This window comes from Zea mays, chromosome 8, assembly GCF_902167145.1.
Source record: "Zea mays cultivar B73 chromosome 8, Zm-B73-REFERENCE-NAM-5.0, whole genome shotgun sequence".
In the NCBI taxonomy this organism is placed as follows: Eukaryota; Viridiplantae; Streptophyta; class Magnoliopsida; order Poales; family Poaceae; genus Zea; species Zea mays.
Genome location: NC_050103.1, coordinates 165,856,353 through 165,924,140, shown reverse-complemented (window position 1 = coordinate 165,924,140; position 67,788 = coordinate 165,856,353). Strand labels below are relative to the sequence as shown.

The 67,788-nt window shown below is 43.1% G+C and overlaps 3 protein-coding genes, 4 non-coding genes and 1 pseudogene across 9 annotated transcripts; 2 read left to right on the top strand and 6 right to left on the bottom strand.

Annotated features, from left to right (window-relative positions):
* Positions 1–19,054: 19,054 nt before the first annotated feature.
* LOC100194395 (mitochondrial thiamine diphosphate carrier 1) lies at positions 19,055–26,589 on the top strand. 3 transcript variants are annotated; one of them, XR_004851741.1, is made up of 8 exons: positions 19,055–19,529; positions 20,019–20,135; positions 21,561–21,672; positions 22,543–22,670; positions 23,339–23,491; positions 23,640–23,789; positions 25,573–25,931; positions 26,129–26,588. XR_004851741.1 is itself a non-coding variant. In XM_008656228.3 (8 exons), exons 1-8 carry the CDS (start codon positions 19,404–19,406, stop codon positions 26,150–26,152), a joined length of 1,002 nt encoding a protein of 333 aa, XP_008654450.1. In that variant the 5' UTR covers positions 19,055–19,403; the 3' UTR covers positions 26,153–26,588. The 3 variants fall into 3 exon arrangements, 2 of the variants coding, with proteins under 2 accessions (XP_008654450.1, NP_001132898.1); XM_008656228.3 differs by having other exon boundaries at positions 25,573–25,769; positions 26,134–26,588; NM_001139426.1 differs by having other exon boundaries at positions 19,319–19,529; positions 25,573–25,769; positions 26,129–26,589.
* Positions 20,984–21,208, top strand: LOC111590078 (uncharacterized; annotated as a pseudogene).
* Positions 26,590–27,118: 529 nt separating the features above from the next.
* On the bottom strand, positions 27,119–28,589 carry LOC100382663 (methyl esterase 10). The gene is made up of 3 exons (NM_001175387.1): positions 28,160–28,589; positions 27,716–27,853; positions 27,119–27,613 (listed from the first exon to the last, which is right to left on the bottom strand). The coding sequence occupies exons 1-3, from the start codon at positions 28,571–28,573 to the stop codon at positions 27,305–27,307; spliced, it is 861 nt and encodes a 286-aa protein (NP_001168858.1). The 5' UTR covers positions 28,574–28,589; the 3' UTR covers positions 27,119–27,304.
* An 11,298-nt stretch (positions 28,590–39,887) lies between these two features.
* LOC103636316 (uncharacterized) lies at positions 39,888–41,787 on the bottom strand. Its single transcript, NM_001326434.1, has 2 exons — positions 41,691–41,787; positions 39,888–40,411 (listed from the first exon to the last, which is right to left on the bottom strand). Exon 2 carries the CDS (start codon positions 40,297–40,299, stop codon positions 40,045–40,047), a length of 255 nt encoding a protein of 84 aa, NP_001313363.1. The 5' UTR covers positions 40,300–40,411; positions 41,691–41,787; the 3' UTR covers positions 39,888–40,044.
* LOC111590051 (small nucleolar RNA snoR77) lies at positions 40,829–40,968 on the bottom strand. Its single transcript, XR_004852341.1, has one exon. It is a non-coding gene; the product is annotated as a small nucleolar RNA snoR77 (small nucleolar RNA).
* Positions 41,035–41,142, bottom strand: LOC111590048 (small nucleolar RNA snoR100). Its single transcript, XR_004852338.1, has one exon. It is a non-coding gene; the product is annotated as a small nucleolar RNA snoR100 (small nucleolar RNA).
* LOC111590027 (small nucleolar RNA Z155) lies at positions 41,282–41,356 on the bottom strand. Its single transcript, XR_004852320.1, has one exon. It is a non-coding gene; the product is annotated as a small nucleolar RNA Z155 (small nucleolar RNA).
* On the bottom strand, positions 41,464–41,544 carry LOC111589997 (small nucleolar RNA R41). The gene has a single exon (XR_004852294.1). It is a non-coding gene; the product is annotated as a small nucleolar RNA R41 (small nucleolar RNA).
* Positions 41,788–67,788: the final 26,001 nt, after the last annotated feature.

Here is a 67,788-nt window from a genome sequence, read left to right as displayed (position 1 = left end):
AGTCGAAGGTTTGGATTTCGGTGAAACCTATGCACCCGTAGCTAGGCTTGAGTCAATTCGTATATTATTGGCCTATGCTACTTACCATGGCTTTAAGCTTTATCAAATGGACGTGAAAAGTGCCTTCCTCAATGGACCAATCAAGGAAGAGGTCTATGTTGAGCAACCTCCCGGCTTTGAAGACAGTGAGTACCCTAACCATGTCTATAAGCTCTCGAAGGCGCTTTATGGGCTCAAGCAAGCCCCAAGAGCATGGTATGAATGCCTTAGAGATTTCCTTATTGCTAATGGCTTCAAAGTCGGTAAAGCCGATCCTACACTCTTTACTAAAACTCTTGAAAATGACTTGTTTGTATGCCAAATTTATGTTGATGATATTATATTTGGGTCTACTAACGAGTCTACATGTGAAGAGTTTAGTAGGATCATGACACAAAAGTTCGAGATGTCTATGATGGGGGAGTTGAAGTATTTTCTAGGATTTCAAGTCAAACAACTCCAAGAGGGCACCTTCATCAGCCAAACGAAGTACACTCAAGACATTCTAACCAAGTTTGGGATGAAGGATGCCAAGCCCATCAAGACACCCATGGGAACTAATGGGCATCTCGACCTCGACACGGGAGGTAAGTCTGTGGATCAAAAGGTATACCGGTCGATGATAGGTTCTTTACTATATTTATGTGCATCTCGACCGGATATTATGCTTTCCGTATGCATGTGTGCAAGATTCCAAGCCGACCCTAAGGAAGCTCACCTTACGGCCGTAAAACGAATCTTGAGATATTTGGCTTATACTCCTAAGTTTGGGCTTTGGTATCCTAGGGGATCCACATTTGATTTGATTGGTTATTCCGATGCCGACTGGGCGGGGTGTAAAATCAATAGAAAGAGCACATCGGGGACTTGCTAGTTCTTGGGAAGATCCTTGGTGTCTTGGGCTTCAAAAAAGCAAAATTCGGTCGCTCTTTCCACCGCCGAAGCCGAGTATATTGCCGCAGGCCACTGTTGCGCGCAATTGCTTTGGATGAGGCAAACCCTGCGGGACTATGGTTACAAATTAACCAAAGTCCCCTTGCTATGTGATAATGAGAGTGCAATCAAAATGGCCGACAATCCCGTCGAGCATAGCCGCACTAAGCACATAGCCATTCGGTATCATTTTCTTAGGGATCACCAACAAAAGGGAGATATCGAGATTTCTTACATTAACACTAAAGATCAATTAGCCGATATCTTTACCAAGCCTCTTGATGAACAATCTTTTAACAAACTTAGGCATGAGCTCAATATTCTTGATTCTAGGAACTTCTTTTGCTAGATTGCACACATTGCTCTTCTATACCTTTGATCATACCTTTTTTATATATGCTATGACTAATGTGATTTCAAGTCTATTTCAAACCAAGTTATAGGTATATTGAAAGGGAATTGGAGTCTTCGGCGAAGACAAAGGCTTCCACTCCGTAACTCATACTTCGCCAATACTCCAAGCATGAGCATCAAGCAAAAGGACCGGACTTCGTCTTTGGGGGAGAAATGAGCCCAAGGCAAAAAGACCGGACTTCGTCTTTGGTATAATCTTAACTCATTTATTTATGACCAAAGGGGAAGTTAGCACTTCAAGGGCTCTAATGACTCCGTTCTTGGCGATTCATGCCAAAAAGGGGGAGAAGTAAGAGCCCAAAGCAAAAGGACCGCACCACCACCAATTTCAAAAACTTAAGTGTTGAATATTTTTCAATAAGTATCCAATTGTGTTCAAAAGGGGGAGAAAATAGTATTTCAAAATGATATTTCAAAACCCTCTTGAACACTAAGAGGAGGATCCCATTTAGGGGGAGTTTTGTTTAGTCAAAGGAAAAGCATTTGAAACAGGGGGGGGGGGAAATTTCAAATCTTGAAAATGCTTTGCAAAATTCTTATTCATTTACCTTTGACTATTTGCAAAAGAACTTTGAAATAGATTTACAAAAGAATTTGCAAAAACAAAACATGTGGTGCAAAAGTGGTCCAAAATGTTAAATAAGAAAGAAACAATCCATGCATATCTTGTAAGTATTTATATTGGCTCAATTCCAAGCAACCTTTACACTTACATTATGCAAACTAGTTCAATTATGGACTTCTATATTTGCTTTGGTTTGTGTTGGCATCAATCACCAAAAAGGGGGAGATTGAAAGGGAATTAGGCTTACACCTAGTCCCTAATTAATTTTGGTGGTTGAAGTGTCCAACACAAACAATTGGACTAACTAGTTTGCCCAAGTGTATAGATTATACAGGTGTAAAAGGTTCACACTCAGCCAATAAAAAGACCAAGTTTTGGATTCAACTAAGGAGCTATGTGGCATCCGAAGGCCCTCTGGTCTGGGAGCACCGGACTGTCCGGTGTACACCGGACAGTGTCCGGTGCACCACCGGACAGTGTCCGGTGCACCAGAGGACTCCAACTCGAACTCGCCACCTTCGGGAATTTCTAGAGGCGACTCCGCTATAATTCACCGGACTGTCCGGTGTACACCAGACAGTGTCCGGTGCGCCAAAGGTGGTCGGCCTCAGGAACTCGCCAGCTTCGGGAAAAGCCAACGGCTCGTCCGCTATAATTCACCGGACTGTCCGGTGTGCACCGGACTGTCCGGTGCGACCCCGGAGCAACGGTCTTCTCCGCGCCAACGGCTCTCTGCCGCGCATTTAATGCGCGCTCTGCGCGCGCAGATGGCAGGCGCGCCCACTCCGGCACACCGGACAAGGAACAGTAGATGTCCGGTGTGCACCGGACACCCAGGCGGGCCCACAAGTCAGAAGCTTCAACGGTCGAATCCAACGGCAATGATGACGTGGCAGGGGGCACCGGACTGTCCGGTGTGCACCGGACTGTCCGGTGCGCCATCGAACAGACAGCCCAGCCAACGGTCAAGTTTGGTGGTTGGGGCTATAAATACCCCAACCACCCCAGCATTCATTGCATCCAAGTTTTCCACTTCTCAACCACTTACAAGAGCTAGGCATTCAATTCTAGACACACCAAAAGAGATCAAATCCTCTCCCAACTCCACAAAAGCATTAGTGACTAGTGAGAGTGATTTGCCGTGTTCTTTTGAGCTCTTGCGCTTGGATTGCTTCTTTTCTTTCTCACTTGTTCTTGAGATCATAACTCCATTGTAATCAAGGCAAGAGGCACCAATTGTGTGGTGGCCCTTGCGGGGAAGTTTTGTTCCCGGCTTTGATTTGAGAAGAGAAGCTCACTCGATCCGAGGGATCGTTTGAGAGAGGGAAGGGTTGAAAGAGACCCGGCCTTTGTGGCCTCCTCAACGGGGAGTAGGTTTGCAAGAACCGAACCTCGGTAAAACAAATCTCCGTGTCTCACTTGCTTATTCGCTTGGGATTTGTTTTGTGCCCTCTCTCGCGGACTCATTTCTTTATTACTAACGCTAACCCCGGCTTGTAGTTGTGTTTATATTTGTAAATTTCAGTTTCGCCCTATTCACCCCCCCCCTCTAGGCGACTTTCACTAAGTATTTTGGTGATTGAGTGCCAACACAAGTGCTTAAATGTGAATCTATGCCCATGGATGAACAAAGTGCAAATCACAAGTAAAGGTATGTTTCTAAGCCTTAGTACATTGGTTTTGTGTACTAATATACTTGTCCAAGTGTTAGAAACAGAGAGAAGAAGAAAAGGAGAACGTTGGCTGTTTCGGTCTGGGGCACCGGACTGTCCGGTGGTGCACCGGACAGTGTCCGGTGCGCCATGCTGCCTTGACCTGAAGACGACACTCTCGGGAATTCGCCGACGGCGTACGGCTAAAATTCACCGGACTGTCCGGTGTGCACCGGACTGTCCGGTGAGCCAACGGTCGGCCGAGCCAACGGTCGGCCGCGCGATCTGCGCGAGACACGTGGCCGAGCCAACGGTCGGAAGGGGGCACCGGACTGTCCGGTGTGCACCGGACTGTCCGGTGCGCCAACGGCTCCCAGATCTGCAACGGTCGGCAGCGCTGTTTATGGAAAGAAATCGGGCACCGGACAGTGTCCGGTGTGCACCGGACTGTCCGGTGCGCCCGACGACAGAAGGCAAGGATGGCCTTCCAGATTTGTTCTCAACGGCTCCTAGCTACCTTGGGGCTATAAAAGGGACCCCTAGGCGCATGGAGGAGGACACCAAGTATTCCTACAACATTCCTGAGCACCAAGACATCGATTCCACGCATTTGGTTCATAGTGATAGCATCTAGAGCTCTTGTTGAGTTGTGAACTTATTGAGTTGTGTTGCGAGCTCTTGTTGCGACTTGTGTGCGTGTTGTTGCTCTGATTTTGAGTCTTGTGTGCGTTGCTAGTTCCCTCCTTACTCCGTATTTCTTTGTAAATCTCAAGTGTAAGGGCGAGAGGCTCCAAAGTTGTGGAGATTCCTCGCAAACGGGATATTGAGAAGAAAAGCATAACACTGTGGTATTCAAGTTGATCATTGGATCACTTGAGAGGAGTTGAGTGCAACTCTCGTCCGTTGGGACGCCACAACGTGGAGTAGGCAAGTTTTTGTACTTGGCTGAACCACGGGATAAATCACTGTGTCTTCTCTGTGCTGAACTTCTTGTGATTATCGTTGTGTGCAAGATCTTCACTCTAGCCACTTGGCATTAACTGTGCTAACAATTAACCAAGTTTTTGTGGCTATAAGTTTAAGTTTTACAGGATCACCTATTCACCCCCCTCTAGGTGCTCTCAATTGGTATCAGAGCCGTTCTCTTCAAGAAAGGGACTAACCGCCCGAAGAGATGGATCCTAAGGGGAAGGGAATCGTGATCAACGACAAGGAGAAGGAATCCTTCGTCAACGAGCCCAAAGATGACAAGCCTACCGACTTCGGCTCGGGCCATAGACGGAAGGAAGGGAAGAAGAAGAAGACAAGGCGCATCAAGGAGATCGTCTACTACGACGACAGCGACGAATCTTCCTCTTCCCAAAAGGACAACGACGACAACGACTATGACAAACAAAAGACGGTTAACTCAAACTTTTCTTTTGATTATTCGCGCATTCCGCATAGCTCAAATGCTCATTTGCTCCCCATTCCACTTGGCAAGCCTCCTCACTTTGATGGAGAAGATTACGGATTTTGGAGTCACAAAATGCGTACTCACCTATTTTCTCTCCATCCAAGCATTTGGGAGATTGTGGAAAGTGGAATGAAATTTGATAGCTCGGATAGCCCTTCGTTTATTAATGAACAGATCCATAAAAATGCACAAGCTACTACTGTGTTGCTAGCCTCTTTGTGCAGGGACGAGTATCACAAGGTGAGCGGCTTGGACAATGCCAAGCAGATTTGGGACACCCTCAAGATCTCTCATGAGGGGAATGATGTCACCTTACTCACCAAGATGGAGTTGGTGGAGGGCGAGCTCGGACGATTCGCGATGATAAGGGGCGAGGAGCCAACACAAACATACAACCGGCTCAAGATCCTTATCAACAAAATAAGGAGCTACGGAAGCACGCGATGGACGGATCACGACGTCGTCCGCCTAATGCTAAGGTCATTTACCGTTCTTGATCCTCACTTGGTGAACAATATTCGTGAAAATCCTAGGTACACCAAGATGTCGCCCGAAGAAATTCTTGGAAAATTTGTAAGTGGGCGAATGATGATCAAGGAGGCGAGGTACGTGGACGACACGTTGAATGGCCCAATCTATGAGCCTCAACCCATTGCTCTCAAGGCAACAAGGAGCAAGGAGGCGCTACCCAGCAAAGTGGCGCAAATAGAGGCGGTCGGTCTTAATGATGAAGAGATGGCCCTCATCATCAAAAGATTCAAGACGGCACTAAAGGGTCGCAAGGGACAGCCAAGCAAGACTAAGACCAAGGGAAAGCGATCATGCTTCAAATGCGGTAAGCTTGGTCATTTTATTGCTAACTGTCCCGACAATGATAGTGACCAGGAACACGGGAGCAAGAGGGAAAAGAAGAAGCATTACAAGAAGGCCAAGGGCGAGGCACATATCGGAAAGGAATGGGATTCGGATTGCTCCTCCTCCGACTCCGACAATGAAGGACTCGCCGCCACTGCCTTCAACAAGTCATTCCTCTTCCCCAACGAACGTCACACATGCCTTATGGCAAGGGAGAAGAAGGTATGTAATCAAAACAATGTCACTTATGATTCCTCCAGTGATGATGAGTCTAGTAATGATGAAATAGATTACTCTAGTTTGTTCAAGGGATTGGATAGAACTAAAGTAGATAAAATTAATGAATTGATTGATGCCTTGAATGAAAAAGATAGACTCTTAGAAAAACAAGAAGACATTTTGTATGAAGAGCATGACAAATTTGTAGAGGCACAAAAATCTTATGCTCTAGAAGTTAAAAGAAACGAAATACTTTCTTGTGAATTATCTTCTAGCCATGATACAATTTCTAAATTAAGGAGCATTAATGATGATTTGAATGCTAAGTTAGAGATTGCTAGTAAGTCCACCTCTTGTGTAGAAAATGTTGAAGCGTGCACTAGGTGTAAAGATATTAACATTGATGCTTATAGTGAACACCTAGCTTGCATTTCTAAATTAAATGAAGAGGTAGCTAGTCTTAATGCCCAACTTAAGACTAGCAAAAGTGATTTTGAGAAACTAAAATTTGCTAGGGATGCCTACACGGTGGGTAGACACCCCTCAATTAAGGATGGGCTTGGCTTCAAAAGGGAAGCCAAGAACTTAACAAGCCATAAGGCTTCCATCTCCGCCAAGGAGAAAGGGAAGGCCCCTATGGCAAGTAGCACTAAAAGGAATCATGCTTTTATATATCATGATAGGAGACAAACTAGAAATGCTTATAGGAGTTATAATGCATATGATGATTTTAACTCTCATGCCATGTTTGCTTCTAGTTCTTCCTTTATGCATGGTAGAAATATGTCTAGGAAAAATGCTATGCCTAGAAAGAATATTACTCATGCTCCTAGGAAAGTAGTGAATGAACCTTCTACAATTTATTGTGCTTTAAATGCTTCCTTTGCTATTTGTAGAAAGGATAAGAAAATTGTTGCTAGGAAATTAGAGGCAAAATGCAAGGGAGACAAAACTTGCATTTGGGTCCCTAAGGATATTTGCACTAACCTTGTAGGACCCAACATGAGTTGGGTACCTAAGTCCCAAGCCTAAATTTGCCTTGCAGGTTTATGCATCCGGGGGTTCAAGCTGGATTATCGACAGTGGATGCACAAACCATATGACTGGGGAGGAGAAGATGTTCACCTCCTACGTCAAGAATAAGGATTCCCAAGATTCAATTGTATTCGGTGATGGGAATCAAGGCAAGGTAAAAGGGTTAGGTAAAATTGCAATTTCTAATGAGCACTCTATCTCTAATGTGTTTTTAGTAGAGTCTCTTGGTTATAATTTGCTATCTGTTAGTCAATTATGCAAAATGGGGTATAACTGTCTATTTACAAATGTAGATGTGTCTGTCTTTAGAAGAAGTGATGGTTCACTAGCTTTTAAGGGTGTATTAGATGGCAAACTTTATTTAGTTGATTTTGCAAAAGAAGAGGCCGGTCTAGATGCATGCTTAATAGCTAAGACTAGCATGGGCTGGCTGTGGCATCGCCGCTTAGCACATGTGGGGATGAAGAACCTTCACAAACTTCTAAAGGGAGAACACGTGATAGGTTTGACTAACGTGCAATTCGAAAAGGATAGACCTTGTGCAGCTTGTCAAGCAGGTAAACAAGTGGGAGGAGCGCATCACAGCAAGAATGTGATGACCACTTCAAGACCCCTAGAGCTGCTGCATATGGACCTCTTCGGACCCGTCGCCTATCTGAGCATAGGAGGGAGTAAGTATGGTCTGGTTATTGTAGATGATTTTTCCCGCTTCACTTGGGTGTTCTTTTTGCAGGATAAGTCTGAAACCCAAGGGACCCTCAAGCGCTTCCTCAGGAGGGCTCAAAATGAGTTTGAGCTCAAGGTGAAAAAGATAAGGAGCGACAACGGGTCCGAGTTCAAGAACCTTCAAGTGGAGGAATTCCTTGAGGAGGAAGGGATCAAGCACGAGTTCTCCACTCCCTACACACCACAACAAAATGGTGTGGTAGAGAGGAAGAACAGGACGCTCATCGATATGGCGAGGACGATGCTAGGAGAGTTCAAGACCCCTGAGTGCTTTTGGACGGAAGCCGTGAACACGGTCTGCCATGCCATCAACCGGGTCTACCTTCACCGCCTCCTCAAGAAGACTTCATATGAGCTGCTAACCGGTAACAAACCCAATGTATCTTACTTTCGTGTATTTGGGAGCAAGTGCTACATTCTAGTGAAGAAAGGTAGGAATTCTAAGTTTGCTCCCAAAGTTGTAGAAGGGTTTTTATTAGGTTATGACTCAAATACAAAGGCGTATAGAGTCTTCAACAAATTATCGGGTTTGGTTGAAGTCTCTAGCGACGTTGTATTTGATGAGACTAACGGCTCTCCAAGAGAGCAAGTTGTTGATCTTGATGATGTAGATGAAGAAGATGTTCCAACGGCCGCTATGCGCACAATGGCGATTGGTGATGTGCGACCACAGGAACACTTGGAGCAAGATCAACCTTCTTCCTCAACCATGGTGCATTCCCCAACCCAAGATGACGAACAGGTACCTCAAGTGGAGGCGTGTGATCAAGGGGGAGCACAAGTTGATCATGTGATGGAGGAAGAAGCGCAACCGGCACCTCCAACCCAAGTTCGAGCGATGATTCAAAGGGATCATCCCGTCGACCAAATTCTGGGTGACATTAGCAAGGGAGTAACTACTCGATCTAGATTAGTTAATTTTTGTGAGCATTACTCCTTTGTCTCTTCTATTGAGCCTTTCAGGGTAGAGGAGGCCTTGCTAGATCCGGACTGGGTGTTGGCCATGCAGGAGGAGCTCAACAACTTCAAAAGGAATGAAGTTTGGACGCTGGTGCCTCGTCCGAAGCAAAATGTTGTAGGAACCAAGTGGGTGTTCCGCAACAAACAAGACGAGCACGGAGTGGTGACGAGAAACAAGGCTCGACTTGTGGCAAAAGGTTATGCCCAAGTCGCAGGTTTGGATTTCGAGGAGACTTTTGCTCCTGTGGCTAGGCTAGAATCGATTCGTATCTTGCTAGCATATGCCGCTCATCATTCTTTCAGGCTGTACCAAATGGATGTGAAGAGCGCCTTCCTCAACGGGCCAATCAAGGAGGAGGTGTACGTGGAGCAACCCCCTGGCTTCGAGGATGAACGGTACCCCGACCATGTGTGTAAGCTCTCTAAGGCGCTCTATGGACTTAAGCAAGCCCCAAGAGCATGGTATGAATGCCTTAGAGACTTTCTAATTGTTAATGCTTTCAAGGTTGGGAAAGCCGATCCAACTCTTTTTACAAAGACATGTGATGGTGATTTGTTTGTGTGCCAAATTTATGTCGATGACATAATATTTGGTTCTACCAACCAAAAGTCTTGTGAAGAGTTTAGCAGGGTGATGACGCAGAAATTCGAGATGTCGATGATGGGCGAGTTGAACTACTTCCTTGGGTTCCAAGTGAAGCAACTCAAGGACGGCACCTTCATCTCCCAAACGAAGTACACGCAAGATCTGCTAAAGCGGTTCGGGATGAAGGACGCCAAGCCCGCAAAGACTCCGATGGGAACCGACGGACACACCGACCTCAACAAAGGAGGTAAGCCCGTTGATCAAAAAGCATACCGGTCCATGATAGGTTCTTTGCTTTATTTATGTGCTAGTAGACCGGATATTATGCTTAGCGTATGCATGTGTGCTAGATTTCAATCCGATCCTAAGGAATGTCACTTAGTGGCGGTGAAGCGAATCCTTAGATATTTAGTTGCTACGCCTTGCTTCGGGCTCTGGTATCCAAATGGGTCTACCTTTGACTTGGTTGGATACTCAGATTCCGACTATGCTGGATGTAAGGTTGATAGGAAGAGTACATCGGGGACGTGCCAATTCTTAGGAAGGTCCCTGGTGTCTTGGAACTCTAAGAAACAAACCTCCGTTGCCCTATCCACCGCTGAGGCCGAGTACGTTGCCGCAGGACAGTGTTGCGCGCAACTACTTTAGATGAGGCAAACCCTCCGGGACTTTGGCTACAATCTGAGCAAAGTCCCACTCCTATGTGACAATGAGAGTGCTATCCGCATGGCGGAAAATCCTGTTGAGCACAGCCGCACAAAGCACATAGACATCCGGCATCACTTTTTGAGAGACCACCAGCAAAAGGGGGATATCGAAGTGTTTCATGTTAGCACCGAGAACCAGCTAGCCGATATCTTTACCAAGCCTCTAGATGAGAAGACCTTTTGCAGGCTGCGTAGTGAGCTAAATGTCTTAGATTCGCGGAACTTGGATTGAATTGTAGCATACATGTGTTTAGGCTTTTGATCATGTTCATTCTGCATTTTGTTGCTTATTGTGGTGCTCAAGTTGTACAAACACTCCCTGGACCTCACAAGTCCGTTGCAAAGTGATGCACATGTTTAGGGGGAGATGTGTTACAACTTGACCCTTTGAGACTAACCATATGTTTGAATTTTCTTGATTTAGTCTCGAATAAGAATTGAAAGGGAAAGGTGGACTTGGACCATGAAAGACTTCCACTGCACTCCGATGAGAGGGTAACTTATTCCAAGTCCATCTAATGAACTCTTATTGCCATTTGCTCTTAATTGGAGATTTTGGTGAGGCAATGGGGTTAGAGGGCCAAAGTTGATCCCGTTTTGGTGCTTGATGCCAAAGGGGGAGAAAATAAAGGCCAAAGCAATAAATGGATCAGCTACCACTTGAGAGATTTTGAAAATAGTAGAATAGAGCTTTTGGTTTTGGTTTGTTCAAAACTCTTGCATTGTCTCCTTCGTCAAAAGTTGGCTTCTTGTGGGGAGAAGTATTGATTATGGGAAATAGGGGGAGTTTTTGAAATCTTTGATCAATCTCTTTTGGAATGACTCTCTTTATGCTTCAACATGTGTGTTTGACTTAGAGATAGAGATTTGAGTTTGATTTACAAAAACAAACCAAGTGGTGGCAAAGGATGATCCATATATGCCAAAAATGAATCAAAATAGATTTGAGTTCTATTTGAAGTGATTTTGCACTTCTTCTAGTTGCTTTATGCTGTGTTGGCATAAATCACCAAAAAGGGGGAGATTGAAAGGGAAATGTGCCTTTGGGCCATTTCTAAGTATTTTGGTGATTGAGTGCCAACACAAGTGCTTAAATGTGAATCTATGCCCATGGATGAACAAAGTGCAAATCACAAGTAAAGGTATGTTTCTAAGCCTTAGTACATTGGTTTTGTGTACTAATATACTTGTCTAAGTGTTAGAAACAGAGAGAAGAAGAAAAGGAGAACGTTGGCTGTTTCGGTCTGGGGCACCGGACTGTCCGGTGGTGCACCGGACAGTGTCCGGTGCGCCAGGCTGCCTTGACCTGAAGACGACACTCTCGGGAATTCGCCGACGACGTACGACTAAAATTCACCGGACTGTCCGGTGTGCACCGGACTGTCCGGTGTGCACCGGACTGTCCGGTGTGCACCGGACTGTCCGGTGAGCCAACGGTCGGCCGCGCGATCTGCGCGAGACACGTGGCCGAGCCAACGGTCGGAAGGGGGCACCGGACTGTCCGGTGCGCCAACGGCTCCCAGATCTGCAACGGTCGGCAGCGCTGTTTATGGAAAGAAATCGGGCACCGGACAGTGTCCGGTGTGCACCGGACTGTCCGGTGCGCCCGACGACAGAAGGCAAGGATGGCCTTCCAGATTTGTTCTCAACGGCTCCTAGCTACCTTGGGGCTATAAAAGGGACCCCTAGGCGCATGGAGGAGGACACCAAGTATTCCTACAACATTCCTGAGCACCAAGACATCAATTCCACACATTTGGTTCATAGTGATAGCATCTAGAGCTCTTGTTGAGTTGTGAACTTATTGAGTTGTGTTGCGAGCTCTTGTTGCGACTTGTGTGCGTGTTGTTGCTCTGATTTTGAGTCTTGTGTGCGTTGCTAGTTCCCTCCTTACTCCGTATTTCTTTGTAAATCTCAAGTGTAAGGGCGAGAGGCTCCAAAGTTGTGGAGATTCCTCGCAAACGGGATATTGAGAAGAAAAGCATAACACTGTGGTATTCAAGTTGATCATTGGATCACTTGAGAGGAGTTGAGTGCAACTCTCGTCCGTTGGGACGCCACAACGTGGAGTAGGCAAGTTTTTGTACTTGGCCGAACCACGGGATAAATCACTGTGTCTTCTCTGTGCTGAACTTCTTGTGATTATCGTTGTGTGCAAGATCTTCACTCTAGCCACTTGGCATTAACTGTGCTAACAATTAACCAAGTTTTTGTGGCTATAAGTTTAAGTTTTACAGGATCACCTATTCACCCCCCCTCTAGGTGCTCTCAATGCTAGCAAGATACGAATGGACTCTAGCCTAGCCACAGGAGCAAAAGTCTCCTCAAAGTCCAAACCTGCGACTTGGGCATAACCTTTTGCCACAAGTCGAGCCTTGTTCCGTGTCACCACCCCGTGCTCGTCCCGTTTGTTGCGGAACACCCACTTGGTTCCCACAATATTTTGCTTGGGACGAGGCACCAGTGTCCAAACTTCATTGCGCTTGAAGTTGTTGAGTTCCTCCTGCATGGCCAACACCCAGTCCGGATCTAGCAAGGCCTCTTCTACCCTGAAAGGCTCAATAGAAGAGACAAAGGAGTAATGTTCACAAAAATTAACTAATCGAGACCGAGTAGTTACTCCCTTGCTAATGTCACCCAGAATTTGGTCGACGGGATGATCTCTTTGAATCATCGCTCGAACTTGGATTGGAGGTGCCGGTTTCGCTTCTTCCTCCATCACATGATCATCTTGTGCTCCCCCTTGATCACACGCCTCCTGTTGATGAACCTGTTCATCGCCTTGAGTTGGGGGATGCACCATAGTTGAGGAAGAAGATTGATCTTGTTCATCTTGTTCCTGTGGCCGAACTTCTCCAATCGCCATGGTTCGTATAGCGGCCGTCGGAACATCTTCTTCATCTACATCATCACAATCAACAACTTGCTCTCTTGGAGAGCCATTAGTCTCATCAAATACAACGTCGCTAGAGACTTCAACCAAACCCGATGATTTGTTGAAGACTCTATACGCCTTTGTATTTGAGTCATAACCTAACAAAAACCCTTCTACAGCTTTGGGAGCAAATTTAGAATTTCTACCTTTCTTCACTAGAATGTAGCACTTGCTCCCAAATACACGAAAGTAAGATACATTGGGTTTGTTACCGGTTAGTATCTCATATGACGTCTTCTTGAGGAGGCGATGAAGGTAGACCCTGTTGATGGCGTGGCAAGCCGTGTTCACGGCTTCCGTCCAAAAGCACTCGGGGGTCTTGAACTCTCCTAGCATCGTCCTAGCCATATCGATGAGCGTCCTGTTCTTCCTCTCTACCACACCATTTTGCTGTGGTGTGTAGGGAGCGGAGAACTCGTGCTTGATCCCTTCCTCTTCAAGGAACTCCTCTACTTGAAGGTTCTTGAATTCGGTCCCGTTGTCGCTCCTTATCTTCTTCACTTTGAGCTCAAACTCATTTTGAGCTCTCCTGAGGAAGCGCTTGAGGGTCCCTTGGGTTTCAGACTTATCCTGCAAAAAGAATACCCAAGTGAAGCGGGAAAAGTCATCAACAATAACTAGACCATACTTACTTCCTCCTATGCTCAGATAGGCGACGGGTCCGAAGAGGTCCATATGCAGCAGCTCCAGAGGTCTTGAAGTGGTCATCACATTCTTGCTGTGATGTGCTCCTCCCACTTGTTTACCTGCTTGACAAGCTGCACAAGGTCTATCTTTTTCGAATTGAACGTTAGTCAAACCTATCACGTGTTCTCCCTTTAGAAGCTTGTGAAGGTTCTTCATCCCCACATGTGCTAAGCGGCGATGCCACAGCCAGCCCATGCTAGTCTTAGCTATTAAGCATGCATCTAGACCGGCCTCTTCTTTTGCAAAATCAACTAAATAAAGTTTGCCGTCTAATATGCCCTTAAAAGCTAGTGAACCATCACTTCTTCTGAAGACAGACACATCTACATTTGTAAATAGACAGTTATATCCTATATTGCATAATTGACTTACAGATAGTAAATTATATCCGAGAGACTTAACTAAAAACACATTAGAAATTGAGTGCTCATTTGAGATTGCGATTTTACCTAACCCTTTTACCTTGCCTTGATTCCCATCACCGAATATAATTGAATCTTGGGAATCCTTATTCTTGACGTAGGAGGTGAACATCTTCTTCTCCCCCGTCATATGGTTTGTGCATCCGCTGTCGATAATCCAGCTTGAACCCCCGGATGCATAAACCTGCAAGGCAAATTTAGGCTTGGGTTTTAGGTACCCAACTCATGTTGGGTCCTACAAGGTTAGTGCAAATATCCTTAGGGACCCAAATGCAAGTTTTGTCTCCCTTGCATTTTGCCCCTAACTTCCTAGCAACTATTTTCTTATCCTTTCTACAAATAGCAAAGGAAGCATTTAAAGCACAATAAATTGTAGAAGGTTCATTCACTACTTTCCTAGGAGCATGAATAACATTCTTTCTAGGCATATGATGAATAGCATTTTTCCTAGACATATTTCTACCATGCATATAGGAAGAACTAGAAGCAAACATGTGATGAGAATCAAAATCATCATAAGCATTGTAACTCCTATAAGCATTTCTAGTTTGTCTCTTATCATGGTACATAAACGCATGGTTCTTTTGCACACTACTAGCCATAGGGGCCTTCCCTTTCTCCTTGGCGGGAATGAGAGCCTTATGGCTTGTTAAGTTCTTGGCTTCTTTCTTGAAGCCAAGTCCATCCTTAATTGAGGGGTGTCTACCAACCGTGTAGGCATCCCTTGCAAATTTTAGCTTATCAAAATCACTTTTGCTAGTCTTAAGTTGGGCATTAAGAATAGCCAATTCATCTTTTAATTTGGAAATTGAAACTAGATGTTCACTACAAGCATCAATATCAAAATCTTTACACCTAGTGCAAATCATAACATGTTCTACACAAGAATTAGATTTATTTGCTATTTCTAACTTAGCATTCATATCATCATTAATGCTCCTTAATTTAGAAATTATCTCATGGCAAGAAGATAATTCACAAGAAAGCATTTCATTTCTTTTAACTTCTAGAGCATGAGATCTTTGAGCTTCTACGAATTTATCATGCTCTTCATACAATAAATCCTCTTGTTTCTCTAAGAGTTTATCCTTCTCATTCAATGCATCAATGAGTTCATTTATCTTATCTATCTTAGATCTATCTAAGCCCTTGAATAAGCATGAATAGTCTATGTCATCATCATCACTAGACTCATTATCACTAGAGGAAGCATAAATGGAGTCTCGAGTACTCACCTTCTTCTCCCTTGCCATAAGGCATGTGTGACGCTCGTTGGGGAAGAGGGTAGATTTGTTGAAGGCGGTGGCGGCAAGTCCTTCATTGTCGGAGTCGGAGGAGGAGCAATCCGAATCCCACTCCTTTCCGATATGTGCCTCGCCCTTGGCCTTCTTGTAATGCTTCTTCTTCTCCCTTTTGTTCCCTTGGTCCTGATCACTATCATTGTCGGGACAGTTAGCAATAAAATGACCAAGCTTACCGCATTTGAAGCATGATCGCTTTCCCTTGGTCTTAGTCTTGCTTGGCTGTCCCTTGCGACCCTTTAGTGCCGTCTTGAATCTTTTGATGATGAGGGCCATCTCTTCATTATTAAGACCGGCCGCCTCAATTTGCACCACCTTGCTGGGTAGCGCCTCCTTGCTCCTTGTTGCCTCGAGAGCAATGGGTTGAGGCTCATGGATTGGGCCATTCAACACGTCGTCCACGTACCTCGCCTCCTTGATCATCATTCGCCCGCTTACAAATTTTCCAAGAATTTCTTCGTGCGACATCTTGATGTACCTAGGATTTTCACGAATATTGTTCACCAAGTGAGGATCAAGAACGGTAAATGACCTTAGCATTAGGCGGACGACGTCGTGATCCGTCCATCGCGTGCTTCCGTAGCTCCTTATTTTGTTGATAAGGATCTTGAGCCGGTTGTATGTTTGTGTCGGCTCCTCGCCCCTTATCATCGCGAATCGTCCGAGCTCGCCCTCCACCAACTCCATCTTGGTGAGTAAGGTGACATCATTCCCCTCATGAGAGATCTTGAGGGTGTCCCAAATCTGCTTGGCATTGTCCAAGCCGCTCACCTTGTGATACTCGTCCCTGCACAAAGAGGCTAGCAACACAGTAGTAGCTTGTGCATTTTTATGGATCTGTTCATTAATAAACGAAGGGCTATCCGAGCTATCAAATTTCATTCCACTTTCCACAATCTCCCAAATGCTTGGATGGAGAGAAAATAGGTGAGTACGCATTTTGTGACTCCAAAATCCGTAGTCCTCTCCATCAAAGTGAGGAGGCTTGCCAAGTGGAATGGGGAGCAAATGAGCATTTGAGCTATGCGGAATGCGCGAATAATCAAAAGAAAAGTTTGAGTTAACCGTCTTTTGTTTGTCATAGTCGTTGTCATCGTTGTCCTTTTGGGAAGAGGAAGATTCGTCGCTGTCGTCGTAGTAGACGATCTCCTTGATGCGCCTTGTCTTCTTCTTCTTCCCTTCCTTCCGTCTATGGCCCGAGCCGGAGTCGGTAGGCTTGTCATCTTTGGGCTCATTGACGAAGGACTCCTTCTCCTTATCGTTGATCACGATTCCCTTCCCCTTAGGATCCATCTCTTCGGGCGGTTAGTCCCTTTTTTGAAGAGAACGGCTCCGATACCAATTGAGAGCACCTAGAGGGGGGGTGAATAGGTGATCCTGTAAAACTTAAAAACTTAGGCCACAAAAACTTGTTAAGTGTTAGCACAATAATTGCCAAGTGGCTAGAGAGGAGTCTCAACAAAACACAATGCCACAAGAGATCAAACACAGAGATGACACGGTGGTTTATCCCGTGGTTCGGCCAAGACCAACGCTTGCCCACTCCACGTTGTGGCGTCCCAACGGACGAGGGTTGCAATCAACCCCTCTCAAGCGGTCCAAAGACCCACTTGAATACCACGGTGTTTTGCTTGTTTTTTCTCAATCCCGTTTGCGAGGAATCTCCACAACTTGGAGCCTCTCGCCCTTACAATTGAAGTTCACAAAGAAACACAGAGCAAAAGGAGGAATGAGCAACGCACACAAGACTTCAAAAGATCAGAGCAACAACACGCACACAAGTAGCAACAAGAGCTCGCAACACAACTCAAAGAGTTCACAACTCCACAAGAGCTCTATATGCTATCACAATGAAACGAATGTGCGAGATCGATGTCTTGGTGCTTAGGAATGTTGTAGGAATTCTTGGTGTTCTCCTCCATGCGCCTAGGGGTCCCTTTTATAGCCCCAAGGCAACTAGGAGCCGTTGAGAACAAATCTGGAAGGCCATCCTTGCCTTCTGTCGTCGGGCGCACCGGACAGTCCGGTGCACACCGGACACTGTCCGGTGCCCGATTTCCTTCCTTAAACAGCGCAGTCGACGTTGCAGATCCGGGAGCCGTTGGCGCACCGGACATGTCCGGTGCACACCGGACAGTCCGGTGCCCCCTTCCGACCGTTGGCTCGACCACGTGTCCCGCGCAGATCGCGCGGCCGACCGTTGGCTCACCGGACAGTCCGGTGCACACCGGACAGTCCGGTGAATTATAGCCGTACACCGTCGGCGAATTCCCGAGAGCGGCCTCTTCACGCCGAGTCAGTCTGGCGCACCGGACACTGTCCGGTGCACCACCGGACAGTCCGGTGTGCCAGACCGAGCTGAGTCTTGGCTGTACACAGCCAAGTCTTTTGCACTTCTCTCTTTTCTTCTTCTTTCTGTTTCTAACACTTAGACAAGTATATTAGTATACAAAACCAATGTACTAAGGCTTAGAAACATACCTTTACTCATGATTTGCACTTTGTCCATCCATGAGCGTAGATTCACTTTTAAGCACTTGTGTTGGCACTTAATCACCAAAATACTTAGAAATAGCCCAAGGGCACATTTCCCTTTCAAGTATCTGGGACTGGAAACAACACGCTTCACAGTTTACCCATTCGTTTCACAAAAGTAGGACTCAAAACCTATTTTAACTGAGTTTTATGTCATTTCATGTTCTTTTCCTTTTCCTAATTCCCCCTTGTATTTGGAGTCTGAAAGGATAACCTTGGCCTTACGCATGTTTTCTCTTCTACCTACGCATTTGAACAATGTCCTTCGTCTCGGATCGTGCAACAATTAGCGCTCTGAATCATATTTAAGCGTTGCGAAAATCATGGTTGGGGCTTCATCCACGAGTCGTTTTGCTTCTACCTCGAGTCAGCGTCGACACTTGTCCTTGGAGTCGCCTCTCTCCGATAATCGCCAGAGATGGATACAGCCAAAAACCGTCACTGTAGGCCGCACTCGTGCGCCGTAGCAGGCCTACATATCAAGGTATTTAGACCTATGCAAGTTTATGATTTGAGCAAGCGATCAAAATCCACAATCAAACCACCAAAAATCCATAATGACTGATTTGGTGACAGGGGATCACAGGAGGGTTGGAGGGGATTGAGGAGGAAATGAACTAATTTCCCCCTCAATCCTCTCCAATCTTCCCGTGATCCCTGCGCACCAAATCAACTCTAAGGATTGGCGGCTGGCACCGCCAGCTTTGGGCCACCACGGGGCCACCACGGGAGCCGGGCGAGCTCCATTGGCACGTAAAAATACTTTAAGGGCAAGGTTATCCTTCTAGTCTCCAAATACAAGAAAGAAACAGAAAATAAGAAAAATAATTGAAATAATTGAAATCAATCAAAAAATGTTACGAGTGTTGTTTTTACGAAGTGGACAATTTAGACGCCAAAACTGCGAAGCGTGTTGTTTGGAGTCCCAGTTCTACAATTTTCTCCTACTCGCACGAGCTGTGTGATGTTTCTCAAGAGAGGATGGAGCAATTTTGACCAAAAAGCAAGCACACCAGATTCCTGTAGCAGGGCCAGAATTAAAAGGCCGGAACGTGGAACGGAAAGCCGAAAGGAGAGGCCCTCCTCGTTGAAGTGTCGACCTCCGGTCCTCGTGTCCAACGTGGCAACGGCAGCAACATCAAAACAAAAGTCGTCGGCGCCCTCGCCCGCGTCTCGTAAAAAGGGCTCTCAAGAAGCGGTTGCGCTGCGCCTCTGCCCCTGCTCGACGCGTCGGCGTCGGCCCCCGACCCCCGTCCGCACGAGAAAACAAATCGCCTCTTTTCCAGGAGCCAAACCACCACACCTTATATCTGTCATACTTTCTCGCCCCCCGTGAGCCGTGACCCCGTCTCGCCTCGCCGCCGCCGCCGCCGCCGATGGGCTCCGGGGAGGAGCCGTCGCAGATGCGGAGGGCGCTGGTGGACTCTCTCGCGGGCGCCATCTCCGGCGGCATCTCCCGCACCGTCACCTCCCCCCTCGACGTCATCAAAATCCGCTTCCAGGTAGCCATGTAGCTCGTTTGATTCGCGCTTGCATTGCGTATATGCAGGAATTCGCGGTTTGTAGGGTCTATTAGTGCCTGCGTCTCTGTTTATTTGTGGTTTAAGCGTGGGGTGGCTACTTGGTTCGATCAATTTGGAAATGGACTAGGTATAGGTAGTATTTAAAGTCAAGAGACTGCTAGGCATGTTGACTATTGGGTTATTGGCTTAGGACGATGTTGCCTGTTTTAGCTTATTTCCTTTATCCTTTAGCTTGTCTGGGCAGAAATGTTGATGAGAGTTCTACTGAGTTTGGATGGTTGGAAATGTTGTTGGTTTTCTGAAACTAAGGTCAGGGATTTCTGTAAGGGGAAGTGCAATGTAATGAGCGTAAGGGGAAGTGCAATGTAGTGAGCTTATCAAATGCCAAAATTTATTTGGGATCGTGCTTCTATCGGTAAGCCATATCCGTTTTGGATGTTACAGAAGCTTCTTTAATGTTCTCTGCAGGTTCAGTTAGAACCCACAACCTCGTGGGGTATTCTTCGAAGGGATGTGTATGGACCTTCCAAATACACTGGGCTTCTGCAAGCAACCAAAGATATTCTCAGAGAGGAAGGTTTACCGGTATGTTCCTTGCTTTCAACACTTCTTGGCTTATGCCATATTGAGCTATTGGGAAACAGACTAATACAGATATTCTTGCTCTTGCACTTGCATGTCTCTATATAATAGGCTAAACTAAACAGCATTGTACAGGATGCTGGTACTTTTGCACTTGCACTGTGTCTTCTTGCTGGGTAGAGTCCTGCCCTATAGTCTGCAACTGGAAGAATTCTGATTTTCCTAGTAATTCGTGTCTATTTGATCTTTTTTTATCAGAAATGCGTTTGGATTTTCCACAACTTTCAGTCTTTGACATTCCCATCTACTTTTTTAGACACCGTTGGTGGAATTTCATCCACAGACATGGACATATCAATATCTCTAATGAAGCTTGCTTGGCTCTCAACAAGCAAGTCGTCAAAGTTGTGGCAGTAAAAATAGGGTCATGACTTATTTACATTTCGCTGTAGAGTATCAATGTTTTCAAATATTCTAATCGAACCTAGATGCCATGGCACTGATGAGCTCGACTAATTTTGACTAATCGTAGTGCATAACTGACTGCCATGGCACCGATAAGCCTGACTAATTGTGATTATTTGGACGACTAGATAACCTTGTAGAATACATATCTCTGCTCCTTTAAAGCATCAGTTTCGTGCGTCGTGCGCCACGCGCGAAACGCGTTGAGTAGATCAGTTCTCTCCCCACGTTTCACTTAACAAACAAGTCGTTACTTCTTAGATAGACCATGATAAAACACCCAAGCCCAACATACACATCGCTCTCGGTTAGTACCACCTCGCTAGCTGAAGGACGACGAGCGACCGAGTGAGTTATAAAAAAGGGATAGGTCTCTTTTTCAACTCATACCTTTTTCGGTTTTTTTTGGCTAAGATCAAGTGCAGTATCTACAGTTCAATATCCGGTATGTGGGCTATAAGTCCACTTTAATTTTATTTTTTATGGAGAGGGTCCACTTTAATTTTAAATTTATTTTTTATGGGGAGAGTCTATCATACTAGCTTGCCACTGGACCCTCGGGTGTCATACAATTGTTGCACTATACCATCAAATTGATTGTTGTACCGTCGCAACGCACGAGCATTATACTAGTTGTGTCCTTATGTTACACATATAATGATATTTACGTTTTGTTCCTAAATTCAAATGATGCTAAAACCATGATGTCACATTTATGCCTCTAAAGAAGATGACATGTAATGTTAATATATCACATGCAAAATAAGTGAGGTGTTACTCATGGAGACAAAGCATACCCTAGGTCACCGGTTACACTATGCCTCACTATAGCTTTGTGTCCGGTCTTTGTTATGTTTCTTGCCTTTCTTGTGATCTGTACTAAGTGAGGTGTTTATTGCCTTGCTCATGTTAGTATATTCATCTTCATATATGTTCTTACCATGCAAGATTGTTAAATTTCAGGGATTTTGGAGAGGAAATGTACCGGCTCTGTTTATGTATATGCCATATACAGCTATACAATTCACTGTTCTACACAAACTAAAAACATTTGCTTCTGGTTCATCTAGAACAGGTACCTTGTCTGCATAAGGCAACCATACAATGTTATTTGTTGCTTTATACTGTATTATTTGTAAGTTGTAACAGTCGTTACTCAAACGGTCAAACCTAACGATAAGGCTCACAATAGTTTTCTTTCTTTTAGTGACTGCATTGTGTGCAAAACTTGCTAAATCTTACTACTTGGGCATCATATCACTAATGCCAGAACGTGTGCCACCATAGAGAAAAAGAGTACACTTAAGCTTAACCATGGTGCTCCTTTGGCATTGTGTTGCTCCCATGACTTAAGTTCCAATGAATGTGCCATTTTTTCATTTAGGTTTTCTAAGGGATCCTATTTTCAATTTTTTGTTTTCTCTGACAAAATGGCAGTTACAAACTTACAATTCCATTTTAACTGTTTTTTATTCAGTTCTCTAGTGGCATTCTCTTGGATTGTCCCACATTCCACCTTTTGGAATCTTTGATGGTCTTTTTTATTTATGATCAAATCATGGATGATTTTGTAGTACACAACTAACTTTGGAGTTGTTGGCTCATGTATCAAACTGTTGACTGCCATAGGAGTAGTGTTTTGATGTGGTTGTGTTCATTATAGTTGGCAGTGCCATGACCATAACCTTTTTTAACTTTAATGATGGTGATTCAGATCAGTGGTGCACACAATTTGGTGTTAGTTGAATGGTTTGAACATTTCCCCAAACTTGTCTCTTTATAACTGATGCTTTTTGAATATGGTACCTTCAAAGCTGATTAGCTGATGTAACTCATTTCATTGTCATATTAAAAAAATCACACATATTGTTCAAAACTGAAGCACTATTGTGAGTATATGCATACCTACAACCTTATTTGATCTATTGGTCCTTTTCTCTGTCAGAGGATCATTTGGATTTGAGCCCTTACTTATCTTATGTAAGTGGAGCTATAGCAGGGTGCACAGCAACTATAGGGTCATATCCATTTGACCTTCTGAGGACTATTCTTGCATCTCAGGGTGAACCAAAGGTAAGTCTGATATTACCTTTGGTCTACAATCTACATAACTGTTATTGTTTTTGAACACTTGTAGCATTTTAGTTGTGTGTAATTAATTGGAGTGGTGACGACCTTAGGGTTAGAGGCATTGTGATTAAAGTCACTTTGTTGCTAGTGTGTGTATGTGGGATTTCAACAGGAAGGGAATCAGGAAATTTGCAGGTCCAACAACCAGTATTTCGAACTGATAGGGTAGTAATTGGAAGGTTATTTCTCTGAAGATGAACGGATGCATACTGATCTTCATAATTACTTAAACTAGTCTCTTATTGATTTCCTATCCCCTTTGCCAAACAAGGTGCTGGACTTTAAATTGAAGTATTGAACTTCCTATACCCTGTCTCAAGAATAAATCATAAACTTGTCCTTTAGTTATGACTCTGTTAGCTTGGTTTTGGGACTGCTCATATTCTTAAAAACCTGATGTTTTAACTTTGAGACTGATGTAGTTCCTGGAAGATTTTTTGTCCCATCACTGCAAATATGTGAAAATGTTCTGTATTAGTTTGCTTCTTATTAATAGATGCCATTATGCATGCAATTCTTTGTTGAGGGTTTCTTCTACCATTTCGTGTCAATGTTTTCAGCAATCTTTGTTAAGGGTTTGCTGATTCACAGAGTTGTACTTTTCTCTGCAGGTTTACCCCAATATGAGGTCTGCGTTTATTGATATAATTAAAACTCGTGGTGTTCAAGGGCTTTATTCTGGTCTATCTCCAACTCTTGTTGAAATCATACCATATGCCGGTTTGCAGTTTGGTTCATACGACACTTTCAAACGTTCGATGATGGTAATGACATTAAACTCACAGTTTTTGCACATTGCATACTTATATAAGTAGAGAGTTGATTCTATGTTGAATACATGATTGCCAAGGATATGAAATACTTATGAATGCTGGTGAAGTTTACTCTTCCTGACTATATTTTCTGCCACAGACATGGAACAGATATAAATATTCACATCTTAGCTTTGGAAGCGAGGATGATTCAGTATCAAGTTTCCAGCTATTTCTTTGTGGGTTTGCAGCTGGGACATTTTCAAAGGCTGCATGCCACCCACTTGATGTTGTAAAGAAAAGGTTCCAGGTGATTTTCTTGTCTCGAAAGCAACTGATTTCTGCTTCGTGGTATTTAGAAATAGGCAAATAACTTGATGCTGCATCTGCATAGCTATAGCTTTGAGGCAGTCATTGTGGTTTATCATTCCGTGGCTGTCTGTCTGTTGTAACTACTTAGTAGTAAGTCCTTTATATATACATTACTAGAGTCCTTTTTTATATGCACTCATGTACTGTACAATACATTGCACCCATGGGGCTATATAAAGGACTCTACTAATATGTACATAAAGGGTTTCCTAACACACCATGCTCCACCAGGCCAGTTAACATTTCGTAAGTAACTACATAAAGGCAGTTGCTGGATATAACTTTTCATTACTAAATTAATCAGGGATATACCATTTCTTTACTAAATTTTAACTAGTTCTTTCTGTCTTAAAACAGAACAAGAACTTTTTCATGCACCCTCTACATTAGACAAACTCATCACCAGTATTTGGATCTCTTTTGGTCACGCCCAACAGTGCAACTTCAACCTTGACGCAGGATGAAGTTGGGCCGCTTCTTTTTTAATTGCTCGTGCGATGGCGCGAATGTGTATATGTTAGGTCATTCTGAAGAGTTTCATAGTTTTCAAGTATGTAGAACAAAACGAGACGTGGATGAAGCCATCACTCTCAATGCATAATTTTATTCTTTTGTTTCATAGGCATTTAATTCTATGACTCATCTGCGAAAGGGCCTCTAGTGTAATGGTTATGGCTTCCGAGTAGCACCTCTAGGTCCCGGGTTCGATCCCCCTCGGGGACGAATTTCGGGCTTGGTTAAAAAAATCTCCTCGCTATGTCCCGCTCGCTCTCAGGGATCCATATCCTGCGCGCCACCCTCCAGCTGGGACGTTGCAGAGCGGGCAGTTGATCGGCCCGTTAGTGATGGAGGGCCAGGGTTCGGGGGTTTTCTCGGCCGGGACCATGTTTCGGTATCATCTTAATATAATCCCGAGAGAGCGTTCTTTCCCTTCCGGCCGAGTTTTTTTAATTCTATGACTCATCTAAAGGTGGTAAGTGAGTCGAGAGTTTCATCTATATGAAACTCATGTCACACCATCTCTTTCTTCTTTAAAACCTTGCCACATCATCAAAAATGTGTATACGGCAGCCTATTAAATGTGAATTAAACTCTGATGAAACTTCCTCTGATATTGGCCTTATAAACTATGATTTTGTCCTTAAGTCATTTAATCATTTATGTCACACAACAATAACAACAACAAAACCTTTTAGTCCCAAGTAAGTTGGGCTAGGCTAGAATTAAAACCCATTAGTAGCTAAGTCAAGGCTCAGGCACGTGGATATCTGTTTTTTCATACATTCCTATTCAAGGCTAAGTATCTTTAGCTCCACCTCCACTCCCTTTGGTTGCTCCACACGCTACTTGAAATTATTTGTATATAATATCTGCACCTTTTTGAGTTAATGATAGTAGTCTGTTTTGTTCACTGGGCATTGTTTTGTGTCAGTTTTTTTTTGCTGACTTACTGAAGACATTTATTACCATATCATTGTATTTGCTTGTTGCCACTTGCCAGTATGGCAGTACGTGGTATATGGTATAGTGGTATACCACTTCATTGGTGAATCAGTTGACCTTGGTGCCTCTAGGCACAAATGCCCATTTAGTTTGGCAATGAATTGCTTGAGAATGAGTCATGGATCATAATAGATTTCATATCTTTTGTTATACTCTAGCTGTATTTATCTTTAGATTGTTAGCCATGGGATGATCAGGTTTTCTCTGCCATAATGCAGATTGAAGGACTAAAACGACATCCAAGGTATGGTGCTCCAATTGAGAGCAGTACATACAAGGGCATGTACCATGCCTTAAAGGAGATTGTCGTAAAGGAGGGATTTGGAGGCCTTTATAAGGGCCTTTTCCCCTCTTTAGTGAAATCGGCCCCTGCTGGTGCAGTGACATTTGTGGTTTATGAATACATCTCAGACTGGTTAGAATCGATACTTTATCCCCCTTTTTTTTCTTGTTAATGTATGTTTTCTTTCCGCATGCTGTTGTACACTTGTGTCTGGAAGAGGTTGCAGTTCCATTGGATCCTGCAGTCCATACGAGGTTTGGGAACCTGCTAAAATCAACTGGATGATTCATGCTCGTAAGCTCCTCTCATGGGTTTTGGCAAACCATTAGAGGTTACACAAATTGGCAATCTGAGTTGATCGCCGAAGATTTGCATTTCTAGATGTCTATGCACCGAGGCCTACCTTCTCTTCAAACCTGAAGTTATATGTTTTTTTTGTGCATGCTAGTTCACGTTCAAAGCAGTGAATATAACCTGATACTTATTTGCAGGATAGGGTGCAAGGCTGGAGTTGAGTAAGTTCTTGTTGGATCATGGAGCTGTCAGGATAACATGACGAAAACTTTTTGCACACCCTGGATAATGGAGGGGAATGGAGACCATAAGGTCACTCGTGAAGTGCATACAATCCCTAGAGATCTGATTGCATACATGTAAAGCCTTACATAGAAAATAGCTGTTTTATCGTTTCTTATTCTTTTGCCCAATTGCCTAATCTGGTGGTCGGGGTATTCGTTGGCGTCTCAAACAAGGCTGAGTAAAACTAACATAGTGATCGTAACACAGCATACATGACGGAAGTCAAAAGCAGCCGGCAGTTTTGTTGGGATCGTGTTACGAATATTTTTTTTCCGGCTGAATTCATGTTATATATCTACTACTACAGCTAGTACGAGTAACAATGTATGCCACTCAGATGGCGTATGTTTAATGGCAGTCATAATTTTTCCATCATTTGTTGCCGGACCTGGATGGCAGTTAGATTGTATGCTGTAGTCTTTCTGAAATGCTGTGCTAGCAAAAACCTAGCTGATAGTTTGCTGAATCTGGGGGACAGCATGTTCTTATCCAGTAGGTACTTGAGCTATGGGTTATCACGTCTTGGCAGGTTTCATGACTTTTATTATTATTACCAGGTAAATGCACGTGTCGAGCGGCAGGCATTTCTGGTCTTTCGATACACATCGTGCAAGTTAAGGGCTCCTTTTGGATTGAATGATTATTTCCTGAATCCTACGTTTTTTTCTGTCCTTTTAAACTAAATCCTGTAAAATCACTATATTGATCCTGTGAAATTCTAACGCCCTAACTTTTAAAAGCTAGTCTGCTTGAAACTGAGACTGTTTGGATCCATAGATTATAAAAACTGAGATAAACATTTATTATTAATAAAATCAGTATAATGTTTCCATTCTTAGATTTTTCTTTGCTATAGAGAAAAGTAAGAGGCATAATAGTCATCTGATGTATAGAATGAAGCTAGTTCCATTATCCTACCTGATTATGGAATTTAGAAGCCTGTGGGTTTCAAAATGAAGCCCTACCATATCAAAAAGTCAGATTGTACATCTTAATAATTTCATGGTGATGGTGTGGATGCAATAAGATTTGAACATCTTCCCGATCACCACCGATTCAGAAACCATACGTCGCTGATCCTACTACGATCAGGCAGGGTCCTCCAAATCGGAACTGTACTTGTTGGCTACCTCAACAAGCATGTCCGAGAGGTCCGCTGGCTTGGAGAGCATGGGCATATGGTCGGCTCCCCGCAGGCCCCTCACCTCGGCGCCGGGGCTCCACGAGGCCATGCGCCGCTGGAACTCCGCCGACCACGACGCGTCGTCCTCGGCAACGACGCACACCCGCCTAACGGCGCCGTACCTGCCCGCCGTCAGCCCGTCATCCCTCCTCAGCGTCGCGTCGTCCTCGAACCATCGAGACGGCCTCACCATCGCCATTGCCAAGGTCAGGTCCTGCACGCATCGCACCTGCACCCGTCAGGTATTGTAGGAACCAGCTGCCGTGTCGCTGTCGCCATTGTTTGCCAGTCACCTATGAGTGAGTATATAACCGACCTCAGGAGGGCTGAGCTGGTACAGTCTCTTGGCCAAGTACTCTGGCCCTAGCAGAAGTGTCTCCACCGGATGCTCAGGTTCGCTGCCGGTGCTGTATATGCAGTCCATGTAAAAATCTGGCCCTATTTCTCGCGAAAACTGGCACAGTAATGGTTAAGCAGCTCGATCAAGCAACGTCCTTAGTTTTGTTTTGGTGGTGTGCTCAATTATACCCTTAGTCGTGTTTTTTCTCAACTGTGCCCTTCTAATACTATAGAACAGAAGTGTACAGCTGAGAAAAAACACGACTAAAGGTATAAGTGAGCACACCACCAAAACTAAAGACACTAAATAAAAAAAACTCAACAAAGAAAGGACATGACTATTATATTCTTCATTCAAAAGACGAAAGGGTGAAAAATAAACAAAAGGGCAAGAACAATGGAACACGGATCGGAGGCGTACCTCTTGCAAGACGAGCGCCATGGGCTTGCCGGCGGCGGGCATGGCGGCCGAGACGAACACCGCGACGGCGACTCGTTCAGGGTACCTCTCCATGGCCAGCGCGAGGCTCTGGCCGCCGAAGCTATGGCCGACGAGGACCGCTCGCTCCCCGGGCGGAAGCGCTCCCACCGCGTCCAGGAGCGGGCGGCTGTAGTCCTCGAAGGACGCCACGTCCTCGCCGCGCACGGGGCTGGCGCCGCACCCCGCCATGTCGAGCGCCGTGACGCGGTGGCCCGCGGAGGCCAGGAGCGTGGCCACCTTGTACCAGCACCACGCGCCGTGGCAGGCGCCGTGCACCAGCACGAAGTGGTGCTGGTGCTGCGGCGGCGGCCCCTTGCCGCTCTCCTCCTCCGTTGTCGTCGTCCCTGAGCTCATGGCGAGGGTGTCAACGCAGCTCGGCGAGAAGAATACAAGCAAGAGCTGGTGGACTGGTGTCTGGTGGTGCCTTTTTTTGCTTAATTATTATATACACACACACGCAACGCAGGAATCTCATGCCATACACATGCAGCCAAAAACAAATCCATATACGCTGCAGGTTCATTCCTTTCACTCGTCGTTGGGCTACCGTCTACCGAACATATAAAGATGAGCGAAGTTTGTTTAGATGTTAAAAGCTCAACGAGAACACAATTCAAGTCTGTGCAGACCGTCAGGACAAATTATGGCTTCGGTGGGTTTGAAAGCCCGAAATATTATAGGGGAATGTTTGTATCCATGTACGAAACTTTAATGAAATACTAACGCAAATAGAGAGCTAAGATAGTGTTTTTTTGCAAGTTCTAAAGCTTAAGACCATGTTTCAATTTAAAAAGATAAACTTTAGCAGCTTTTTTAGCTACTTTTAGCCATTTGATGATTTAAACAGGAGAGCTAATGGTGATATGATAAAATTTATCACATATTATCTCATAAACTGCTTAAGGGGTGCTAAAAGAAGCTAAACATGGGCTAGGGAATCTTATTTTCCAACCATACCATCTAACCGTATTCTCTCTCCGCATTAGAGGCATGTGTCTTTTTATTCCAATATGCTAAATTTTATTAGAGTAGTCCAAACATCCAATGAGCAAACATCCAATGAGCTAAACTTTAGCTCTTCAATTTATACTAGTATGGTGCCCGTGCGTTGCTACGGTTTTTCTTTATTCATATCCGAAGGAGCATTGCTACGATTTTTCTTTGTTCATATACAAAGGAACATTGCTCAATCTAAATCCGAATTAATGTAGAAAAATCTAGTTCCTAGACCAAATAAGTAGCACAAACATCAACTTTCAAATCCGATCGAACATATTGGTGATGTGCTCGTACGTTGTCATAGAATGTTGTCACAGAAGTTAAAAATTAATATAAAATATAGATACGGAACAACAAACATCATTATGATATGCAAAATCCGTGTGACAAAATCACTGTAAATATCATACAAGGGTAGTATGTAATATTATTATAAATATACTAGTATGGTGCCCGTGCGTTGCTACGGTTTTTCTTTGTTCATATCCGAAGGAGCATTGCTACGATTTTTCTTTGTTCATATACAAAGGAACATTGCTCAATCTAAATCCGAATTAATGTAGAAAAATCTAGTTCCTAGACCAAATAAGTAGCACAAACATCAACTTTCAAATCCGAACGAACATATTGGTGATGTGCTCGTACGTTGTCATAGAATGTTGTCACAGAAGTTAAAAATTAATATAAAATATAGATACGGAACAACAAACATCATTATGATATGCAAAATCCGTGTGACAAAATCACTGTAAATATCATACAAGGGTAGTATGTAATATTATTATAAATATATAATATTGTTATAAATATGTAATATTGTTATAAATATGTCGACTTAAATAGAATGATATGATGTGGAACAAATATTATAATATCATACAAACTATTTAAAAAATTAATATAGAATTTTAAATGATAGGAAAATATATCAACAATTGTATATTAATCTAATCTTTTTAGCGATATCGATAGAAATTACGAAGTGTTGGAGGCTACCATTGTTTTTTGTCCATGAGTCGAGGGTGCTGGGAACTCAATCATGGCCAATATGCTCCCCCAAGGAGAGCACCACTGCTTCTTGGTCAACGCCGGCGATGGTCACCTCTTTTGGGTCATAGACATGCAGGGAGAAAGCCTTCAAGGTAGGAACCACTATGTTCTCCATCAATCCCGATGGATATGGGAGTTTGGACCATGTCATCCCTGATGATACTTGCCTCCACACTGCATTGTAGCCGAGTAGCCTAGAAGAGTATGAAGTCGCCTACATTCACAAATACATCACCAATATATGTTTTTCAGATACATGTAGGGCTCAATGTTTTATCAACTCGTACAAAGCAACACTCAACTCTCCCGGGCTTGTCAAAAATATGATATCACCATGGCTTCCTCTCCTGTGTTTATGTCCATCGTCTGTCACGACCTCTAAACCAATTGTATCAAATGTTATCCCAAAAATTCTCGAGAAGTCACCATGATGGAACATATTAAAATGGTTGTAATGGCAAATAGAGACGTTAAAAAGTTGCTCCCACACTGGCATATCAGATCTAGCAACTGCCCAACAAGGTTTCAGCACTTCCATTGATCCACTCACGATAATCTGCTCTTTACTACCATTTCGACCAACAACCAACACCAAAAGATCACTATCACCCAACACTTGTGCAAGTGGATGCCCCCAACAATAAACAAAAACATTGTTGCAGTTGCAGCTAGCAAACGAGAAACAAATGCTCAACCCAATGCACGTCAATCACCTTAAAAGTAATAGCTACAGAAGGCGACATTTTACTTATATTTTGCAGAGTAGCATTTTCAGTGTGAGCATTCATAAAAGTTGATGAAGTGGGACACTAAAATAAGAATTCATGAACGAAATAGTACTGATTGCACGCAACCGAAATTGTAGTTGGTTAGCAAAGATTATATGCGCAAAGTACCCCTGTTACCAGCCGATAAAGAAAAGATACATGATATATAGGAACATAGTTGAGATAGCATTGACTAAAGCTACAAATTCCAAAAGGCAGCAGCGAAAAAAGATGCAGCCCACAACTTCACTTAGTAATATTGGCAAGAGTGGTCGAGTGGGGGAATTAATGCGCCCTTAATTATAGGATTCTGTTTTTCCTAACGCAATTCTAACCCATTTTGCCAATTCCTACCCTACACATCGATGACTTGAAAAAACACCCCCCTCAAAAACTTGGTTGCCATCCGAAATAAACTGACATGTAATGGCCTTCATGTGATGTGCTAGAGTTTCAAAATGTCTAGTGCTACAAAAAAAGGACAATAGGTAAATTATGGCAGTATAGGGAGACAATCGACCTTGCAAGGGCAAAGACACATCAATCACTCTCATGATATAATTGTCCAAGCAACTGATGACATGAACCCCACTGTCACACATGCAAAAGTATTCAATCATGGACATGTTAATTGCACCAAGAGTTTGGATTGAGTTAATGCACCTGCATGTTATTGTTGTTCTCGTCATCATCACATGCTCACAAGGCGTAATATAGTCGACGCAGGTGAATTTGGCTTGGACTTATTTTACCATACCTTTTTTACTGGCAGTAACGAACCAATGACTGTCGACATTAAACTCCTCATCTAGCAATCAGAAAATGACAGTTTTATAATAATTGGAATGCAACTGGGAGATCTAGATCGAGACGGTTTTAGCTAGCCTTCTGCTTAGTGCGATGCAAAGGTTGCCATCATGCTAGTAATGAGTACTAATGTTACAACAAATGAAAATAGTGAAAGAGTACTTGGTGTTGCTCTTTGATTAATGCTCTCCATGCACTTGCAGTAAAAACACATACTTGACAGTTTACCATGCATGTCTAATTTAATTACCTTGCGGTAAGGCACATGAGCTCTGCTCCGGTAGTATAAAACATAGAGCAGCACTGGATCCATGACCAAAATAAGCCCCATGCGTAACTCCAATATAAATTTGTGCTATCCTTAGATATTGGGAAAAGTCTATTTGACCCTCTTCGTACAGATGGAAAAGAAATTATGTAAATGATAAAAAAAGCTAACCTAGGAATTCACCTCTCCTTCCATTTAGTATTCAGCTAAGTCATAAGTGCCTAATTGGCCACCAAACTTTAAATTTGTCACGGGAATAATACAAAAGTATTAATTTGGATATCACACAGTCATACAAATCTAGCAGTAGTAGAACCCGTAGTTAACCCTATCATGACAGAATCGTACCAAAGCTAGCACAATATCAGGGTAAAAAACTGAGGCCACCAGATGTCAAACATGGGCATGTTCGTGGCGGAGATGAGCAGCAACTCATACCAGCTGTTGGGCATGTCGGAGCGGGGCATGCTGCCTGTCTTCTTCGCGCGACATGATAGCTAGATATTACTAACTTGTCACCAGAAGTCTGGTGATAAGAAACTTAGTATTAATTTTGGTTTTCAATTCTTTAAATGTCTCTGCAAAATCATAATCAACTGTGTATGGACGGTGAATGATAGCATCTATATATGTTCAAATACATATTTATGGTACATCACATAAAGGAATATGCTAGTGAGTATTTGTATCTAGGACCCACTTTCAAGAATCAAATGCACCAACTCTGTAGAAGTCTAGCTCAACCTACTCAGAAGCTTGAATGTCCTCTGATCCGAAGAAACTGAAATGGAGTAAAAAGTTTCAAGGGCACCTAAAGTACAATTGTTAGATTATATCCCCAAGTGCAAAATTAGTAAAGGTTAGTTTGTGGTTAATGTCACTGCTTTTCCTTTGCAACTATTGCTGAGAAACTGTTTTCAAACTCTTATTTTAAAAATTAGACATGGATTAGACAAAAATCTGCTACGAAACCATTGTTCTTTTCTGGCAACAAATTGAAGCAGTGTCCTTCAAGCCGGCTGGTCGTATATTGACATTAATCTTTCCCTGAAACCTTGAGCACTTTTCACAACCAAAGGGCAGATCAGGACATCATTATTAAGAAAAGGACAATTTTCATGCTAAGTTACAAATCATCATCTCGAAAGCCCTTTCAGATACTATACTTAGACTGTTCTATCAATTCAAAATGGTACCGAAGAGTTTTAGCAAAACCATCATAATCCTAAACTAATTTAGATGAAATAACATGGCAAAAATGCATACCTGAATGGTTGCTCAAATGACAGCAGCAAGGGAACCCAGTTCGAGAATGGCACAACCCACCGTTCAATGAACCAGACAAAGAGGCCAAGCTAGATAAAAAAGGGCAGCATGGGTTGCTCCACCATGGCCTAGTTAAAGAACACCCGAGCATCCCTGACTCTTGTCATACAGTTTCTACGAATTGGTCCATGAGGACGATAATCTACCCCATGGCCACAGACTTCAGCAGCAGCATGAACCCAAATACATGGAAGAGCAGGAGGGAACATGAACATCTCACGGCTATTATAAAAACATCGCAAAATATAATATTTCTAAAAACATTAATACATTTAAAAATAGAGTACAATATAAACATCTCAAACGCACCAAAAAACAAGATAATGAACCACCTCTTATTTAATAAAGACAATATGTAACGTCAGTATGGAATATTATTGAGCACTAAATAAATTAGAAAAGTTTCAGTTGAATCTACTTCTTTTCTTATCGCTTTCACAAATCCAAGTCATATGACAATCTAAAATAAATGTTTGCTATCTAAAAAACACCCAATACGGGTACCCGAATCATCAATAGCAGTGGGGAATGGACCAATAATTGGAGCTCTCACCGGATTGGAGACTGACGAGCAGCCGAAGGCGATGCTCTTAAGCTGTCGCATCATATGCATCCTCCTCCCTTAGAGGGTGCCGACCGATGCAGCCCAACAGTGATTCTTCACCTCGCCTTCGTCTGACCTCGTCGCCCAGCTCCTCCACCGCCCTCGCGATGCAGCCTCGTCGCTGCTGGAGGTGGCTTTGCCCTGCCTTCGTCTGACCACGTCGCCCAGCTCCTCCACTGCCCTCGCAATGCAGCCTCGGCCTTCACGACTACCACACCGCTCCATCAAAAAGGGCCTCGCCGCCGGATGGTATGCCTCGCAATAGGGTGGGAAGAAGCAACAACGACTGCACATAGTCATCACCGTGGTTCCCATCGCTCGGTCTAGCAGCGGCGTGGGGTATGTGCGGCATGGAGCAGGAGAGCGCGTGCAATCTAGGGAGGAGGAAGATGAATTCGAGCGAGAGGTGGATAGGCCTCGGCTCGTGCAAAGCGTTGGAAGAAAGAGCGGAGATTGGAGCTCCCTCCGCATTCGGTGTGGAGATTAAAGGCGGCGGCTGGGGGCGGAGACACGATTCAGAGCGCGCTCGCGATGGGGAGGGCCAGACGGGAGGGAGGCAAAGATGGCAGGCGTCCGGTGCACGCTCGGAGGAGAACGGGGATGTCAGGTTGTGCGGGTGGGCATGGGTCCGGCGTCTACTTGCGGGAGCGGCGGCGCCGGAGACGGGATGTGTGGGGCGCGGATGGCGCAGAGTGGGTGGGGTGGAGGCGGGGGCATACACAGGTGTGGACGCCCACACTGCTGTCTTATAGAGTAGTAGTAGATAATATTGTTATAAATATGTAATATTGTTATAAATATGTCGACTTAAATAGAATGATATGATGTGGAACAAATATTATAATATCATACAAACTATTTAAAAAATCAATATAGAATTTTAAATGATAGGAAAATATATCAACAATTGTATATTAATCTAATCTTTTTAGCGATATCGATAGAAATTACGAAGTGTTGGAGGCTACCATTGTTTTTTGTCCATGAGTCGAGGGTGCTGGGAACTCAATCATGGCCAATATGCTCCCCCAAGGAGAGCACCACTGCTTCTTGGTCAACGCCGGCGATGGTCACCTCTTTTGGGTCATAGACATGCAGGGAGAAAGCCTTCAAGGTAGGCACCACTATGTTCTCCATCAATCCCGATGGATATGGGAGTTTGGACCATGTCATCCCTGATGATACTTGCCTCCACACTGCATTGTAGCCGAGTAGCCTAGAAGAGTATGAAGTCGCCTACATTCACAAATACATCACCAATATATGTTTTTCAGATACATGTAGGGCTCAATGTTTTATCAACTCGTACAAAGCAACACTCAACTCTCCCGGGCTTGTCAAAAATATGATATCACCATGGCTTCCTCTCCTGTGTTTATGTCCATCGTCTGTCACGACCTCTAAACCAATTGTATCAAATGTTATCCCAAAAATTCTCGAGAAGTCACCATGATGGAACATATTAAAATGGTTGTAATGGCAAATAGAGACGTTAAAAAGTTGCTCCCACACTGGCATATCAGATCTAGCAACTGCCCAACAAGGTTTCAGCACTTCCATTGATCCACTCACGATAATCTGCTCTTTACTACCATTTCGACCAACAACCAACACCAAAAGATCACTATCACCCAACACTTGTGCAAGTGGATGCCCCCAACAATAAACAAAAACATTGTTGCAGTTGCAGCTAGCAAACGAGAAACAAATGCTCAACCCAATGCACGTCAATCACCTTAAAAGTAATAGCTACAGAAGGCGACATTTTACTTATATTTTGCAGAGTAGCATTTTCAGTGTGAGCATTCATAAAAGTTGATGAAGTGGGACACTAAAATAAGAATTCATGAACGAAATAGTACTGATTGCACGCAACCGAAATTGTAGTTGGTTAGCAAAGATTATATGCGCAAAGTACCCCTGTTACCAGCCGATAAAGAAAAGATACATGATATATAGGAACATAGTTGAGATAGCATTGACTAAAGCTACAAATTCCAAAAGGCAGCAGCGAAAAAAGATGCAGCCCACAACTTCACTTAGTAATATTGGCAAGAGTGGTCGAGTGGGGGAATTAATGCGCCCTTAATTATAGGATTCTGTTTTTCCTAACGCAATTCTAACCCATTTTGCCAATTCCTACCCTACACATCGATGACTTGAAAAAACACCCCCCTCAAAAACTTGGTTGCCATCCGAAATAAACTGACATGTAATGGCCTTCATGTGATGTGCTAGAGTTTCAAAATGTCTAGTGCTACAAAAAAAGGACAATAGGTAAATTATGGCAGTATAGGGAGACAATCGACCTTGCAAGGGCAAAGACACATCAATCACTCTCATGATATAATTGTCCAAGCAACTGATGACATGAACCCCACTGTCACACATGCAAAAGTATTCAATCATGGACATGTTAATTGCACCAAGAGTTTGGATTGAGTTAATGCACCTGCATGTTATTGTTGTTCTCGTCATCATCACATGCTCACAAGGCGTAATATAGTCGACGCAGGTGAATTTGGCTTGGACTTATTTTACCATACCTTTTTTACTGGCAGTAACGAACCAATGACTGTCGACATTAAACTCCTCATCTAGCAATCAGAAAATGACAGTTTTATAATAATTGGAATGCAACTGGGAGATCTAGATCGAGACGGTTTTAGCTAGCCTTCTGCTTAGTGCGATGCAAAGGTTGCCATCATGCTAGTAATGAGTACTAATGTTACAACAAATGAAAATAGTGAAAGAGTACTTGGTGTTGCTCTTTGATTAATGCTCTCCATGCACTTGCAGTAAAAACACATACTTGACAGTTTACCATGCATGTCTAATTTAATTACCTTGCGGTAAGGCACATGAGCTCTGCTCCGGTAGTATAAAACATAGAGCAGCACTGGATCCATGACCAAAATAAGCCCCATGCGTAACTCCAATATAAATTTGTGCTATCCTTAGATATTGGGAAAAGTCTATTTGACCCTCTTCGTACAGATGGAAAAGAAATTATGTAAATGATAAAAAAAGCTAACCTAGGAATTCACCTCTCCTTCCATTTAGTATTCAGCTAAGTCATAAGTGCCTAATTGGCCACCAAACTTTAAATTTGTCACGGGAATAATACAAAAGTATTAATTTGGATATCACACAGTCATACAAATCTAGCAGTAGTAGAACCCGTAGTTAACCCTATCATGACAGAATCGTACCAAAGCTAGCACAATATCAGGGTAAAAAACTGAGGCCACCAGATGTCAAACATGGGCATGTTCGTGGCGGAGATGAGCAGCAACTCATACCAGCTGTTGGGCATGTCGGAGCGGGGCATGCTGCCTGTCTTCTTCGCGCGACATGATAGCTAGATATTACTAACTTGTCACCAGAAGTCTGGTGATAAGAAACTTAGTATTAATTTTGGTTTTCAATTCTTTAAATGTCTCTGCAAAATCATAATCAACTGTGTATGGACGGTGAATGATAGCATCTATATATGTTCAAATACATATTTATGGTACATCACATAAAGGAATATGCTAGTGAGTATTTGTATCTAGGACCCACTTTCAAGAATCAAATGCACCAACTCTGTAGAAGTCTAGCTCAACCTACTCAGAAGCTTGAATGTCCTCTGATCCGAAGAAACTGAAGTGGAGTAAAAAGTTTCAAGGGCACCTAAAGTACAATTGTTAGATTATATCCCCAAGTGCAAAATTAGTAAAGGTTAGTTTGTGGTTAATGTCACTGCTTTTCCTTTGCAACTATTGCTGAGAAACTGTTTTCAAACTCTTATTTTAAAAATTAGACATGGATTAGACAAAAATCTGCTACGAAACCATTGTTCTTTTCTGGCAACAAATTGAAGCAGTGTCCTTCAAGCCGGCTGGTCGTATATTGACATTAATCTTTCCCTGAAACCTTGAGCACTTTTCACAACCAAAGGGCAGATCAGGACATCATTATTAAGAAAAGGACAATTTTCATGCTAAGTTACAAATCATCATCTCGAAAGCCCTTTCAGATACTATACTTAGACTGTTCTATCAATTCAAAATGGTACCGAAGAGTTTTAGCAAAACCATCATAATCCTAAACTAATTTAGATGAAATAACATGGCAAAAATGCATACCTGAATGGTTGCTCAAATGACAGCAGCAAGGGAACCCAGTTCGAGAATGGCACAACCCACCGTTCAATGAACGAGACAAAGAGGCCAAGCTAGATAAAAAAGGGCAGCATGGGTTGCTCCACCATGGCCTAGTTAAAGAACACCCGAGCATCCCTGACTCTTGTCATACAGTTTCTGCGAATTGGTCCATGAGGACGATAATCTACCCCATGGCCACAGACTTCAGCAGCAGCATGAACCCAAATACATGGAAGAGCAGGAGGGAACATGAACATCTCACGGCTATTATAAAAACATCGCAAAATATAATATTTCTAAAAACATTAATACATTTAAAAATAGAGTACAATATAAACATCTCAAACGCACCAAAAAACAAGATAATGAACCACCTCTTATTTAATAAAGACAATATGTAACGTCAGTATGGAATATTATTGAGCACTAAATAAATTAGAAAAGTTTCAGTTGAATCTACTTCTTTTCTTATCGCTTTCACAAATCCAAGTCATATGACAATCTAAAATAAATGTTTGCTATCTAAAAAACACCCAATACGGGTACCCGAATCATCAATAGCAGTGGGGAATGGACCAATAATTGGAGCTCTCACCGGATTGGAGACTGACGAGCAGCCGAAGGCGATGCTCTTAAGCTGTCGCATCATATGCATCCTCCTCTCTTAGAGGGTGCCGACCGATGCAGCCCAACAGTGATTCTTCACCTCGCCTTCGTCTGACCTCGTCGCCCAGCTCCTCCACCGCCCTCGCGATGCAGCCTCGTCGCTGCTGGAGGTGGCTTTGCCCTGCCTTCGTCTGACCACGTCGCCCAGCTCCTCCACTGCCCTCGCAATGCAGCCTCGGCCTTCACGACTACCACACCGCTCCATCAAAAAGGGCCTCGCCGCCGGATGGTATGCCTCGCAATAGGGTGGGAAGAAGCAACAACGACTGCACATAGTCATCACCGTGGTTCCCATCGCTCGGTCTAGCAGCGGCGTGGGGTATGTGCGGCATGGAGCAGGAGAGCGCGTGCAATCTAGGGAGGAGGAAGATGAATTCGAGCGAGAGGTGGATAGGCCTCGGCTCGTGCAAAGCGTTGGAAGAAAGAGCGGAGATTGGAGCTCCCTCCGCATTCGGTGTGGAGATTAAAGGCGGCGGCTGGGGGCGGAGACACGATTCAGAGCGCGCTCGCGATGGGGAGGGCCGGACGGGAGGGAGGCAAAGATGGCAGGCGTCCGGTGCACGCTCGGAGGAGAACGGGGATGTCAGGTTGTGCGGGTGGGCATGGGTCCGGCGTCTACTTGCGGGAGCGGCGGCGCCGGAGACGGGATGTGTGGGGCGCGGATGGCGCAGAGTGGGTGGGGTGGAGGCGGGGGCATACACAGGTGTGGACGCCCACACTGCTGTCTTATAGAGTAGTAGTAGATAGCTAAAGTTTATCAGGAAGTTGAGATTAAGGGGGTGTTTGGTTACACCCGCTAAAATTTAGCTCATGTCCCATTGAATGTTTTGAACCTCCGTTCCGGGTATTAAATGTAGTCGGATTATAAAACTAATTTGTCAGCTGAAGATTAAAAGACGAGATGAATCTAGTCCAGTTGGTTAGGTCTATATTTCATACTCCTATTTAAAAGTCAAACGCTTGATGTGACCCGGGCTAAACTTTAGCAGGAGCAACCAAACACCCCCTAAAACGGAACCTAAAACATTGAAATACAAACACAATCATATGTCCAATTAATATAATATGGGGTGGGAAAAGAGAGAGTGGGGTAAGGAAAATAGAAACAAGCCGTAAGGTTTCTTCCTCTCTTCTTGCATGCTTCTATTGTTGTTGTGTTCCTTCGGATATGGAGACAGGCGATATTGCCTTTAGTTGCAGAGTGTGTTAGCTGAGATAGTTATTGGAGATGCTAGTTTGTTGTTTGCGTCTTCTTCATATATATCGGTTACTCTCCTGATGCTGCAATCAGTTTGTCCATACATGTAACACGTTTCTCTTTTGACTTCAGCACTAGCAATCTTTCTTCCATTTCTTTTATACTTCTGTTGCCAACAGCACAGACATGAGAAGCAGGAGCTCTTCTCAAGTGGCGACGATGGAAGGTGGTGTGAAGGGCTAAACATTTTCTTCTTTTTTTTGGTGACTGCCAGATGATCGACGGAAGGTGGTGTGGAGGGCAACTTCTGATATAACCCTCCTTGCCTAACTCTTGTTCATTAAATTTTAGTTGGACGCCTGAAGAATGGAAAATCAGCTGAATTTAGAAATCTCGGTTGAAGCTTCAGATTTATATTTGATTTCTGTTTAATCTTTAGGTTTCCGTTGCCAACTGAAATTCTATTTCTATATATGCATTTTGGCCTTCAATATTTTGTTCATGGAGAAGATTTGCACCATCAGCACATTATTTTACCGAAGCTATACAAAGTTCATTAGTAATTGACTTAGGATGTTCAACTAGTTTCTTGTGATCAGTACGGTTTCATCTAAACATGAATACAGACTCTAGCTTAATTGGAACGAAGAACATGATCCATCGGCACAAAATCTCAATCCAAACAGCTCTCCTCAGCCACAACGAAAACCAGCACAAAAGGATCCAGCGAACAACAAAACAGCTAACAAGGCTCAGCAACATTGATAATGTTAGGGTATGTTCTTAAGATTTACTAGACCAGCCTCAACGGGGGGAAGTGACCTCCCCACCTCAACCGATCTGAAGACCAAAAGATTTTCTTCTCCGAGCAACGCAACACCTCCATTGACATTGAGATCGGACAAAGGGGCTGCCTGAATCGTCGCTCATTAAAATCCATTCAAAAAGACGTCACAGTTCGCAAGAGAATCTAAGCTAGCGCGCGTGTAGGTCGAATCCAGGCCCGCGAGATCAGAGCCCGAGGGCATCAAAGCGAGCAGACATGCAGACCTCCTCCTTCTCCGTGCACACTACCATGCTTCCTTCCTGTGTTCATCATCCAGAGCATCGGCTTATTGTGCACGGACAACACACAAACACATACCAGGTTGAAACAAAAAACAAACGGCAACGTTCGACTTCAAGAGCAAAATAAATACTACGAACAAGTTCAAAAGGCAAGAATTTGGAGTCGATCAGATAATTGTAGTCTGATATTTGGGTCAACACTGAAGTTTCTGTCAAGGCTTATCATCCCATCAACAAAGCAAATCCTACCCTCGCGCATCATTTTTAGGGGTAAAAAAATATCAGATGACAACCGAACCAGAGAAAAAGCGAAGATTAATCAAACAGAAAAGCGAGATCTTAATAAAGGCTCAGAAGGATCCATTGGTTTCTATCGTCAGGAGTCAGAAAATAGGTAGGTGTTTTTGGTCATCACAGCCTTCAGTCAATCAGATGAAGCGACAAAAAAAACCAAGGGAGAAAACGTGAGAATCGAAATCAAAATCCGACGAGAAAACAGGGAATGGATTGGAGACCGTAAATGGACCATCGTGCAGCTCCACCCGTCAGACGATGGATGAACAATCAAACCTGACGATTCGTGTGGCTGCGGGGCGGCGGAAGGGTAGGATTGCGGCACAGCGGAGGACAGGAGGTAACCGTCGTTTATATAGGGGGTGATGTGATTTGTGGGTTAGGGTTTCCGGGGACTCGCTCGAGTGTTGCTAGATTAACAGCACCCTCTGAGTGGGTCGGCCCAGTTAGTTCTCCAACTAGCCTCGCGGGAGGCCATCCACGGCCGGCCCAAGGGTAGTGAGTTTGCATTTGCGTGAGGAAGGAAACGAGAATGTTACGTAGATGCTATACCTATGGGCCTATGTGTGGCCCAAAAGTGCACACGCCGCTGATTTGAAGCAGCTTTTCTGGTCGTCGACGTTTATCTGTGTCTTCAGATGCCCATGACGGAGAGACGGTGGTCAGGCCCAGACGTGATGGGCCCAGTCCGACGCTGGAGAAACCACACGCCCGCAGCGTACCCGCCGGCGGTTGCCCCCCATCTCCACGTGGACACCCAGTTAGCTTGCGGCATCATTTTGGGTGAAGAAATCAATGGATCTTCTGGTTGCTCTTGTTGAGAACTACGTCACCACAGATCACCAGATCCGCTCCCTTCCCTCCCGTCAACAGTAGAGACGCAAGAAGCTGTAGAGTACCCGTCTCTCTTCCCATTAGCACGACAGAGGAAACACAATAGACACGATGTAGGGTTGGGCCTCTGGCCTCTTTCTCTTCTCTATTCCATATGAGGGGTACATGTTCTATATATAGAGACGTGATAGCCCTCAGGGCTATATTCGGTATTTGCCCACATAACCCTTTATTAGGGTTTCTCAACACTCCCCCTTGGGCGAATACCGCGACCAACACATGCCTCGTTAAAACTCCAAAAAACCCAGTGGAAAAAATATGGAGAAAGAGTGCATGGTGATACAAATCGCATTTGCACTTTGTTGCCTCGTTAAAAACCTCATGTGAGAAACTTCAAGAAAACTCACCAAGGGAAAAAGAGTACAACAGTTGTCATCGGGACAGATTTCGATCCTCTGGGATCTAGATTCTACCGAATCTTCTACAAAGGCTAACTTTAGAAATGTGCTCCCCCTGATCCTTGCAAAACTGTATCAATATGGCAAAATATTTTCTTCTGGAAGTATATGCACATATAGATTTAGCAAACAGATTGCATATCCTTGCAAAGATTGTTTCAGGAACTTCACCTCAACTCACTTCTAGGATACACGAGGTAAGTGCACGTATCAACATAAATAAGCCACTTCGACTAGTGGTGTTCGATCGACTAGATCTACATATTTGATAGAAACTTCCATAAAGGTTCACATATTGATCATCAAGCTGACGCCTTCAGGGCATAGAATATGACATTTATTGTCACACGATTGTGATCAATATAAGCATTCGCTCCCCCTGACGATGACATATGTCAAAGTCGTTATCCCTCATAACTCAAGCATATTCTTCAAGATATATGTCTCATTGTTCATCTGGAATAACGAGAATGAATGAGGTTGGGGTGCTATCATTTTCTATCTTACACCACAATTTATACATAGTTGTGCAAAGCAAGTAACATGTCCTTATATAGGACTTAGGGGATAATATAGTTGCAATAGTACATATTCTAAATATGACACATCGCTCTAGGCGTTCATCCATTGCAACATCTATGATGATGTAACAAAAGTCCATCTAAGATCGTAATCCATCGGGGATTTTTCATCGATCAGATACATCGTTATAGTCTGTCATTCTGGCACAATGAGGATATTTTGCCAGTAACACCTAAACCTTATAGGTTTCTGCCATCAGGGCTTTAGAGGATACCGTAATTCCACATCTAGTGGAAATTACCATGAGTAAAACTCATGGAATGCACATGTGTTTATTCGGTGAACTTCAAGTCCTTTGGTACCTCATCTTATTCCTTTTCGGGTCTGTATGGGTCTTTATCCCTTTATAGGGATTATCAAACTTTGGTGTTCAACACAGACTTTATTTCTTCTGGAAAGGTTCCATCAAGGAACTATAATCTCATCTAGGAGATATTCTCTCTACATAGAAGAGTGTTAATTCGTCAGGAATGTATTATTCGGTATGAGATTTATATGTTGCATATTTATAATTCAAATATATGGATCCTCCTAGGATCTCATGACGGATCTTCAGAATCCTATTAACTGCATAATTTAATTCATGCCATTTGCCAGATATATTACATAGCGGAACAGTGTTTATTCAACACATACGTGGGATGGGTCTCTCACAAGACCACTTGAACCATCGCATTCACCACACATTATTTCAATAGTGCCCATAAATGTCCGAACTTCAAGCTCGTGACTTTCATTTTACGATTATTGGTTCAGCCTCGATTGCATTTATCAATGACCCGATAAGAGAGCTTAAAGCACTCATGCCTAAGACTTTGTTTTGGATCCATTTGCAATCTAGAGGAGCAAGATAAGTGTCGACATATTTGTCTCCCACATTTAATAATGATCTTCGTCATTTCCCAAAACGAAAGATTCATTGTTCCGTATTCCCAGCACAATGATATTGCGCGCATTGCTAGGAACTTCATCATCAAGATGAACCTCTTCGTGAGGCAAATCACCAACAGGGTGAATTAATCGGAGGAGAGTTATCACAGACCACGTGAATCTGCAATCAGAACATATGCTTTGACTCAGGCTGATGGATCATATTCGCAGGCGTCCCCGAAAATAGATCAAATGCCAATAAGTCAAATGTGGATATGATATTAATCCCGGGTATATCCACATCTACATCAGGTAGAAGCATTCAGACCAATATGGTTACTCCTCAACGATTTCTGGCAAACTCCATATACATAGGAGTACACACCGAACGACATATTCAGTTTGACTTTTGTGTGTTTAATAGAATATTGAGGCATTACACTATATGGGCATTCCTCCCCCTAATGCCGAGATATTCTAAAAGCATACATATAAAATCCCCAACCACAATCATCCAGTTGTGGCCAATGTATGCTATTGTGGTGATTTATTTGGGAAAGCTTACACACATTACAGATAGGGGTTTTATGCAGTGCGCTTTGCACTTAGATTAATGTAGTGGCATGAATACTACATATTTGTCCTTCAACATGAAGGGTTAGTCTCAACATCCAGCGAGACATGCAACAACAAGTTGCTTCATGGTTACAATTCTGCAAACTTATTGTTACTACTACCAAATGCATAGTCAATCATTAAGATTTATACTAACATGCACAACACTATTTTATCCATAAGGGTCCTTTAGGGGCTCATGAATACCATACGTCGTTTGGAGCCATTAGGTGACTTCAGATCAACAAGTAAAATGACCATCAGGGTCTAGCGCTCACAAGAACATTCACTGGTTGTATTGTGCTTTGAGACACATAGGAAAAATGTGTGTGTTTATATTGGTAGTAAAGTGCACGGCATCAGGCCAATGCTGCCAAGCAGATATTTTTGTTATGCAGAGATGTATAGTCCAACTCGTTTTACCATTGCCCATTGTTTACCCAATTACTCATACCGGTCTGAAATCGGGTTTCAAGTTATGCAACATTTTTTAAGGTATTATAATTTTGGGAGAGAACTTATAACAATAGTCAAATATTTATGGTGTTACCAGCAGGGCAAATATTTCTCCTCATATTATATATCAACTTGTTCTATAAAGCATTATTTCGATCTCTTCATTGTTCAGCAAAAAGAGAAGCTTTGGAATAGAACAGACAAGGCCAATAATTCACTTTTTATCTGGGAAAACCACCATATAACTAGCTTTTCATGAAACAAATGATGATAACTGCTTGGCAAGAACAAAACAAGACTAGTATCCGCCTAGGATCCGTCTTCAACAACAGATAGTACTACTCTCATACGAAGGAGTCATCAAGACTAGGGAGAATACAACAAGTCTCCATAAGATCTTTATATTTCTATCACAAATTATCATCACTAGTAGTCTAGTGGTCAAGACATATGGCTCTTCTGGCTCCGAGGACCAAGAATATGTTAATGTCTAATTTAGCTACAAGCTTTGTGGTGATGTGAGATTTCATAGTTATTTGTCTACTCTTCTCACTTCTGGTAGATCGGAGGTAGATAATGGTAAGCATGCCAAAGGGTGGAATTCAGTGTAGTTCGGCTACATAAACCTCATGTATGTGTCCATTCAGGTCCGACCTTTACCATTTAGTTTACAGTGTATACCAAACTTGTCAAAAGACTATCTGAGAGCACCTAGAGGGGGGGTGAATAGGTGATCCTGTAGAACTTAAAAACTTAAGCCACAAAACTTTGATTAAGCGTTAGTACAGTTAATGCCAAGTGGCTAGAGAGAAGATCTTGCACAATACGATAACCACAAGGAATTCAACACAGAGAAGACACAGTGGTTTATCCCGTGGTTCGGCCAAGTACAAAACTTGCCTACTCCACGTTGTGGCGTCCCGACGGACGAGAGTTGCACTCAACTCCTCTCAAGTGATCCAATGATCAACTTGAATACCACAGTTAGGGGTGGAAACGAGCCGAGCCGAGCTCGGCTCGGCTCAGCTCGCTGCGGCTCGTTCACGCAACGAGCTCGGCTCGGCTTGGCTCGCTCATCTAGCGAGCTCGGAAAAGCGGCTCGGCTCAGCTCGTTCCAGGCTCGCGAGCCGGCTCGCCGAGCCAACGAGCCCAGCCATAAATTTAAATCTACTCTCTAAATTATAATATAAAATCTTAAAAATATTTTAAATAACATATTTTAAATTAGTAAAATAGATATATCACTAATATAATATAGAAAATAGATTATTTTTGTATAGTAATCTCAAATAACATAAATTATTGTCTACTTTGTACTAATATTATATGCTAATTAAGATTTTATGTAACAAATTGTTGTTGGATCGAGCCACGAGCCAGCTCGCGAGCTGCACCGAGCCGAGCCGAGCTGGCTCGCTCTTTTCACGAGCCACAAAAACAGGCTCGGCTCGGGCTCGTTCTGAGCGTCGAGCCGATCCGAGCCGAGCCGAGCTGCTGCGAGCCCGAGCCAGCTCGTCGAGCTCGAGCTTTTTTTCCAGCCCTAACCACAGTGTTATGCTTTTCTTTTCTTATCGCGTTCGCGAGGAATCTCCACAACTTGGAGTCTCTCGCCCTTACACTTGAAGTTCACAAAGAAGCACGGAGTAAGGGAGGGAAGCAACACACACAAATCCACAGCAAAATGCGCACACACACGGCCAAGAATCGAGCTCAAAAGACTATCTCAAAGTTCTCACTAGAACGGAGCTCGAATCACTGAGAATGACAAACGAATGCGCAAAGACTGAGTGTGGATGATCAAGAATGCTCTAAGGTTGCTTGGTGTACTCCTCCATGCGCCTAGGGGTCCCTTTTATAGCCCCAAGGCAGCTAGGAGCCGTTGAGAACAAATCTGGAAGGCCATCCTTGCCTTCTGTCGTCGGGCGCACCGGACAGTCCGGTGCACACCGGACAGTGTCCGGTGCCCGATTTCCTTCCTTAAATGGCGAAGCCGACCGTTGGCAGACTTGGAGCCGTTGGCGCACCGGACATGTCCGGTGCCCCCTTCTAGCCGTTGGCTCGGCCACGTGTCCCGCGCAGATCGCGCGGCCGACCGTTGGCCCGGCCGACCGTTGGCTCACCGGACAGTCCGGTGTACACCGGACAGTCCGGTGAATTTTAGTCGTACGCTGTCGGTGAATTCCCGAGAGCGGCCACTTCACGCCGAGTCAGCCTGGCGCACCGGACACTGTCCTGTGCACCAGCGGACAGTCCGGTGTGCCAGACTGAGCTGAGTCTTGGCTGTACACAGTCAAACCTTTTTCACCTCTTTTCTTTTCTTCTTCTTTCTGTTTCTAACACTTAGACAAGTATATTAGTACACAAAACCAATGTACTAAGGCTTAGAAACATACCTTTACTCTTGATTTGCACTTTGTTCATCCATGAGCATAAATTCACATTTAAGCACTTGTGTTGGCACTCAATCACCAAAATACTTAGAAATGACCCAAGGGCACATTTCTCTTTCAATCTCCCCCTTTTTGGTGATTTATGCCAACACAACATCGGAGTGCAGTGGAAGTCTTGTATAGTCCAAGTCCACCTTTTCCTTTCAATCCTCCTTTGAGGCTAAAACAACCAAACTCAAGCATATGGTTAGTCTCAAAGGGTCAAGTTGTAGCAGAACTCCCCCTAAATATGTGCATCACTTACACAAGGACTTGTGAGGTCCTGGGAATGTTTGTACAACTTGAGCACCACAATAAGCAACAAAATGCAGAATGAACATGATCAAAGGCATAAACACATGTATGCTACAATTCAATCCAAGTTCCGCGAATCTAAGACATTTAGCTCACTACGCAACCTGCAAAAGGTCTTCTCATCTAGAGGCTTGGTAAATGAAAGTCGCCTAGAGGGGGGGTGAATAGGGCGAAACTGAAATTTATAAATATAAGCACAACTACAAGCCGAGTTAGCGTTAGAAATAAAATCGAGTCCGTGAGAGAGGGCGGAAAACAAATCCCAAGCAAATAAACAAGTAAGACACGGAGATTTGTTTTACCGAGGTTCGGTTCTTGCAAACCTACTCCCCGTTGAGGAGGCCACAAAGGCCGGGTCTCTTTCAACCCTTCCCTCTCTCAAACGATCCACAGATCGAGTGAGCTTTCTCTTCTCAATCACTTGGAACACAAAGTTCCCGCAAGGACCATCACAAGATTGGTGTCTCTTGCCTCAATTACAAGTGAGTTTGATTGCAAAGAAAGGATCAAGAAAGAAGAAAGCAATCCAAGCGCAAGAGCTCGAAAGAACACAAGCAAATCACTCTCTCTAGTCACTATGGTGTTGTGTGGAATTTGGAGAGGATTTGATCTCTTTGGTGTGTCTAGAATTGAATGCTAGAGCTCTTGTAGTAGTTGGGAAGTGGAAAACTTGGATGCAATGAATGGTGGGGTGGTTGGGGTATTTATAGCCCCAACCACCAAACTTGACCGTTGGCTGGGTTGTCTGTTCGATGGCGCACCGGACAGTCCGGTGCGCACCGGACAGTTCGGTGCCCCCTGCCACGTCATCACTGCCGTTGGATTCTGACCGTTGGAGCTTCTGACTTGTGGGCCCGCCTGGGTGTCCGGTGCACACCGGACAGGTACTGTTCCTTGTCCGGTGTGCCAGTATGGGCACGCCTGCCATCTGCGCGCGCAGAGCGCGCATTAAATGCGCGGCAGAGAGCCGTTGGCGCGGAGATAGCCGTTGCACCGTAGTCGCACCGGACAGTCCGGTGCACACCGGACAGTCCGGTGATTTTTAGCGGACTAGCCGTTGGCGTTTCCCGAAGCTGGCGAGTTCCTGAGGCCGACCTCCCTTGGCGCACCGGACACTGTCCGGTGTACACCGGACAGTCCGGTGAATTATAGCGCGAGTGCCTCTGGAAATTCCCGAAGGTGGCGAGTTTGAGTCTGAGTCCCCCTGGTGCACCGGACATGTCCGGTGGCACACCGGACAGTCCGGTGCGCCAGACCAGGGGTGCCTTCGGTTGCCCCTTTGCTCCTTTGTTGAATCCAAAACTTGGTCTTTTTATTGGCTGAGTGTGAACCTTTTACACCTGTATAATCTATACACTTGGGCAAACAAGTTAGTCCAAAGATTTGTGTTGGGCAATTCAACTACCAAAAATATATAGGAACTAGGTGTAAGCCTAATTCCCTTTCAATCTCCCCCTTTTTGGTGATTGATGCCAACACAAACCAAAGCAAATATAGAAGTGCATAATTGATCTAGTTTGCATGATGTAAGTGTAAAGGTTGCTTGGAATTTAGCCAATATTATTACTTACAAGATATGCATGAATTGTTTCTTATTTATAACTTTTTGGACCACGCTTTCACCACATGTTTTGTTTTTGCAAACTCTTTTGTAAATCATTTTCAAAGTTCTTTTGCAAATAGTCAAAGGTAAATGAATAAGATTTTTGCAAAGCATTTTCAAGATTTGAAATTTTCTCCCCCTGTTTCAAATGCTTTTCTTTTGACTAAACAAAACTCTCCCTAAAGGAGATCCTCCTCTTAGTGTTCAAGAGGGTTTTGATATATCATTTTTTGAAATACTACTTTCTCCCCCTTTTGAATACAATAGGATACCAATTGATAAATACTTCTTGGAAAACACTAAGTTTTTGAAATTGGTGGTGGTGCGGTCCTTTTGCTTTGGGCTCCTTTCTCCCCCTTTTTGGCATGAATCGCCAAAAACGGAATCATTAGAGCCCTCAAAGTAGTTTCTTCCCCTTTGGTCATAAACAAATGAGTTAGGATTATACCAAAGACGAAGTCCTTTTGCTTTCTCCCCCAAGGATGGAGAGAGGTATGTAGCGACGGCGAAGGTTGAGTTACGGAGTGGAAGCCTTTTTGTCTTCGCCGAAGACTCCAATTTCCTTTCAATATACCTATGACTTGGTTTGAAATAGACTTGAGAACACATTAGTCATAGCATAGGAAGGGGATACGATCAAAGATATATAAATGAGCTATGTGTGCAATCTAACAAAAGAAATTGCGCGAATCAAGAATATTGAGCTCATGCCTAAGTTTGTTAAAAGATTGTTCATCAAGAGGCTTGGTAAAGATATCGGCTAATTGATCTTTAGTGTTAATGTAAGAAATCTCGATATCTCCCTTTTGTTGGTGATCCCTAAGAAAATGATACCGAATGGCTATGTGTTTAGTGCGGCTATGCTCGACGGGATTGTCGGCCATTTTGATTGCACTCTCATTATCACATAGCAAAGGGACTTTGGTTAATTTGTAACCGTAGTCCCGCAGGGTTTGCCTCATCCAAAGCAATTGCGCGCAACAATGACCTGCTGCAATGTACTCGGCTTCGGCGGTGGAAACAGCGACCGAATTTTGCTTCTTTGAAGCCCAAGACACCAAGGATCTTCCCAAGAACTGGCAAGTCCCCGATGTGCTCTTCCTATTGATTTTGCACCCCGCCCAATCGGCATCCGAATAACCAATTAAGTCAAATGTGGATCCCCTAGGATACCAAAGCCCAAACTTAGGAGTATAAGCCAAATATCTCAAGATTCGTTTCACGGCCGTAAGGTGAGCTTCCTTAGGGTCGGCTTGGAATCTTGCACACATGCATACGGAAAGCATAATATCTGGTCGAGATGCACATAAATAGAGTAAAGAACCTATCATCGACCGGTATACCTTTTGATCCACGGACTTACCTCCCGTGTCGAGGTCGAGATGCCCATTTGTTCCCATGGGTGTCTTGATGGGTTTGGCATCCTTCATCCCAAACTTGGTTAGAATGTCTTGAGTGTACTTTGTTTGGCTGATGAAGGTGCCCTCTTGGAGTTGCTTCACTTGGAATCCTAGAAAATACTTCAACTCCCCCATCATAGACATCTCGAACTTCTGTGTCATGATCCTACTAAACTCTTCACATGTAGACTCGTTAGTAGACCCAAATATAATATCATCAACATAAATTTGGCATACAAACAAGTCATTTTCAAGAGTTTTAGTAAAGAGTGTAGGATCGGCTTTACCGACTTTGAATCCATTTGCAATAAGAAAATCTCTAAGGCATTCATACCATGCTCTTGGGGCTTGCTTGAGCCCATAAAGCGCCTTAGAGAGCTTATAGACATGATTAGGATACTTACTGTCTTCAAAGCCGGGAGGTTGCTCAACATAGACCTCTTCCTTGATTGGTCCATTGAGGAAGGCACTTTTCACGTCCATTTGATAAAGCTTAAAGCCATGGTAAGTAGCATAGGCTAATAATATGCGAATTGACTCAAGCCTAGCTACGGGTGCATAGGTTTCACCGAAATCCAAACCTTCGACTTGGGAGTATCCCTTGGCCACAAGTCGAGCTTTGTTCCTTGTCACCACACCATGCTCATCTTGCTTGTTGCGGAAGACCCATTTGGTTCCTACAACATTTTGGTTAGGACGTGGAACTAAATGCCATACCTCATTTCTAGTGAAGTTGTTGAGCTCCTCTTGCATTGCCACCACCCAATCCGAATCTTGGAGTGCTTCCTCTATCCTGTGTGGCTCAATAGAGGAAACAAACGAGTAATGTTCACAAAAATGTGCAACCCGAGATCTAGTAGTTACCCCCTTATGAATGTCGCCGAGGATGGTGTCGACGGGGTGATCTCGTTGGATTGCTTGGTGGACTCTTGGGTGTGGCGGCCTTTGCTCTTCATCCTCCTTGTCTTGATCATTTGCATCTCCCCCTTGATTATTGCCATCATCTTGAGGTGGCTCATTTGCTTGATCTTCTACTTCATCAACTTGAGCCTCTTCCTTATTTTGAGTTGGTGGAGATGCTAGCGTGGAGGAGGATGGTTTATCTTGTGCATGTGGAGGCTCTTCGGATTCCTTAGGACATACATCCCCAATGGACATGTTCCTTAGCGCTATGCATGGAGCCTGTTCTTCACCTATCTCATCAAGATCAACTTGCTCTACTTGAGAGCCGTTAGTCTCATCAAACACAATGTCACAAGAAACTTCAACAAGTCCTGAGGACTTGTTAAAGACTCTATATGCCCTTGTGTTTGAGTCATATCCTAGTAAAAAGCCTTCTACAGTTTTAGGAGCAAATTTAGATTTTCTACCTCTCTTAACAAGAATAAAACATTTGCTACCAAAAACTCTAAAATATGAAATGTTGGGCTTTTTACCGGTTAGGAGTTCATAAGATGTCTTCTTGAGGATTCGGTGTAGATATAACCGGTTGATGGCGTAGCAGGCAGTGTTGACCGCCTCGGCCCAAAACCGATCCGAAGTCTTGTACTCATCAAGCATGGTCCTTGCCATGTCCAATAGAGTTCTATTCTTCCTCTCCACTACACCATTTTGTTGTGGCGTGTAGGGAGAAGAGAACTCATGCTTGATGCCCTCCTCCTCAAGGAAGCCTTCGATTTGAGAGTTCTTGAACTCCGTCCCGTTGTCGCTTCTAATTTTCTTGATCCTCAAGCCGAACTCATTTTGAGCCCGTCTCAAGAATCCCTTTAAGGTCTCTTGGGTTTGAGATTTTTCCTGTAGAAAGAATACCCAAGTGAAGCGAGAATAATCATCCACAATAACTAGACAGTACTTACTCCCGCCGATGCTTATGTAAGCAATCGGGCCGAATAGATCCATGTGTAGGAGCTCCAGTGGCCTGTCGGTCGTCATGATGTTCTTATGTGGATGATGAGCTCCAACTTGCTTCCCTGCCTGGCACGCGCTACAAATCCTGTCTTTCTCAAAATGAACATTTGTTAATCCTAAAATGTGTTCTCCCTTTAGAAGCTTATGAAGATTCTTCATTCCAACATGGGCTAGTCGGCGGTGCCAGAGCCAACCCATGTTAGTCTTAGCAATTAAGCAAGTGTCGAGTTCAGCTCTATCAAAATCTACTAAGTATAGCTGACCCTCTAACATTCCCTTAAATGCTATTGAATCATCACTTCTTCTAAAGACAGTGACACTTACATCAGTGAATAGACAGTTGTAGCCCATTTGACATAATTGAGAAACGGAAAGCAAATTGTAATCTAAAGAATCTACAAGAAAAACATTGGAAATAGAATGGTCAGGAGATATAGCTATTTTACCAAGACCTTTGACCAAACCTTGATTTCCATCCCCGAATGTGATTGCTCGTTGGGGATCTTGGTTTTTCTCATATGAGGAGAACATCTTCTTCTCCCCTGTCATGTGGTTTGTGCACCCGCTGTCGAGTATCCAACTTGAGCCCCCGGATGCATAAACCTACAAAACAAATTTAGTTCTTGACTTTAGGTACCCAAACTGTTTTGGGTCCTTTGGCATTAGAAACAAGAACTTTGGGTACCCAAACACAAGTCTTTGACCCCTTGTGTTTTGTAACACCCCAGGTGTTTATATTCCGCTCGACAACGAGTACAGATTTAAGCACGTAATATCAGTGGATAAAACAGATGTTAAATTCTAATCATCTTCGCTATCGCGATTTTAATATCGCATCTGTTTCGTTTGTCGAGAGTGCGATATCGTTTTTATTTTTATCTATCCGGGCTCTTCCTAAATTTTTGAGATGCTCGGAACATTGTTGCTCCGAAAATCGGTGCGTTCGGTGAATATTTAAAATGCATCGCTCGCGCGAATACGAATTCGGAAGCCCGACCCATTCGGATGATTTTATCCCGAACAGATGAAGAACTCGACGACTAAGCTGAACAGATGAAGAACTCGACGACTAAGCTTTCAGTGTAAAATAATTTAATTCCCTTTTTGCCATCTGTGACATCGCGTCTACGGATTTTTAATTAAATTGTTCTCTTATCGAGTATTAAATAGCAAACGGAATTTGTCTAAAATCAACTGAATCAAATACAGATTGAAATATCGAAGCCAAAATCCGTTTAATTCAGTCCATCGCTTTTTTGTCTCGATCTAAATCTTCAAAGTGAATTAACAGTACGAATTTATCCGAGTTTAGAGAATTCGCCAAAACAAATCATGTCCAAATACTGTTATCGATCTCATTTGATTCGACTCATTTTATATCGCTACAAATCGTGACCCAAAACATCAGTGGTTCTCTTTATATATAAAAAAGAAAGAAATATATGGAGATTATATGGGAGAAGAAAGATTTTTTTCTTTCTTTGGTGAACGTGCAACTCATCCAAGGAAATTTTCACGTCATCTTTCTAGCTTATCCTCTCCTCTCTTCAGGAAATAAAATCTCGTACATGTGTGGCTGGTGAACGTCAGCTTCTGGAAAAAAAATCTCCACCGCTCTATCTCATTTTTTCCCCAGCGCTTGTTTCCCCAGCTCGACTCGACGGCCTCGCGTCCAACCGCTCAACCATCTGTATCTTATTTTCTACACGCGTGCTCAGCTCCTAGCAAATTCTGGGCGTTCTTCTCTCTGTACGCGGCTGCCAGCACACACCGCCGAGTCCGCGTGGCTGCTCGGCCAGTACTGCTCACGCCAGCACAACAGTGATCAGCCAACACTTATCCTCAACTCCAGCTCGCCCAGCCCCTCTCTGTTTGTGGCGTGCTCCAGTTTCCCATGGCGTCGGTCCTCAACCTCTAGGCACCAGTCGCCCCTACTCCCTGCTCCTGTTCCTCCCATGGTGTCCCAGTCAAGTTTGCCCTAGCCCTCTCCCTCTTGGTTCTTTGCTGGTCACGCTCCTCTCCATGGGCGCCCAGGTCTCTTCCCCGTGGTGGCAGACCCCATGCAAAGCTCGCCCCATGTCCGAACTTCGAAGGCAGTCGTCTCTACTCCTCTCCCCATGGCGACTTCGCCTTCACTGCTTCTATTTCTTCCCCAGCAGCACCCCTTCTTGTCTCTATGCGAGCAGCAGCACGCCGGAGCAGTCCAATGTCCACGACGCACGCCATGTGTTCGACGGGAGGATTGACCAGAGTTCATCCTCGTTCTTCATCCGTGACACCGCAAGTTTTTGCACGACCATGAGGTTATGTTCTTACTTGGGTGTTTTGTTTCTCGGCGTAGATTAAGTAGAGGCTAACCATGTGTATGTTTGTGTATGCTTGTGAGGAGAGAAACCCCTAGGTTTCGACGGTGAAGAACCGAAGCCCGTGTGACGATTAGTAAGTGTTCGGTAGAAGGACCGAACCCAAAACCTTCGTTGTGTTCGCGGACGTCGCTTCGAGTTTAGTCATGGTAAGTCGATCTGTTGTATCCGTTAATCGAATAAATGGTTGATTTGTATGGAGTCAATATTTGTGCTAAATGAAATGTGCATAGTGTCAAGAAAACGGTTCTCCGTTGTGACATGATTTTTAGATTTGGATTGCAAATTATGTGAAATGAATGGATTCACGATTTTGAAGTAGTCGAGTCATGCGTTAAGGTTTAGTTCTTATGTGCAAATTATGCAATGTGTCATGGTAGAAATATATGCAAGGTGTGGTTAAGTTAAATAGGAACTAAGCTGGAATTTTTGCTGTTTTGGGCTGCAAGTATAGTTTTAGTTATGAAGCAAATTTAGTGAAGCAAATCATGTTTTCTGTGAAAGTGTTATATATAAAGATTGTAGTAAACTTCTTTATCTAGCTTGTGTTAAAATTTCAAGACCATAGGCCCAATAATCTGAAAGTTATGCTTCTCCTAAGTTCAGTTTCAGAATCTGTCCAGATTCTGTACAGATTTCGAAAATGACCTTGTTTGTCCAAGTAAAACTTCGAATCAGTTCTTATAAATTATAAAGAAGTTGTAGTACTTTTCTTAAGCTTTCCAACAAGTTTTGGATCACCCTTTTTGGTGATCTATAAGTTGAGTTACAGTTGTTTGAATTGTGATGATAATACCAAAATTTTAGAGGACTTTATAAGCTTTCCAAAAAGTCTTAGTTTACTTTTTTTGGATGAATATTGTGTAAGTTATGAATAAAACAACTAGCTGCTGTTTTGCTGTCCAAAATCAGCAAGCATTAAGTGGATTTCTTGAAGTTGCTCTTGTTTGGCTAGGTCATTTTTTTACCCTTGATTGATGACAACTTGTTGCATATGAAGTGTTTATCGAAATGCCTTGTTATATTTGATTAATTCATTTCCTTCTTATTGTTTGACTAAGTAAATTTAGTTAGTTCTTGATTGGTGAAGTCTTGTACTTGCTAAATTCAAGTGAACAAGTGTCCCAAGCTTAAGGTGCTATACTCAGTAATCTAAGGAAAGTATGGAACACTTATTATATTTCATCTTGTATGCTTTAGATCTTTAATTGTTGAGGATGTAAATTCTATGGAACTTTATGTTGTGTGATAAGTGTTCTACTTGTGTGATTGAATAGAAATGTGATGATTTATTAGTTGGTGTGTTACAATAAGTTAATTTGGGAAAGAAGTTTAGGAAACTAGTTAAGCTACTCATATCTTTAATCTAAGTCTTAGGTGACTATCACTAATGAACCTAAGTTCTAGTAATCCTTTGAGATGTACTGCTTTCTTGATGCTTGTTCTATCACCTTTTCCAAGTTTTGAATGTTAAAAAGTGACAAGTCTAAGGTTAATAACCTATTAATGTTATGCTTTAGCTTAAGGCTTATGTTTAGTTATGATTTCCAAATATTTGAATTAGGTCCCCCTAGCTCGAGGATCATGATTGTTGTTAATTCAAAGGTAGCTAGTGTTTGCCTAGGAGTTGTAATGCCTTACTAGCAATATATTACCCTCTTCGGCATAGTGTTGTTATCTTGTATTGTTTATGATTATTCTCTCATATGCATTATGTATATCATTTAGGTACGTTAATTGATCACGTGCTATGGAAGACGAGTGGAATTGATCTCCAAGTGATGCTGATGGACGAAGCTAAAGTGGATGAATCAAACAAGCACCAGGATGAGAGATGCTCACCAAGTGGTCATCATCTAACCACACTAACCTAGTGTTATCCCAGGCAAGCCCCGGTGCATTTGCCACCCCCTTGTTGTTATAAAACTTTTATCACTTATATGTTGCATTAGGTGATAGGAGTTGTGTGAATAAACAATTGATGCATTACCATTCCTTGGAATTTGATTACTATTCCTTGATTCCTGTTTATAAAAGAGAACTAAAGATGCTTAGTCCTGCTTAGATAATTAAAAAGTTGTTCTTTTTAATAAAGATGATGTGTTACACGGGATATGGGAAATTTTTGTGAAAAAGAAATTGGGATGGTGAATCCATATGGCCATGATGGATTCAACATCTAGAAAAAGTACCTCTGTCAGGTACCAAGGATTGGGAAATGGTTTAACAAAAATGAGACCAGACGTTGAGCAGGAAAGGTCGCCCGTCTGTGTCGATTAAGGACCGTTCCGATTGTTGGCCTGCTGATCTAGGACCCTTTAACTGGCCACATGCCTCATCATGGGTAAGCTTAGCCTCGGTCGGACCAATACCAGAACAGCTCGCACGCACTGGGAGTGGAGAGATGGCGAGAGTAGCTTGTACCCTCCGTGGCAAGAGACTGGAAGGTGGGGTGCTGTACTCTCGGAAACATGGCGGGCACCATGGCGAGAGTAACGTGTACCAACCAGGCCAACGGCTGGAAGGTGGGGTGCTGTACTCTCGGAAACATGGCGGGCACCATGGCGAGAGTAACGTGTACCAACCAGGCCAATGGCTGGACGGTGGAGTGCTGTGCTCTCGGGTCGCGTGAACCCGTTCTGGTCTTGAGAAACCCGGTGGCGAGTTGACATATGCAAGGGTTAAGTGCTACATATGTCGTGTGGTTGGAGATCCCTAGCTGGGTATTAATCGATTCGGATCGCCGAACTTCTCGGATATGAAGACTGGATCTTCAACCTTCATCGTAGATAACAAGTGAAATTAAAATTGATAAAATGAAGCTAGTGTAGGACAAGTGAATGTTCTAGACCAGGCAAATCTAGATTCAGGAAAAGTACTTAATTTGTGAAGTAAAATTTTTGGCATAAGGATCCACTACTAGTAAGCTTTTCTGCAAAAATGAGTCTTTGAAATTTGATGAGCTTTACCTTGATTCCCAACAAACCAGCATACCCTTGAGAGTCTTTTCTTTAGTCGGGTAAGTCTTGCTGAGTAATTGCGTACTCAGGATTTTATTCCCTGTTGTTTTTCAGGTTGAAATTTTGTTCTGTTGTGGATGGTGCTAAGTGCCGGTGGGCTCGGCCTTCTTATATAAGTATATCCCATCTTTAACTTCTTTATTGAGGATTGTCACTTAAGCTAGCATGTATTTTAAAAACTATAAATATTTTATACATTTTAAATTATAATTCTTTTGAATCACTTTCTTTTGTAATCACTCCGATAATTGTATAATGTAAACTTATTGTAACATGTAATCATTTTGCAATAAAGAATTTATTTCCGCTGCAAATGATGGTGTGTGATTTGTGTTTACTTAATCTTGCGATCTTGGCGGTAAGTCGTTTATCCGGGGTCCTCGGGGCACTCGGACAGATCCTGTTAAATTGTTTGGTGCACATGCATAGCTGTCTGAGGTCTTTGAGACAAGGACAGGTGCATGTGGGCCCGATACCTTGGGAGGTTCTGCCACAGCTGGTATCGGAGCTGGATTAAGTATATACGGTCACATACGTATTTTCAAAACAAAAGTTTTGGTTTTGAAAAACCTATTTTCAACTAAACACATTGTTGGGCTTTGAAAAACAGTTTTGGAAAACTACAATGCTAGCGACATCCTCTATTAAGCCCTAAGTTAAGGATTATCAGGTGGCTTATTTGAAAACCACTAACCCACAATTGGGTGGGTATTGCATACATGTGTATTGTTATTTTTAAGGCCATTCAGTTTTGAATGGATCGACGCTCAAGGTAAGGTGAGATGTGAGAGCATGACCGAACAACCGTCGGTCTAGGGAAGTGCTTAATTGTAGCGCTTGATTATATACATGTTCCACATATGTATATATGAAGGCTGCGATGTGGCGTATTTACTTTTTCGGGAATTCAGTACCCCATGGATGTGTATGGGTATACAGACATGGGAATACTGAGAAGTGTAATGTACTTGTAACGACACACCTACGCTCAGGTAAGAAGGTGAGTTACCATAATGAGTTGCCCTATGGTTAAAGTGTGGCAACGGCGCCTATGCGTGGCTCGGCGCTTAATGATGAGCTGGCCTCCATATAGAAATATATGGAGTATAAATTGTGATAAACTGTCATGTGTGACTTGCATCATTGGAAAATTGGGCTGCAATGGATTTTCTGCAGGTACACTAACATCGAACTCGTATGTGTAGCTGACGACTAGCAATATACCGAGAGGGATGTAGATATGCCACTGATATAGAACGCTATTGCCATATTAAGTTGGCAAAATTCGTGAGGACGTATAGGACGAGCATGCATCCTGATTGTTGCATCATGTTTGTCACCTATACACCCAAAATGCTTCTCTCATCTTTATTCAGCAACCATTGATTGTAGATTATGTGGTGTAATGTTGTATTATGGACTTCGATGAAATAGCTGTCCTCCGTTCTTTAGATAATCTATTTAGGTGTCATATGTGTTTGCCCTTGTACTGGATGTGCCAATAGAAGGTTGTGACCTGTTTGTTTAAACCAAAAATTAGGCCATGTTCTTATTTAGTGAACCATGCCCCAAATTTGAATTTACCATTATCCCTCTACGACTAAACTCATGTAAATGAATGTTTAGATAATTTCTTTGTTGGACATAAAATGTACCCAAGCTTAAACCAAGGATCTCAAACCATGTCTCCTTCTAGAACCATTCCCTTGTTCAGTTGATGCAGGTTGAGGTCTCTATTGTATTTGGCCTCTCCTTGCGGATTGCATTGTTGCTTTATCAACCCAACCTGGGAAAGTCATGCCTGATCATTTTCCTTAATTTGGTGTCGTTGTTTTCTTCATATCTATTGAAGGCATACCAACTTCATCTTGTGATTGTTTTCCTCTGTATCTAATCGGATACTAATCCTTGACCTTGTAATCTCTGCGATGGGCATAGAAATATGCTTGGGGCTGAATTAACAGTCTCCCATCGTACTCCTTTCATCAAGTTTAGGTTATGGCCATGCCTTGTTCAGTTCATCGGGCCATGATCTATTTGGATCTCTACTTGTAATCATTCTTACATGTGGAGTATCTCTTTGTATATTGTCACCCTTGCCTAATCCATTGGTGTCGCGCGATATTTCTTATCGGTTATGTCTGATAATGGTGTTATGACTAAAACCAGTGGTGTCGTGGCGAAACCGAGGGCCTTCTGTGTGTGCGCACATGGTTGCGCTACTCGGCACACGCTAGTATCATAGTTAGTAGTCATAATCCATTATTAGATTATATCAATATGTTATCTTCCGTCGACCTTCCCTTGAAACGATCTCGGTGTTGTTTGTTGAAGTGACCAAGCAACATCTGTCATCTCCGGTGGATCAAAAGGGCATACCACTTTCATGTGTGGTCTTATTTCTTTTGATCTTAGTAGTGACTACTCATGCAAGTTCCCTTTACGTCCTTTGTGTAAAGGTGAAGCCTTGGAGCTTTTTAGTGTCGAGAGACAACTGATTAGCTCTCAAAATGAAGATTGATTTTTCCCTGCTGTTGTGATGCAGGAGTTTGTTCATTCGCTCTCTTATTTAATCCAAGTATTCCCTAACCAAGTGGATAATTCATCTCACATGAAGAAACGGATGAACAACCTGACCAAATGGATTTCTGCCCAAGTGCATGATCAACTGTTAGTATGAGTGAACTCTCAACCCTTGGCTTACCAATGGTACTGAGAGGATTTGCTTAATGTCAAAAGTAGTTCAACAAGTTGGTTTTGACTAACTTGTAACTGCATTGTAAACAAAGGTTGAGTTTAGAGATCGTTTTATCAAGTTGTCTAAACTCACTTTGGTTCAGCCCATCCTGAGAAAGTACTTACAAAAATCAAGTTAAAATCGATTGATAACCACCTAGTTATCGCTCTAGTCATGTCTCGATCGCCTCGCGTGTGCTTTTCCCAGCATGTGTGATCAAGTCGAGCCATGATTAGTGCTTGATAAAATGGATTGGTTGCGAAGTCAGCATCTATAGATCCCTCCGCTGGTGATTTTCTCGAATCTATATCACCTTTCATGAACTTGGATTCCCTAGATAATCACAAGTTGACCGTGAGGCTGTTCGACATTCACAACCGTCTCCTATGCTATGGATTTGCAATGACGCCTTAATGACAAATCTCATTTTGTGTGATTTACCCAAGAGGTTGCATCTGATTCTATTTGGGTAAAATCGTGTAATTGCCACTCGCCCAACAGACTCAGATAGTACAGTGTCATCAGAAAAAGCAAACTGCACACATGGAACCTTATGTGTTCTTCTGGTAGACATTGTCTCTATTGGTGGACATTCTAAATTAGCCTAAGGCGATATATGCTATGTCCGCTAGAGAAACCACATTCTGAGACACTCGCCTTTGCTTGGAACTGCCTTTGTTATCGCTGATAGGGATGTGGGTTACATGCTTCTCTACTCTTAGAAGTCTTTCGTTCCGAATCTCGGGACGAGATTCTTTTAAGGGGGGAGGGCTGTAACACCCCAGGTGTTTATATTCTGCTCGACAACGAGTACAGATTTAAGCACGTAATATCAGTGGATAAAACAGATGTTAAATTCTAATCATCTTCGCTATCGCGATTTTAATATCACATCTGTTTCGTTTGTCGCGAGTGCGATATCGTTTTTATTTTTATCTATCCGGGCTCTTCCTAAATTTTTGAGATGCTCGGAACATTGTTGCTCCGAAAATCGGTGCGTTCGGTGAATATTTAAAATGCATCGCTCGCGTGAATACGAATTCGGAAGCCCGACCCATTCGGATGATTTTATCCCGAACAGATGAAGAACTCGACGACTAAGCTGAACAGATGAAGAACTCGACGACTAAGCTTTCAGTGTAAAATAATTTAATTCCCTTTTTGCCATCCGTGACATCGCGTCTACGGATTTTTAATTAAATTGTTCTCTTATCGAGTATTAAATAGCAAACGGAATTTGTCTAAAATCAACTGAATCAAATACAGATTGAAATATCGAAGCCGAAATCCGTTTAATTCAGTCCATCGCTTTTTGTCTCGATCTAAATCTTCAAAGTGAATTAACAGTACGAATTTATCCGAGTTTAGAGAATTCGCCAAATCAAATCATGTCCAAATACTGTTATCGATCTCATTTGATTCGACTCATTTTATATCGCTACAAATCGTGACCCAAAACATCAGTGGTTCTCTTTATATAAAAAAAGAAAGAAATATATGGAGATTATATGGGAGAAGAAAGATTTTTTTTTCTTTCTTTGGTGAACGTGCAACTCATCCAAGGAAATTTTCACGTCATCTTTCTAGCTTATCCTCTCCTCTCTCCAGGAAATAAAATCTCGTACATGTGTGGCTGGTGAACGTCAGCTTCTGGAAAAAAAATCTCCACCGCTCTATCTCATTTTTTCCCCAGCGCTTGTTTCCCCAGCTCGACTCGACGGCCTCGCGTCCAACCGCTCAACCATCTGTATCTTATTTTCTACACGCGTGCTCAGCTCCTAGCAAATTCTGGGCGTTCTTCTCTCTGTACGCGGCTGCCAGCACACACCGCCGAGTCCGCGTGGCTGCTCGGCCAGTACTGCTCACGCCAGCACAACAGTGATCAGCCAACACTTATCCTCAACTCCAGCTCGCCCAGCCCCTCTCTGTTTGTGGCGTGCTCCAGTTTCCCATGGCGTCGGTCCTCAACCTCTAGGCACCAGTCGCCCCTACTCCCTGCTCCTGTTCCTCCCATGGTGTCCCAGTCGAGTTTGCCCTAGCCCTCTCCCTCTTGGTTCTCTGCTGGTCACGCTCCTCTCCATGGGCGCCCAGGTCTCTTCCCCGTGGTGGCAGACCCCATGCAAAGCTCGCCCCATGTCCGAACTTTGAAGGCAGTCGTCTCTACTCCTCTCCCCATGGCGACTTCGCCTTCACTGCTTCTATTTCTTCCCCAGCAGCACCCCTTCTTGTCTCTATGCGAGCAGCAGCACGCCGGAGCAGTCCAATGTCCACGACGCACGCCATGTGTTCGACGGGAGGATTGACCAGAGTTCATCCTCGTTCTTCATCCGTGACACCGCAAGTTTTTGCACGACCATGAGGTTATGTTCTTACTTGGGTGTTTTGTTTCTCGGCGTAGATTAAGTAGAGGCTAACCATGTGTATGTTTGTGTATGCTTGTGAGGAGAGAAACCCCTAGGTTCCGACGGTGAAGAACCGAAGCCCGTGTGACGATTAGTAAGTGTTCGGTAGAAGGACCGAACCCAAAACCTTCGTTGTGTTCGCGGACGTCGCTTCGAGTTTAGTCATGGTAAGTCGATCTGTTGTATCCGTTAATCGAATAAATGGTTGATTTGTATGGAGTCAATATTTGTGCTAAATGAAATGTGCATAGTGTCAAGAAAACGGTTCTCCGTTGTGACATGATTTTTAGATTTGGATTGCAAATTATGTGAAATGAATGGATTCACGATTTTGAAGTAGTCGAGTCATGCGTTAAGGTTTAGTTCTTATGTGCAAATTATGCAATGTGTCATGGTAGAAATATATGCAAGGTGTGGTTAAGTTAAATAGGAACTAAGCTGGAATTTTTGCTGTTTTGGGCTGCAAGTATAGTTTTAGTTATGAAGCAAATTTAGTGAAGCAAATCATGTTTTCTGTGAAAGTGTTATATATAAAGATTGTAGTAAACTTCTTTATCTAGCTTGTGTTAAAATTTCAAGACCATAGGCCCAATAATCTGAAAGTTATGCTTCTCCTAAGTTCAGTTTCAGAATCTGTCCAGATTCTGTACAGATTTCGAAAATGACCTTGTTTGTCCAAGTAAAACTTCGAATCAGTTCTTATAAATTATAAAGAAGTTGTAGTACTTTTCTTAAGCTTTCCAACAAGTTTTGGATCACCCTTTTTGGTGATCTATAAGTTGAGTTACAGTTGTTTGAATTGTGATGATAATACCAAAATTTTAGAGGACTTTATAAGCTTTCCAAAAAGTCTTAGTTTACTTTTTTTGGATGAATATTGTGTAAGTTATGAATAAAACAACTAGCTGCTGTTTTGCTGTCCAAAATCAGCAAGCATTAAGTGGATTTCTTGAAGTTGCTCTTGTTTGGCTAGGTCATTTTTTTACCCTTGATTGATGACAACTTGTTGCATATGAAGTGTTTATCGAAATGCCTTGTTATATTTGATTAATTCATTTCCTTCTTATTGTTTGACTAAGTAAATTTAGTTAGTTCTTGATTGGTGAAGTCTTGTACTTGCTAAATTCAAGTGAACAAGTGTCCCAAGCTTAAGGTGCTATACTCAGTAATCTAAGGAAAGTATGGAACACTTATTATATTTCATCTTGTATGCTTTAGATCTTTAATTGTTGAGGATGTAAATTCTATGGAACTTTATGTTGTGTGATAAGTGTTCTACTTGTGTGATTGAATAGAAATGTGATGATTTATTAGTTGGTGTGTTACAATAAGTTAATTTGGGAAAGAAGTTTAGGAAACTAGTTAAGCTACTCATATCTTTAATCTAAGTCTTAGGTGACTATCACTAATGAACCTAAGTTCTAGTAATCCTTTGAGATGTACTGCTTTCTTGATGCTTGTTCTATCACCTTTTCCAAGTTTTGAATGTTAAAAAGTGACAAGTCTAAGGTTAATAACCTATTAATGTTATGCTTTAGCTTAAGGCTTATGTTTAGTTATGATTTCCAAATATTTGAATTAGGTCCCCCTAGCTCGAGGATCATGATTGTTGTTAATTCAAAGGTAGCTAGTGTTTGCCTAGGAGTTGTAATGCCTTACTAGCAATATATTACCCTCTTCGGCATAGTGTTGTTATCTTGTATTGTTTATGATTATTCTCTCATATGCATTATGCATATCATTTAGGTACGTTAATTGATCACGTGCTATGGAAGACGAGTGGAATTGATCTCCAAGTGATGCTGATGGACGAAGCTAAAGTGGATGAATCAAACAAGCACCAGGATGAGAGATGCTCACCAAGTGGTCATCATCTAACCACACTAACCTAGTGTTATCCCAGGCAAGCCCCGGTGCATTTGCCACCCTCTTGTTGTTATAAAACTTTTATCACTTATATGTTGCATTAGGTGATAGGAGTTGTGTGAATAAACAATTGATGCATTACCATTCCTTGGAATTTGATTACTATTCCTTGATTCCTGTTTATAAAAGAGAACTAAAGATGCTTAGTCCTGCTTAGATAATTAAAAAGTTGTTCTTTTTAATAAAGATGATGTGTTACACGGGATATGGGAAATTTTTGTGAAAAAGAAATTGGGATGGTGAATCCATATGGCCATGATGGATTCAACATCCAGAAAAAGTACCTCTGTCAGGTACCAAGGATTGGGAAATGGTTTAACAAAAATGAGACCAGACGTTGAGCAGGAAAGGTCGCCCGTCTGTGTCGATTAAGGACCGTTCCGATTGTTGGCCTGCTGATCTAGGACCCTTTAACTGGCCACATGCCTCATCATGGGTAAGCTTAGCCTCGGTCGGACCAATACCAGAACAGCTCGCACGCACTGGGAGTGGAGAGATGGCGAGAGTAGCTTGTACCCTCCGTGGCAAGAGACTGGAAGGTGGGGTGCTGTACTCTCGGAAACATGGCGGGCACCATGGCGAGAGTAACGTGTACCAACCAGGCCAACGGCTGGAAGGTGGGGTGCTGTACTCTCGGAAACATGGCGGGCACCATGGCGAGAGTAACGTGTACCAACCAGGCCAATGGCTGGACGGTGGAGTGCTGTGCTCTCGGGTCGCGTGAACCCGTTCTGGTCTTGAGAAACCCGGTGGCGAGTTGACATATGCAAGGGTTAAGTGCTACATATGTCGTGTGGTTGGAGATCCCCAGCTGGGTATTAATCGATTCGGATCGCCGAACTTCTCGGATATGAAGACTCGATCTTCGACCTTCATCGTAGATAACAAGTGAAATTAAAATTGATAAAATGAAGCTAGTGTAGGACAAGTGAATGTTCTAGACCAGGCAAATCTAGATTCAGGAAAAGTACTTAATTTGTGAAGTAAAATTTTTGGCATAAGGATCCACTACTAGTAAGCTTTTCTGCAAAAATGAGTCTTTGAAATTTGATGAGCTTTACCTTGATTCCCAACAAACCAGCATACCCTTGAGAGTCTTTTCTTTAGTCGGGTAAGTCTTGCTGAGTAATTGCGTACTCAGGGTTTTATTCCCTGTTGTTTTTCAGGTTGAAATTTTGTTCTGTTGTGGATGGTGCTAAGTGCCGGTGGGCTCGGCCTTCTTATATAAGTATATCCCATCTTTAACTTCTTTATTGAGGATTGTCACTTAAGCTAGCATGTATTTTAAAAACTATAAATATTTTATACATTTTAAATTATAATTCTTTTGAATCACTTTCTTTTGTAATCACTCCGATAATTGTATAATGTAAACTTATTGTAACATGTAATCATTTTGCAATAAAGAATTTATTTCCGCTGCAAATGATGGTGTGTGATTTGTGTTTACTTAATCTTGCGATCTTGGCGGTAAGTCGTTTATCCGGGGTCCTCGGGGCACTCGGACAGATCCTGTTAAGTTGTTTGGTGCACATGCATAGCTGTCTGAGGTCTTTGAGACAAGGACAGGTGCATGTGGGCCCGATAACTTGGGAGGTTCTGCGACATGTTTGCCCCCAACAAACTTGGCAACGACCTTGCCGGATTTGTTAGTCAAAACATAGGATGCATCAAAAGTTTTAAATGAAATGCTATGTTCATTTGATGCATTAGGAATTTTCTTCTGAGGCAACTTAGCATGGGTTGGTTGCCTAGAACTAGATGTCTCACCCTTATACATATAAGCATGATTAGGGCCAGAGTGAGACTTCCTAGAATGAATTCTCCTAATTTTGCTCTCGGGATAACCGACAGGGTATAAAATGTAACCCTCGTTATCCTGAGGCATGGGAGCCTTGCCCTTAACAAAGTTGGACAATCTCTTATGAGGGGTACTAATTTTGACATTGTCTCCCCTTTGGAAGCCAATGCCATCCTTAATGCCCGGGCGTCTCCCATTATAAAGCATGCTACGAGCAAATTTAAATTTTTCATTTTCCAAGTTGTGCTCGGCAATTTTAGCATCTAGTTTTGCTATATGATCATTTTGTTGTTTAATTAAAGCCATATGATCATGAATAGCATTAATATCAATATTTCTACATCTAGTACAAATAGTGACATGCTCAATGGTAGATGTAGATGGTTTGCAAGAATTAAGTTCTACAATCTTAGCACGAAGTATATCATTCTTATCTCTAAGATCGGCAATTGTAACTTTGCAAACATCAAAATCTTTAGCCTTAGCAATCAAACTTTCATTCTCTAATCTAAGGCTAGAAAGAGAAATGTTTAATTCTTCAATCCTAGCAAGCAAATCATCATTATTATCGCTAGGATTGAGAATTGAAACATTACAAACATGAGAATCAACCTTAGCATTTAAACTAGCATTTTCATTTCTAAGGTTGTCAATC

Excerpts from the sequence above, each read along its gene's own strand:
- LOC100194395 (NM_001139426.1), top strand. The coding sequence starts at position 19,404 with ATGGGCTCCGGGGAGGAGCCGTCGCAGATGCGGAGGGCGCTGGTGGAC. Across the intron at positions 20,136-21,560 it reads TCAGAGAGGAAGGTTTACCG|GGATTTTGGAGAGGAAATGT; the intron begins GTATGTTCCTTG and ends GTTAAATTTCAG. Across the intron at positions 23,790-25,572 it reads TTGTAAAGAAAAGGTTCCAG|ATTGAAGGACTAAAACGACA; the intron begins GTGATTTTCTTG and ends GCCATAATGCAG.
- LOC100382663 (NM_001175387.1), bottom strand. The coding sequence starts at position 28,573 with ATGAGCTCAGGGACGACGACAACGGAGGAGGAGAGCGGCAAGGGGCCG. Across the intron at positions 27,854-28,159 it reads TGGCGCTCGTCTTGCAAGAG|TTTTCGCGAGAAATAGGGCC; the intron begins GTACGCCTCCGA and ends TTACTGTGCCAG. Across the intron at positions 27,614-27,715 it reads ACCAGCTCAGCCCTCCTGAG|GACCTGACCTTGGCAATGGC; the intron begins GTCGGTTATATA and ends CGATGCGTGCAG.
- LOC103636316 (NM_001326434.1), bottom strand. The coding sequence starts at position 40,299 with ATGTTTAGCCCTTCACACCACCTTCCATCGTCGCCACTTGAGAAGAGC.